Source organism: Vicia villosa, linkage group LG1 (assembly GCF_029867415.1).
Source record: "Vicia villosa cultivar HV-30 ecotype Madison, WI linkage group LG1, Vvil1.0, whole genome shotgun sequence".
Lineage (NCBI taxonomy): Eukaryota > Viridiplantae > Streptophyta > Magnoliopsida > Fabales > Fabaceae > Vicia > Vicia villosa.
The window spans coordinates 30,122,323-30,194,411 of NC_081180.1; the positions used below are offsets into that span (position 1 = coordinate 30,122,323).

Genomic DNA, 72,089 nt, shown 5'->3' on the forward strand with positions numbered 1-72,089 from the left:
TCTCTTCAGTATCAAAATCGAGGTAAAATATGTTTACGCCTTGTTTTAAAAAATTGAGGTAAATAATATATATTTTAAAATATTACATTGTCCACATAATATTAAACAATTTCAGATTTATTATTGTCACTGTAATTCAAGATTTTGTTACACATATTGTATGGATCCAACTTCTAATATTTTCAAAGGTTAAACTCTCTTCTTTGTTTAACTTTTCCAACCTTCTTTAACTAAGTGTTGTTCCAAAAATACAACAACAACAACATCAACACCAACACCATTAAGTGAGATGGATTGTAAGGGAAGAAAAAATATTTTGTTCAATGATAGAAGGATAAATTTTTTCTGTCTTGTACTCTATCCCAATGAATGATGCGTACAAGTATGGGGTAGCTACATATAAGTTAGAATTATGATAAAACCTGTTTAATGACTATTTTTATAATAAAACCTGATTATTTTATCTCTCAATTATTACAAAAATCGAAAGAATATATAATTTATTATATATTTATAAACAAATAAAAACATAAACTACAATAATTGAGATTCAAAATATATTTTGAATTATTTTGTTTCCTCGGTTATATTAAAAATTGAGGAAATATACGGATTGAGATGAAAACTTTGTCATTGACAAAATATGTGTTGAAACTCAAAAGTAGGAATTGTCATTCTATTCAAAGTTACATGGAAAAATATAGACAAATAAGTAATTACCTACTGGAGTAATAGAGAAGAAAATGCATGCCATGAAAAGACAAATGGTATAATATGTTATTATTAAAAGGGCCTCACGTGCAAAGGATCCAAGAACCTAATAAATCAAAAATGTAACCGTGTATTAATTGATTTACACCATTATACTACCACCCTTTTCCTCATACACGTTACAGTTTTAAATATTATAAAGTTAATTTAGTGTCATTGGTGATGCAGTCAAAGGTCAAAAGAAAAATGATAATGATGAGATTAAAAGGACAAAGTGTGAGTCAGCGGGTGAGACGCACGAGGGGATCTATCTGCAGAACCCTCTGCAATTCTACTTCAACCTCAATTTGCCTCCTCTTAATTTAATCTTTTGCCCATTTTCTTATTTATTATATTTCTCTATCCTTTATTATTTACTATTTGTATCATTTTTTAAGACTGTGTCACATGATGGAATGCCGTTTCCAAAAAATAGAACATGGATTATATCACCTCAATTGCTCTCATATTTTCTCACTCCTTTAATATGTCATATATAGTTATCTGTCTCTCTAGTAACTTACCTCTTGGCTTAAGTGTTTGTAATAAAAATTCTAAATAATACTCTATATATAGAACGGATATTAAAAAATATGTGACATTATTTTACTCGGGTGATAAAATGAGAGAATATTTATACATTTTAAAGCATTTTTTTAAAAAAACACACATTTGTATGAGACACATCATATATTCATCAAAAACATTAAGATTATAGGTGTGCAGATTCTCTTATTTATAAATGCTCAAATTTTCATATTTTTAACGAAGTACTCTCACTTCTGATTCTTCTTTTAGATTAATAATATACCAAAACTCCTAAAAATGTAAGGATCTCTAAGGAGTAAAGATCTCTAGTTAAAATATTCAGTGCAAATTATTATCAAAATAAAACCCTTGGCAATTTTGTGAGTGGTGAGTTACTTTTAAGTGGTAGTTTATGGTAAGAGTTTTGTCCATGAAAAGATTGTAAGGGGTGAGGTGCGAGAAGTAAAACCGTGACAACTTTCTGATGAAAACACATGATTTGAAGAATGCGCACTATTTGAATTTGAAATGATTTATTAGGCAAACATTTTTAATCCTAATATTTTTCTATATTAAATTAGTAAAAATTCTAATAGATTAATATTTTATAATATTTTTAAAAATAAAATTTATATTTCATTAATATTGAAACTACCACGTTAAGAAAATAAAAATAAAATTCAAAAAAATTTCGAAATTAAAATATTAAAATATTAATTATTATATAATAAAAAATAATAATCATCTGAGAATCGATCATTAGTGTTATCAAACTCAATCATCTTTACAGTTTAATGTTCGTTTACTACTTTGATGAGAGTCAAACAAGAGAATGAAGAAAAGAATTAAATATTCTATTTTAATTTATTTTTGAATAAATAAATTTAATTTTAATTTGGGATTATAATAGTTTTAACTTATAATTAGTTGATGTTTGCTTTATTTAACTTATTTTAGCAAAATATTATGTAATTCAATAAGAACCAATAACGTGGGGTTTATGGACCATTTAGGCTTAGAAGAACTCTTACTATAAATAAGTATTTTTAATCTATTTTAAAAAAGTTTGAAATAAATTGAGTTTTTCTATTTTTATAAGAATCATTACAAAAAATACAGATTAGCCATTTAAAAACCAATTCACAAACTAAAATATCACATTGGAAAGTTACATTGCAACTTTGCCAGGTAATAATCATTTCTCTTCTCTTCCATGGAAGGCAAAGTTCAGAGGTTTGTAATTCTTGACCGAGTTTTTATCTCTCCTTGCTTTAGCTTATTTACTATCAATTAATGTTTACTATTTCTGCACTTGGAACTAAAAGCGGTTGCTTTAAATCAACACTAATTGATATTTGCAACAAACGGTTGTTATATTCTTCTTACTTAGATTACTGATACACCCTTGATGGGTTATATCTGCTTCCATGCACACACACATGCTTCTAATAATCAATAACTGAAATTCCATTTATAAAGGTATCAATGCATACTGAAACCCTTTTTATATTGAAATGCTTTGTAATCTTTTGTATATTCAAATGCTTTGTTTTGTTTATGTTAATAGAGAAAGAGGAGGAAAGAGGAGAAAAGAGAAGTAAAAAGAAGAGAAGTTAATGTTGTTACTAGGAGAGCGAAGAGATTGGATAATCAATTATAAAGTACCAATTGTTGATTTATAGGTTCAAGTCACCAATCTCTCAATAATAGTGAATATTTCTAAATTATTTTAATTCTTTCTGAATGTTTATGATATATATTATTATTATAATAATTCTAGGTTCTTCTAACATTTTCATATTCATTATATATGAGAAAATTCAAGAAATTTATAGCAATTTGTAACACATTTCATACCACTTGCTTGCATCATATCAACCACGATAATTTGAAATTAAAATAAGATCTCTTTACTTTTGTAAAGTGAAATTGAATTAACTACGATAAAAGTAGTCTTAGGAAAAACCATCTATCCTTGAAAATTCTTGAAACACATATCAATAACAAAACCACCATAATCCCTAAAAATGGTTGGATCAACAATAGAATGAAATAAAAAAAAAAATCTATATTGTCAATGGATGAAAACTAGTTCTAAGACTTCTGAATAGAAAACACAGTACAAAATTGTTGCAATTTTCTTTAGTAATCAGTATGACAGCTAAATGTCAGAAGCCTTCAACCTGCCTCTATGCAATTATCTACAACACCAAAAATAGAGCACAAATAATTAAGGTGAAATAGACATGACCAACCAAACCTTCATAAAAAATATTGAAACTTTTAATAGAACGATAAAATTAGAGAAGTTTGGTTTAGCTTCATAAGAACGCAGTGACTAGTCAGGTTTCCCAGCATTCGATATTTACCTTCATACATTCGCATATTCACAGTTGTTGGATTAAAATCAGGCGGTTGAAATTTTAAATTCAATTTTTTTATTTTAAAATCCAAATTGTTTAATCTTAGATCCAACCATTGCGAACGCGTCAAATGCAGCAAGGTAGTTACAGGCGGGGATTTTATTTAGAATAAAACCTTTAAACTGTTTGCTTCGAAATTACATAACCCAAGTGGTTTTGTTCAGTAAAGAAAAGTGTTTTCTATCTGAACTAAACCATAAAGTCTCCAGTTTTTTGCTTCCTTTAATAGAATATAAAAGAAAACAGATTCTAAGAAGCTTAAGTGTTTTGCCATAATTGCTATTGTTAAAATCTTTACGAATGAAGCATATTTTTATAAAATCTAGTACAATGACTCTATAACAGGTTTTAGGTTTGGCATATTATTCGTGAAATTAAAACAACTAACATAACTAACATTAATAAAACAATCACTTGTAAAAGATTTGACAATCTTGATTTCATGCAATTACATTTACATATGCATAAATAACACTAATGACACAAACAAAGCTATCAACATTTCCAATAAACATAAAATCAAACCATGTATTTTGTTGCACTCCAATAAATCCAGAAAATATTTCAAAACCTAATAATTCTAGTCTGAATCATCTTCTTAAGATTGCGTGCCATCACCAGGGAGTGAAAGAAAAGATTCTGTATACACTATTGATGGGGATCCACGTGAAACTGCACTATCTGGAAAGCATCTGTATGAGGAACCCTCGATAAGCTCTCCTTTGTCGTTATACCTCAATAATCTAGTCCCATTTGTTACAATGATATCACCATTTTTTGTAGAGCATATTGGAGAAATTTGATGAGGTGATAGGATTTGCACAGGGAAAACAATAGCCTTAATCCAAGACGAGTTCACATTGTATTCTTTCATCAACCATATTTCAATTCTACTATTTTTACAATCCATAGCCCATAAACTAAGAAATTCTTGATATACCCACAACTCATAATGATCAGACTTATGGCCTACGCCATTTGGATAAGGCATATCAAAAAGTTTCCTTTCTGTTAAATCAAATGCAATAATAACTTTCATCAATGAATCTGAATGTAAAGCCACCCAATGAATAGCATCGTTAAAGAGCGATCCCACTCTGGGCTCTATCTTGTCGATCGTATAAAGGAAGTAAGTATCCTCAATTTCCTTCCACTTGTTATCTTTCAATGAGAAATATTCCAAACGTGAAAAATCTTCCTGGGCTAGAATACACGACAATGAAACCACCAAGTAATCATCTCTTAACTGATCATATCCAAAACCATATAGATAATACAAATCACGTAACTCTAAATTTGTTTCATATTCACCAGGAGCTAAAGGTATTTGTTTGTGAACATAGGTGCATGGATTAAATATGCAGAAACTCGAAGAATATTGGAAAAATATAAAGCCTCTACAAGAACTTATAATTTGAATAAGAGAATCAGGTTGGGGATTCAAAAAATTGAACCGTTTAACAGAAGCATTCTTTAAGTCAAGTTGTTCTTCAAAATTTATAGATATTGTTTGGCGTAATTCATTTGATATGAATTCAATTCTACGAGTTGGTGTTGTAAGTTGAAAATGTAATTTGGAAAAATTGGGATCAGAGATAAGAGAAAACCATGGTTTAGAAACACATTTGAAACGAATAAGAGACTTCACTGGTAAATTTAAAAGGATTGTAGTTATCAGTTCTCCAGGCACATAAGATTTCGTTGTTGTCGTCTTTGTCTTTCTCTTTCCCATCTTCTTCTTCTGCTCCATGCTCCTTTCTTCTCTTCGTCTTTTTCTTATCGTTTTTTGTGCTAATAGCATATGAACCTTCTCATCATTTATGCTTTTTTTAAATGAATATCAATATTTTTTACTTGGTAAGTCTTTAAATTTTTTACAAATTTCTTTTTAGAAAATTTTCAATGTCATCTTTTATTTTAACAAATTTCCTTTTAGTTTTCGATATCAAATTTTAGTCTGCCTTGTTAAATGAATATAAAGCACGAATAAATAGAATATTTAAATATAAGGAATTTGATTAAAATTTTAAATATAATTATTTTAAAAAATTTCTTTTTAGTTTTCCATATCAAATTTTAGTCTGCCTTATTAAATAAATATAAGGGACGAATAAATAGAATATTTTAATATAAGGAATTTGATGAAAATTTAAATATAATTATTTTATTCAATTACTTTTTTTAGTTTTTAATATCAAAATTTTAGTCTGCCTTGTTAAATGAATATAAGGGTACGAAAAATAGAATATTTTATTATAAGGAATTTGATTAACATTTTAAATATAAATTTCTATATATTAAAAATAATAAAAATAAATTAAATATCTCATCAAAGAATAAATATTTATTACTTCTAGTTTAGAAATAAATATTTAGAAATCATTAATGTTTACCCTTCTGTATTAAAATTGGGAGGCTGTGTAGGAAAAGACACATTGAATGTGAATAAGGAGTTTGTTTTTGTTCAATTTATTTATCCTCAATTTATTTTCATTTATTATAGATACAAATGAAAAATTTACTTGACACAGTGTTACGCTAGGATTTCGACTTGCTAATAATGGTAAGTGGTCTCTGAGATATATGAGATTATTAAATAGTCTAAGGCAAAGTAGTCTGATTAAAAGTTCTTTTAGTCAAGACTACCGTTCGATTACAAAAGACCATCACTGCCAGGGTTCGACTAAAGTTAGCAAGTCTGCCATGCATGTTCGACTAAATTAAGCAAAAACTTAGGTGTTTTGCCAAGTATAGCTTTGAAGTCGGAAGGCATCAGAAGTCAAAGGAAGCAGTTTCAGACAGTTTTTTAGCAGTTTTTCACAGGACGCGTGGAAGCCTCGCAGACGAAGATGCTGCATGTCGAAGACACGTGTTGGCTAGTAATCAGTCGACCGTTAGTAGTAGTTATTTTATTTTCACTATTTAAGCAAGTTCCAGAGGAACAGTTTGGGGTCTGCATTTTCTACAAAAACACAAGTAAACTCAAATCTCTGTGCAATAATGAGTGACGAGTGCAACTTTGGAATGTATGTATGCGTACCTGTTTAATTTATGCAATCATTTTATGTTATGCATTACTTTCAGTGCACATTTACTGCTTTTTATTGCTTTCATTTACTTTAAAGTCTTGAATTTCAGTGTTTACTTTTACTTTGAAGTTATTACTGCATTTAATACAAACCAGATACACATAATAGACAAATAAAAGCAATTAGTCCTGGAATATTCTAGTTGATTCCGCAAAAGTAACCTTTAAAAAGGAAATTAGCGCTTGTTTACCATATTTCTGGGTAAACAAATTGGCACACCCGGTGGGACTCGTCAATTGCTGTTTGTTTTATATTTGTTAGTGTAAGAGTTATGTATGATACTAAGAAGTGGTCGAAAATTAACTAACATGTTTGAAGTTAATACAAATGATTCTGACCTTTCTGGAAATCAAGGAGTTGTTCTAACCGGAACAACATCACAAAATGCTGCAAATTCATCCCCAATTAGAACAACAAATACTGGTGGATCGACGGCAGCAACATTGGTATCGTCACCAATGAATGTACGGTCACCATTTAACCCATTACGACCGCCGTTTCAAGGAATGATACCTCCACCAGGTTTTAACCCTCGGTTTGGAATGCCCACTTCCATGATGCAAGGTTTACATACGAATCCTTCATCATATTCCGACAATATGATGGCAACAAGCACATCAAACTTAGGGGGTCGACCTATGGGCATAGGTTATATTAACCAGACATTGTCATCTCTAAGTACTACGTCAATGTTGTCAATCCGACAACAAATAGACGAAAGCAACCATGAAATGGTGAATGCCCTTACTCAACAAATGGGAACTGTTTTTACTCTCATGATAAACAATACGAACCAAAGTTATGAAATATTGGCTGGACAAATGGCCAGAATAGCAGATTTCTTTGGAGTGCCCCCACAACCAAACCTTTCGACTCCACAAATGCTTCTAATAATCAATAACTGAAATTCCATTTATAAAGGTATCAATGCATACTGAAACCCTTTCTATATTGAAATGCTTTGTAATCTTTTGTATATTCAAATGCTTTGTTTTGTTTGTGTTAGTAGAGAAAGAGGAGAAAAGAGAAGTAAAAAGAAGAAGAGAAGTAAATGTTGTTACTAGGAGAGCGAAGAGATTGGATAATCAATTACAAAGTACCAATTGCTTATTTATAGGTTTAAGTCACCAACTTCTCAATAGTAGTGAATATTTCTAAATTATTTTAATTCTTTCGAGATGTCTTATGATATATTAGTATTATAATAATTCTAGGTTCTTCTAACATTTCCATATTCATTATATCTAAGAGAATTCAAAAAATTTATAGCAATTTGTAACACATTTCATACCACTTGCTTGCATCATATCAACCACGATAATTTGAAATTAAAATAAGATCTCTTTACTTTTGTAAAGTGAAATTGAATTATAGTCTTAGGGAAAACATTCTATCCTTGAAAATTCTTGAAACACATATCAATAACAAAACCACCATAATCCCTAATAATGGTTGGATCAATAATAGAATGAAATTAAAAAAAAAAATCTATAGTCAATGGATGAAAACTAGTTCTAAGACAGCTAAATGTATGACAGCTAAATTCAATATATTGTCAATGAATAGAAAACACAATAAAGAATTAGTACAATTTTCTTTAGTAATCAGTATGACAGCTAAATGTCAGAAGCCTTTCAACCTGCCTCTGTGCAATTATCTACAACACAAATAATTAAGGTGAAATAAACATGACCAACCAAACCTTCATAAAATATATTGCAACTTTTAATAGAATGATAAAATTAGAGGAGTTCGGTTTAGATTCATAAGAACGCAGTGATTAGTGAGGTTTCCCAGCATCCGATATTTACCTTCATACATTCGCATATTCACAATTGTTGGATTAAAATCAGGCGGTTGGAATTTTAAATTCAATATTTTTATTTTAAAATCCAAATTGTTTAATCTTAGATCCAACCATTGTGAACGCGTCAAATGTAGCAAGGTATTTACAGGCGGGGATTTTATTTAAATAAAACCTTTAAACTGGCTTTGGCTAATATGCATAAGGATTTTACTTATGCACCATGCATAAGCTTACATAAGACATTAGATCATGTTTTTAATCCAGTATTGAGTATTGAGTGGTGAGTATTGAGTAAAAACAATTGATGTCTAGAATTTGATCAAATGATCCAAGGGTCCATAATAATCTATGCATGGTGCATAGATTTTTATCTATGCACGGTAACTGCATCCCTTTAAACTGTTTGCTTCGAAATTAGATAACCCAAGCGGTTTTGTTCAGTAAAAAAAAGTGTTTTCTATCTGAACTAAACCATTAAGTCTCGAGTTTTTTGCTTCCTTTAATAGAATATAAAAGAAAACAGATTCTAAGAAGCTTAAGTGTTTTGTCACAATTGCTATTGTTAAAATCTTTACGAATGAAGCATATTTTTATAAAATCTAGTGGAATGACTCTATAGCAGGTTTTAGGTTTGGCATATTATTGGTGAAATTAATACATCTAAAATAACTAACATTAATAAGACAATCACTTGTAAAAGATTTGACAATCTTGATTTCATGCAATTACATTTACATATGCATAAATAACACTAATGACACAAACAAAGCTATCAACATTTCCAATAAACATCAAACCAAACTTTGTATTTTGTAGCACATCAATAAATCAAGAAAATATTTCAAAACCTAATAATTCTAGTCTGAATCATCTTCTTAAGATTGCGTGCCATCACCAGGGAGTGAAAGAAAAGATTCTGTATACACTATCGCTGGGGATCCACGTGAAACTGCACTATCTGGAAAGCATCTGTATGAGGAACCCTCGATAAGCTCTCCTTTATCGTTATACCTCAATAATCTAGTCCCATTTGTTACAATGATATCACCATTTTTTGTAGAGCATATTGGAGAAAATTGATGAGGAGATAGGATTTGCACAGGGAAAACAATAGCCTTAATCCAAGACGAGTTCACATTGTATTCTTTCATCAACCATATTTTTATTCTACTATTTTTACAATCCATAGCCCATAAACAAAGAAATTCTTGATATACCCACAACTCATAATGATCAGACTTATGGCCTACACCATTTGGATAAGGCATATCAAAAAGTTTCCTTTCTGTTAAATCAAATGCAATAATAACTTTCATCAATGAATCTGAATGTAAAGCCACCCAATGAATAGCATCGTTAAAGAGTGATCCCACTCTGGGCTCTATCTTGTCGGTCGTATAAAGGAAGTAAGTATCCTCAATTTCCTTCCACTTGTTATTTTTTAATGAGAAATATTCCAAACGTGAAAAATCTTCCTAGGCTAGAATACAGGACAATGAAACCACCAAGTAATCATCTCTCAACTGATCATATCCGAAACCATATAGATAATACAAATCACGTAACTCTAAATTTGTTTCAAATTCACCAGGATCTAAAGGTATTTGATTGTGAACTTTGGTGCATGGATTAAATATGCAGAAACTCGAAGAATATTGGAAAAATATAAAGCCTCTACAGGAACTTATAATTTGAATAAGAGAATCAGCTTGGGGATGCAAAAAATTGAACCGTTTAACAGAAGCATTCTCTAAGTCAAGTTGTTCTTTGAAATCTATAGATGTTGTTTGGCCTAAATCACTTGATATGAACTCAATTTTACGAGTGTACTGTGTTGTAAGTTGAAGATGTGATTCAGCAAAATTGGGGTCAGAGATAAGAGAAAACCATGGTTTAGAAACGCATTTGAAACGAATAAGAGACTTCACCGGTAAACTTAAAAGGATTGAAGTTATCAATTCTTCAGGTACATAAGTTAGTGGTGTCACTGTCGTCGTGTTGGTCTTTCTCTTCTTGTCCATGCGTATTTGTCCTCTTCCTCTTTTTCTCCTTGTTTTCTGCGCTAACAGCATGAAGGTTATGAACCTTCTCATAGTTTTTTGTCCTAATAAAGTTAAGAAAAAAACAAAGAATTGCAAATAAATTGAGGATTTTGACAAAAAAATAAAAGAATAAAACATTTAAATTTAATTTATTTTTTGCTATAAATATGTTTTTGTAAATGATATTAATATTTATATAAAAGGTATTTAAATTTATTATTTTTCTTTTTTTATAGACATTTATTTATTTATGGTATTTTAATAAAACAGTCAAATTTAATTTATTTTTTGCTATAAATATGTTTTTGTAAAAGATATTATATTTACATAAAAGGTATTTTAAATTTTAAATTTTCTTATTTATATAAAAGATATAAAAGGTATTTTTAATATGTTTTTATTTTTTTGCATTTTTTTATTTTTCTTATTTTAAATTTAATTTCTTATTTTAAATGTTTTTGCAATCCGGAATTGGTGGTCGAAATGCTAAAGCTAGAGGGCTAGTAGGTAAGGGAGGAAATTTAAATTTTGAAAAATGAAGTGCGAAGAGATATTTGTCTTTCGCGTAACCCGGGATCTTTAAAGAAGGGATCTTGTTGGTTACCTTCTCTCTTAATAACTCGGCCGCTTGGGTGATAGTTCGACGAAGTTCAGTGTGCAAATAGACCACCCCAAAGTACTTTTGGAAAGCTTGAATTTATTTGATATTGGTGTCTTACATTGAGTGGGTTTACCCTGCAAATTAGCAATAGCAGGAGTCAGTTCTGAAACCTTCTTGTCAGGATCGCCAATAAAAGTAACAGAATAAGTTCGCCACCAGGTGTCGAACTCATAAGTACAGCAGAATGATGGTTTAAAATTTGTGAAGACAAGAGAGGGCCGTTTCTTCCATATGTTGTCGTAATCTTCTTTAACATGTTCCCATGCTTCGTCGTTAAGGACGTCCAACAATAATTCATGAGAGGTGTACAGAGATTTTGGGACCAACTGACCAAGGCCAAATTGTCGAGCCACCAGATTGGGCTGATAAGCTGTCAAACTTGGGCTTGTGCTTGCAATGGAGTATGATAGAAAGTTGGGAACCAGAAATCGACGCCAAGTGTTGACAGAAAGTTTTTTGTGTTCTTCCCTCACCGGCGGAAAGATATTGGCCAGCCATTTAGGACCAGACTTGCCATCAGCAAAATTAGCCATGGATGGTTGAAAGTCGACCCTTCTTAGCATCAGGTCGAACATCAATTTGAAAAGGGCAAAGTTGGGAGCACCCTTATCGATAGGAGTTAACATGGACAAGCGCTCCCAAACGCTGCAAATTTGGTCTGGAGGACAGTTTATATCCAGATTCCTGAAGGGTTTTAACTTTTCAATAAAAGTGGCATTTAGCCACAGTTGCAATAGCTAGAAGGGTCCATGCACCAGAACGTTCTTCTTTTTTGTGGCATTGGGATTGTAGCATTTGATTTGTTGGGCCACTTCTGTCAGAGATACGTACAGGTTAGCCAATATCAACTGTCCTAAAGCGACGCCCTCACCGTTGTGTAGATGATTGGCAAGATAAACAAATTGTTACGCCACCTGCATGGACCTGGAACAGAAAACGCATCTCGACAACCAATATGTCAAGAAGGCCACATGTTCCTCATAACTGATGTCGGGAGTATCCTTGTGATGATGAGTGAGAAAATTATTGAAGGATGGGTTCTTTGTTTCGCCAATGTCAAACTTTACAGGGATCACTTCGACGTCCACATGATTAAACGTGGGGCCAGCAGGTTTTAAACCTGTAATGGCAGCGACATCCAAAAGAGTGGGGGTGATCATGCCACAGCCGGTATGGAAGGTGTTCGTCGAACCCTCCCAGAAGAAAAGTGCATATGTCAGCATGTTGTGGGAATAAGGAATGCCTTCTTGCGACATGTTGAGGAGGGTGTCGATACCCAAATCTTCCCACAGTTTGCCCTTGCTGGGTTTCAAGCGTGCCATCCAGGCAGCAAATTTAGGGCACTTTAGTGGGGGAGCCGTTCGAAAGTTCATGTCATAAAAGCGCAGAGAGAGAGGTCTTGGAGTAGTTATTAAAGGTCTGGTGTCTTTGCTAGTGGGGAAGAAAGCGCCTCCATCAGTAGTATAGATTTCAGAAGGAGCATCGACGGGTAATGGGCCTAGAAAAGATAAGGGGGCACCTTCAAGATGAAAAGGAATAAGTACCTGAGATTGCCAAATTTTGGCTTTTTCATCTGTAAATGGAGGTTCAGGAACGTAAGGCTTGCCATCGACGAGGCGAAGTTCATAAGATTTGGGTGGAGATGTGTGTGAAGCAGAAGCCGCCATTGTTGCAAAAAAAATGCTTTTGCAAGAAGAGACGCTTCAGGAAAAAACCAGAAAATGCAAGGAACTAAGGGAGAAACAATGAAGACGGTAAAGAAGAAATATTTTTTCTGAGGAAGAACTATTTATAGCCAATGGAAAAATGTCACTAAAGTGAAGAGACGTGGCGAAAAAGGGTGTTCGTGGGATTAAGGTCCTGCACGCGTGGAGCCCACTGTTGGCACGAAAAGAGCGCCATTACATCGCATTGATTGAAACCACGTCTCGAGGCAGAAAACATGGGGGAAACAATGATGACATGACGTTAACAAACAAGATGTTACAGTTAACCTACTCAACTAGGTGAGCGCAAATGTTTAAGTCGAAACGAGGGGAATGGAAACGTTGGGTCGAATTCAAGTTTTTCATAGATGCCACTTGCACTCATCGTCTGCAGGTCGAAGTGACATCTATGAGGGGGCATTTTGTTACCCTAAGAAAATTCTTAGAGGAAAAACAAGACACGTGCCCTTATCAGAGGACTCCCACATTCAAACAGGAAACCTGCACAAAAGTAAAACAAAGCCAAAGTCGACAGTAGATGATGTCGAGATGGTTAGGAGTCGAAGCAAGAGCGGAAGTCGAACCTGGAGGTTCCACACTTAGCAATTTTTGTAGATGAAGTGTTCGATGGTGGGACGCAGTGTCGACAGAAGACGGTTATCAGGAATAGATGAAGCGCGAGAGTTCAATATTCAAAGTTTGAAATATTAAGGAAACGGTTACAAGACCAGAATCGTGTGCCAAAGGCGCCAAAACACAAAGAAAGATCATGTGAGGCGGTTGCTAATAATTTGAATCTTAGCCGTAGATTGAACTAGGTGGTTATTTCATGTAAAGCCTATAAATATGCCAGAATAATGTAGAAAAGTGTGTTCACTATTACAATCAAACTACTTTCTCACACTTTGCCCAATTTCCGCCCTTCAGGAAACAAGAGTTGCTAAGAGTTCTGATGTATGTGAATCACCATCTTTAATTTCAATGTAATCCTTTTACTGTTTAATCATATGCTTCGAAACTGTCATCTACATTGTGTTCTTTAATCAATATTTGTTTTGTCTTTTAATTATTGTTTCATATAAGTAAACTAAAACTGGTTGTAGTCATCAGAAAACTATCCTTGAGTCGACACCATCTGGTGGTCACGAGTCACCCCCAGAGGCTCAGAGTCAAAGTAGTCACAATATCACCAATTCTAAGTCTAAATTCGCCCCGTCGGTCACGAGTCACCTGTCGGTCGAGTCTAGCAGTTTGTGTTGAAAAACATTGTATTTGTTACCAGCCTTAGAAAGCCGTTTCCTAGGCAAACACTTCGACGAAACAGATACAATCTCGAGGAACTTTAGCACGTGGTCTTGAGATCAACTGGTCGATCTTGCAAGTAACCCTTAGTTTCAAGACTTTGGGAGGACCAGCGGTTGTTTACCAATTTCCACAGTAAATAAAGATTTAGAAAGAATAGTGAAAGAGTCAAAGAGATGAATTTAAGTGTAACTTTGGTAATGAATTTGCGTGATGTGGAGTTAGATCACATATAGGGAGAATATAATTACATGTACCAAACTACCGCCGGTTAGCGGCACCACAACCTGCTAGTAATGGAGGTTCAACCTAATTCCATCTCCATCATAGCAACACATTGGTGTTATGAGGCACAACACTGTTTTTCTCTTTTCATTCCTTCTCATCCCTTCCTTATCTTTTTCCCCTTCTTTCTTTGTAAAAACACACGTAACATTGTAAGAAAAATCTAAAATTAAAATAAAAGAAAACCTTCAAAAATAAACACGGGTCTCATAAAAATGGAAAGAACAAAATTTTTCTCGAAATCACTGCAAATTTTCTTCTCTTTAGTATGTAAGAAGATGGCGATATGCTAATGGTAATGTGGAGAAAAAGAAAAAGAAAACAGCAAAAAAAAACACTTAAAAAATGTAATAGTTGGGTGGGGGAGACATGAATGTTGTATTTTTGTTTTTAACAAATCTCAACCGTTAATTTTTTTAAGTAATATCCAATGATGTATTATTAGTGGTACACTAGCCAGAGACTTAGTTGCCCTTCACCTTAAAAGCAACCATATATATATATATATATATATATATATATATATATATATATATATATATATATATATATATATATATATATATATATATATATATATATATATATATATATATATATATTTGTTAAATTTTTAAAGCAATTTTTTGGCGCCAAAACCTGGAGTAATTTTATAATTTGTTATTTACATATTTATTTATTTTATTTTATTATTCACACCACAAAATAATTATTTTTTCTTTTAATTAATAAATTATTACTTCTTTAATAATTATCCGATAACTAGCATTTTTTTAATGATTACCTCCCACTAATTTACTATTTCTTTTACCTATTTTTCTCTTCCTAAAAATCTATATTTTAAGTAACCATGATTAATTTTTTTAATAAATATTATTTTTATATAATAATAATAATAATAATAATAATAATAATAAAAATAAAAAATTTCTATAAACTCACCCCGCCTGATTTTCCATTAAATTATAATAATAAAAAATGATAATCACAAAAAATAAAGGGATAGCTTATCTATTTCTCTCACCACTTTCTTTTTTTAGGCTTTCCCACCGGTTTCGGACCTACGTTGTAGATCGACTAATCCGACTCGTGCTACGAAACACGTGAACTGCCCAAGCGTTATTTCTACCAGGAATCGAACACTTTCTCTCCATGCATATTCCAATGTAGCACCCAATTAACTATCCAAACCATTAATTCACTTAGTGCGTAACAGTTATACATGTCAATTATGCATTTTTAATTAGATGAAATATTTCCCTTTTTAAATCTATGATTTTTATTTTCTCTTCATATGTTTAATTTTTATTATTTACTAATTTTGAATTATTTTTTTATAGATGTGGATTCGAAGCACCACACAAAAGGTTTTTAGACGTAAGAACATAGGAGATTGTGGAAACGTGTCCCTCAAGCTAGAAGAAATATCTTTAACTTCAAATATAAGATTTTTATTTCATTATCATATATTTTAATTTTATTATTGTTAATTATTAATTATATATATTTTGTAGATATGAATTTGAAGGATCACAAAAAAGGTTTTTAGAAGCAAAAATGTAGGATGATTATAGTTCACAAGAATCATCTTTCTCGAGTCAGAGGAAATATATCCCTCTTTAAGTTTATGTTATTTATTTTCTCTTTATATATTTCAATTTTATTATTATTTATTAATTTTTTTTTTTTTAAGATGTGGATTTAAAGTATCACAATAAAAAAATTTAGAAGTATAAATGTAGGAGATGGTAGAGACCGCTACCTCATGTAGTGGTAAATTTTCTCTTATTTTATGACTTTCTATATTGCCAATGGATGAAAACTAGTTCTAAGACTTCTGAATAGAAAACACAATAAAGAATTGTTGCAATTTTCTATAGTAATCAGTATGACAACTAAATGTCGGAAGCCTTCAACCAGCCTCTGTGACTCAAATTGCTATAGGACTCTGCAATTATCTGCAACAAACAAAAATACAACACAAATAATTAAGGTGAAATAGACACGACCAACCAAACCTTCATAAAAAATATGGCAACTTTTAATAGAATGATAAAATTAGAGAAGTTCCGTTTAGATTCATAAGAACACAGTGACTAATCAGGTTTTCCAGCATTCGATATTTACTTTCATACATTCCGCATATTCAAGTTGTTGGATTAAAATCAGACGATTAAAATTTTAAATTCAATATTTTTAATTTAAAGCAAATTGAAATCTACATTAAAAGTGTTTTCTTTCTGAAACCAAACCATAATTCAGTTCTTGGTCTATATAATTCAGTTCCATTAAGCAGTTTAGAATTTACATAGATACATGGAAAGGATAAAGTCTCCAGTTTTTCTCTTCCTTTAATAGAATAAAAAAGAAAACAAATTCTAAGAAGCTTAAATGTTTTATCTTAATTGATATTGTTAAAATCTTTACGAATTAATCATATTTTTATAAAATCTATAACAGGTTCCTGGTTTGGCATATTATTGGTGAAATTAAAACTACTAATACAACTAACATTAAGAAGAAAATCACTTGTAGAAGATTTGACAATCTTTATTTCATGCAATTACATTTACATATGCATAAATAACACTAATGACACAAACAAAGCTGTCAACATTTCCAATAAACATAAAACCGGATAATCCTAGTCTGAATCATCTTCATAAGCTTGCGTGTCATCATCAGGGAGTGAAAGCAAAGATTCTGTATACACTATCGATGGGGGTCCACGTGAAACTGCACTATCTGGAAAGCTTCTGTATGAGGAACCCTCGATAAGCTCTCCTTTATCGGTATACCTCAACAATCAAGTCCCATATGTTACAATGATAACACCATTTTTTGTAGAGCATATTGGAGAAAATTGATGAGGAGATAGGATTTGCACAGGGAAAACAATAGCCTTAATTCAAGACAAATTCACATTGTATTCTTTCATCAACCATATTTCAGTTCTACTAGTTTCACAATCCATAGCCCATAAACTAAGAAATTTTTGATATACCCACAACTCATAATTATCAGAATTATGGCCTACACCATTTGGATACGGCATATCAAAAAGTTTCCTTTCTGTTAAATCAAATGCAATAATAACTTTCATCAATGAATCTGAATGTACAGCCACCCAATGAATAGCATCGTTAAAGTGCGAGCCCACTCTGGGCTCTATCTTGTCGATCGTATAAAGCGATCGTATAAAGGAAGTAAGTATCCTCAATTTCCTTCCACTTGTTTATCTTTCAATAAGAAATATTCCAAACGTGAAAAATCTTCCTGGGCTAGAATACAGGACAATGAAACCACCAAGTAATCATCTCTTAACTGATCATATCCGAAACCATATAGATAATACAAATCACGTAACTCTAAATTTGTTTCATATTCACCTGAAGCTAAAGGTATTTGTTTCATTTGATATGAATTCAATTCTACGAGTGGGTGTTGTAAGTTGAAAATGCAATTCGGAAAAATAGGGATAAGAGATAAGAGAACACCATAAACGCATTTGAAACGAATAAGAGACTTCACCGGTAAACTTAGAAGGATTGAAGTTATCAGTTCTTCAAGCACATAAGATTTCATTGATATCACCATTTTTTGTAGAGCATATTGGGGAAAACTTATGAGGAGGTAAGATGTTCAAAGAGAGAACAATACCCTTAATCCAAGACGAATGCACATTGTATTCTTTCATCACCCATATTTCAATTCTTCTATTTTCACAATCCATACCCCATAAACTAAGAAATTCACCAAATATCCATAACTCGCAACGATCAGATTTATGCTCTACATCATTTGGAAAAGGCATCTCAAAAAGTTTCCTTTCAATTAAATCAAATGCAATAATAACTTCCATCAATGAATCCGAATGTAAAGCCAACCAATGAATAGCATCGTTATAGAGCGATCCTACTCTCGGGTCAATCTTGTCGAGTGTATAAGGGAAATGAGTATTCTCAATTTCCTTCCATTTGTTATCTTTCAATGAGAAATATTCCAAACGTGAAAAATCTTCCTGGGCTAGAATACATGACAGTGAGACCACCAAGTAATCATCTCTTAACTGATCATATCCAAAACAATATAGATAATAGATATAACCACTCTCTAAATTTGTTTCAAATTCATTCGGAGCTAAAGGTATTTGTTTGTAAACTTTGGAGCATGGATTCATTATGCAAAAATTGGAAGAATAGTAGAAAAATATATAAAGCCTCTGCAGGAACTTATAATTTGAATAAGAGAATCATCTTGAGGTTGCAAAAAATTGAACCGTTTAATAGAAGCATTTACTAAGTCAAGTTGTTCTTCGTAATCTATAGATGATGTTTGCTGTAAATCATTTGATATGAACTCAATTTTACGAGTGTGTGTTGTAAGTTGAAAATGTGATTCAGCAAACATTGGATCAGAGATAAGAGAAAACCATGGTTTTGAAACGCATTTGAAACGAATAAGAGACTTCACCGGCAAACTTAGAAGGATTGAAATCATCAGTTCTGTGGGCACATAAGATTTCGGTAGTGTTGCCGTCGTCGTCTTTGTCTTTCTCTTCTTCTCTGTGCGTCTTTCTCCTCTTTGTCTTTTTCTCATTGTTTTCTGCGCTAATAGCATGAACTTCATGAACCTTCTCACTGTTCTGTCCTAACAACAATGTTAGGCATAAAATACTGAAATTACAAATAAAAGGAACTTGAATTGGCGTGATAATGATGAATGGGTGAAGTTTATATTCTTTAATCCACTTTTTTTTTTTTTATAGATAACTACCCATTTATTTTATTCTCTTATATTTCCTTATTAGTATCATTGCCTATTAAAAAAATTATTCTTTTTATTTTATTCTTAATTCTTATTTTTTTCATTTAATTGTTTTCCTTGTTTTTAATTTTCCTTTAATCCATTTTTTCTAAACATAACTACCCACGATTTTATAAAAATAACTATCCATTCTTGTCAAAAAAAAATTATCCATTTAATTTCAATTATTTACCTATTATATTTACTTTATTTTTAATTAATGTTTTTTTCTTTTTAATTTATTACTTTATTTTTATTTTCCTTTAACCCATATTTTCTAAAAATAACTATCCATTTAATTATTTATTATTATTTTTCTATTTTACATGAAAATTTATTTATTATTTATTAAATATCATTTTAACTTCTTTTACTTATTTTAAAATTTTTCTATAACCCACTTTTTTTTAAAGATAACTATCCATTTCATTTCAATTATATAATTATTCCTTTTTTTTAATTCCTATTTTTTCTCTTTTAATTATTTTCTTTGTTTTTTTTTCTTGTGTAAGCAAGAAACTAATGACAGAGCTAAGGGTTCTCCAACCTTGATATACAAGAACGGAACAAGTCCGACAAAAAAACGATATTACAAACCAATTACAATTACGACATAAAAGATAAAGGATCTTTACTAAAATCGTAAAAGTTAGAATTGGGATAAGCAATATCGCCCAAGAAAGACCACCTCCGATCCATATCAAAATTTTGATATTCCAAACTTCGTTTCTAAAACAAAAGTCATTCCTTGTCAACCAAATAATCCAACAAGTGGCTAACCAAAACACCCCCAATTTACCAACTTTGATGCCTTTCACCCGCCCCATGGAATACCATTCCATAAAAAAAGGAATATAATCTATCTCCTTCCATCTCGGGTAATCCACCCACACACCAATTTTTCCTGGTCTAATATTATGAGAAATAATAAAAACGTACCCGGATTCATCATATTGATTCTTTTTGTGTTTAGAATGTGTCCACGATACAAGAGTTTATTCTTTCAAATGTTTGAAAACGGAAGCATCGGTTGTCATTATTAAAAACACTAGATTGTTAGAAAATTAATTTAAACCAAATGGAATCGAGGCTAGAATCGTGTATGGAACACTTTCCTTATAGTATTTCAAGCACTCCCAATTTGTCTTGGAGTTTCTACGCAGGAATACCCAGGATAATTCAGCCTCCTCGAGTCTGCACAAGATGGGTGAAAACTCGAATGTAGCGAAGAGTGTCTGGAATTTATTCTAGAGAATATTCGATTTTTTTTGTGTGTTGAGAATTCTGAATCCAAAATTATGCTTTTATAGGCCATGCTGATATTGTTTCACAAGGTAGCGACCCTTGGTGAAACAATTTCTTTTCCAAGAGTTATGACTTTTGGTCCACAGCATGGTTCACCAAAGGTTGCGACATTTCATGAAGAGTTGTCACTCTCCGAATTCAAAATTCAAATCATAGCATATTTTCCTTGTCATTTTGGAACACACTCATATTACTAATTATTATTAATAATTTGCAACAAAGAACACAGTGACTAGTCTGGTTTCCCAGCATTCAATATTTACCTTCATACATTCGCATATTCACAGTTGTTGGATTAAAATCAGGCGGTTGAAATTTTAAATTCAATGTTTTTATTTTAAAGCAAATTGAAATCTACATTAAAGTCCAAATTTTTTAATCTTAGATCCAACCATTGCGAACGCGTCAAATGCAGCAAGGTAGTTACAAGCGGGGATTTTATTTAGAATAAAACCTTAAAACTGTTTGCTTGGAAATTAAATAACAAGCGATTTGTTCGGTGAAAAGAATTGTTTTCTTTCTGAACCAAACCATAATTCAGTTCTTGGTCTATATAATTCAGTTCCATTAAGCAGTTTAGAGTTTAGATAGATACATGGATAGGATAAAGTCTTCATCAGTTTTTTGCTTCCTTTAATAGAATATAAAAGAAAACAGATTCTAAGAAGCACAAGTGTTTTTTCATAATTGATATTGTTAAAATCTTTACGAATGAAGCATATTTTTATAAAATCTAGTGCAATGACTTTATAAAATCTTTCTGGTTTAGCATATTTTTGGTGAAATAAAAACAACTAATACAACTAACATTAACAAGAAAATCACTTGTAGAAGATTTGACAATCTTGATTTCATGCAATTACATTTACATATGCATAAATAACACTAATGATACAAACAAAGCTATCAACATTTCCAATAAACATAAAATCACACAATATATTTTGTTGCACTCCAATAAATCAAGAAAATATTTCAAAACCTAATAATTCTAGTCTGAATCATCTTTGTAAGCTTGCGTGTCATCCCCAGGGAGTGAAAGCAAAGATTCTGTATACACTATCGATGGGGATCCACGTGAAACTGCACTATCTGGAAAGCATCTGTATGATGAACCCTCGATAAGCTCTCCTTTGTCGTTATACCTCAATAATCTAGTCCCATTTGTTACAATGATATCACCATTTTTTGTAGAGCATATTGGAGAAAATTGATGAGGAGATAGGATTTGCACAGGGAAAACAATAGCCTTAATCCAAGACGAGTTCACGTTGTATTCTTTCATCAACCATATTTCAATTCTACTATTTTTACAATCCATAGCCCATAAACTAAGAAATTCTTGATATACCCACAACTCATAATGATCAGACTTATGGCCTACACCATTTGGATACGACATATCAAAAAGTTTCCTATCTGTTAAATCAAATGCAATAATAACTTTCATCAATGAATCTGAATCTAAAGCCACCCAATGAATAGCATCGTTAAAGAGCGATCCCACTCTGGGCTCTATCTTGTCGATCGTATAAAGGAAGAAAGTATCCTCAATTTCCTTCCACTTGTTATCTTTCAATGAGAAATATTCCAGACGTGAAATATCTTCCTGGGCTAGAATACAGGACAATGAAACCACCAAGTAATCATCTCTTGACTGATCATATCCGAAACCATATAGATAATACAAATCACGTAACTCTAAATTTGTTTCATATTCACCTGGAGCTAAAGGTATTTGTTTGTGAACTTTGGTGCATGGATTAAATATGCAGAAACTCGAAGAATATTGGAAAAATATAAAGCCTCTACAGGAACTTATAATTTGAATTAGAGAATCAGGTTGGGGATGCAAAAAATTGAACCGTTTAACAGAAGCATTCTCTAAGTCAAGTTCTTCTTCAAAATCTATAGATGTTGTTTGGCCTAAATCATTTGATATGAATTCAATTCTACGAGTGGGTGTTGTAAGTTGAAAATGCAATTCGAAAAAATATGGATCAGAGATAAGAGAACACCATGGTTTAGATACACATTTGAAACGAATAAGAGACTTCACTGGTAAATTTAGAAGGATTGAAGTTATCAGTTCTTCAGGCACATAAGATTTTGTTGATGTCGTGCTCTTGGCCTTTCTCATCTTCTTCTTCTGCTCCATGTTTCTTTCTGGTCGTCGTCTTTTTCTCAAAAATTTTTGTGCAAATAGCATGACGTTGATGAACCTTCTCAAGGTTCATATAAACATAATAATAGATCAGGGAAAAATCAAAATGACTGAAAAATTTAGTATAGGTAAATTAATATTTGTTTTTTGATGTTCAAATATACAACTTTTTTTTTACGAAAATAATACATAATGGTTATAAAATAACTAAATTACTAATATAGTCATAAAATCTAATTAAATAGTATTATATAAATGGAAACGGTTAGAATTTAAAACTTAATTTTAAAATATATAATAAAATATAATTTGGTCAAAAGATATTATTAATTCAAAATGAAATAATCTATGCCATGAATATTTTCCCAATTATGTCACTTTACTATGATTGAAATCTACACATTTGGTATTTTGAAAAGATAGTATTTTGAAATCTACACATTTGGTATTTTGAAAAGATAGTATTTTGAAATCTACACATTTGGTATTTTGGTTTGGCTATGATTGTTCACTTTACTATTTTACCAAGAAACAAAAATACAAATATTAACCTTATTAGTTATTAAACATAATTTTTGTGCTAATAGCATGACGTTCACGAACCTTCTCAAGGTTCATATAAACATAGTAATTGATTAAGGAAAAATCAAAATTACTGTAAAATATAGTATAGTTAAATAAATATTTGTTTTTTGATGTTCAAATATAATTTTTTTTTGACGAAAATAATACATAATGGTTGTAAAAAAACTAAATTATAAATATATTATTACAAAATCTAATTAAATAGTGTTATATAAATGGAAACGGTTAGAATTTAAAACTTAATTTTAAAATATATAATAAAATATAATTTGGTCAAAAGATATTATTAATTCAAAATGAAATAATCTAAGCCATGAGTGTTTTTCCCAATTATGTCAATTAATAATAGTATTTTGAAATCTACACATTTGGTATTTTGGTTCGGGCTATGATCGTTCATTTACTATTTGACCAACCAAAAAACTACAAATATTAACCTTATTAGTTATTGTGTTAAAATGTCATTTCTATTTAAAAACCGCATTCGTGTGTCCAAATTTCATATATTTTTTTAATAGGCAAAGAAATTCACTAAACGTAGTATAAGGAATACTCTATCCAAACTACAAACAGAAAACTTCTACATCCTAAAACAACAGAGAGATAGGATATTCCAAGTATGAAAGTTACAAGAATTTGCAATCTTACAACAAGAGCATAACTAAATCCACGCATTGAAAATTTTCTCTGACAAACAATCGTCAAAAATAAAAGTATCATCTTTAAAAATGACAGCGTTCCGCTTCAACCAATACTCCAAGCCATACCCAACCAAATTACCGCATGGTATTCCTTTTGTTGAAACTCCTAACCTTATCCCAATAGTCGAAGAAACCATCAAATTCCTCCAAGGATAACTCCTCTATAGGGTCAATCCACTCGAAAGTTTTCCTCCAAATTCTCGCCGCAATCATACAATTCCCCAAAAGATGAATCAAATTTTCCTCCTCCAACGAACACAAAACGCAAACTAAGTTAACCGAATCCGTCGAAATGCCCCTCTTCCACAATTGATCCTTTATTGGTAATCTATTAAGAATCATTCTCCATTCAAAAAAATGCAACTTAGGCGGAACTTTCACTTTACGTAAATGTTTAATAGCTAACACTTTTTCCGCTGGCAATGGAGGACCTGCCAGCTTCTTGCTAAACAATTTGAAGTAAGAATTTATAGTAAAGTTTCCGTCCGACTCCATCTTCCACTCGAAACTATCCGCTCGGGGAGTATGTAGCCTCGCGGCCTGCACCTTGTCCGAAAACTGCTACCACAAAAACAAGTCAATGTTGTTCTAGTTTTCTACCGAAACTAGAAAATTCTAGCGCCAGAACAGCCCATGCCAGCAGCCCGCATTCACCACACTAATTGTGTAGGCTTCGGCAAACAAATAGATCTCAGGAAATGTCCAACATTTTTCTATATTTTTTTAAAAATTTGTTTTCAGAAGCCCTCCTCTCCCCTCCAAACTCCCAAACATAGCCTAAGTGTTTTGTCATAATTGATATTGTTAAAATGTTGAAGAATGAAGCATATTTTTATAAAATCTAGTGCAATGATTTTATAAAATCTTTCTTGTTTAGCATATTATTGGTGAAATTAAAACAACTAATACAACTAACATTAAGAAGAAAATCACTTGTAGAAGATTTGACAATCTTGATTTCATGCAATTGCATTTACATATGCATAAATAACACTAATGACACAAACAAAATTATCAACATTTCAAACAAACATAAAATCAAACCGTGAATTTATTGCACTCCAAGAAATCAAGAAAATATTTCAAAACCTAATAATTCTAGTCTGAATCATCTTTGTAAGCTTGTGTGTCATCCCCAGGGAGTGAAAGCAAAAATTCTGTATACACTATCGATGGGGATCCACGTGAAACTGCACTATCTAGAAAGCATATGTATGAGGAACCCTCCATAAGCTCTCATTTGTCGGTATACCTCAACAATATAGTCCCATTTGTTACAATGATGTCACCATATTTTGTAGAGCACATTGGAGAAATGAGGAGATAGGATATGCATTGGGAAAACAATAGCCTTCATCCAAGACGAATGCAAATTGTGTTAGAAAAATCAGTTTAAACTGAATGGAATCGAGGCTAGAATTGTGAACGAAATCACTTTCCTTATAAGTATTTCAAGTACTCTCAATATGTCTTAGAGTTGGAACGCATGAATACCCAGAATAATTCAGCCTTTTATTGAGTTTGCGTAAGACCGACGAAAACTCGGATGTAGCGAAGACTGTCTGGAATTTTAGTGAAGATAATAGGCTTATCAGATGTACAATTTTTTGTTATTAATTTATGAATCCTGAATGAGGTTTTTATAGGTCACTTTAGTATTGTTTCATAAGGTAGCGACCCTTGGTGAAACAATTCATTTTTCCAAAAGTTACAATGCTTGGCCTATTGTAACATTTACCAAGAGTTGCATGTTTTCATTATGCAACACTTCACGAAGTGTTGCCTATTTCTGATTCAAACTACAACAGCCTATTGCAACACTTCACGAAGTGTTGCCTATTTTCATATTCAAAATACAAACTTCACATATATATTTTCTTGTCATTTTGGAACACACCCATGGTGATTAAATATTATTAAATATTAATAATTTCCAACAATCTCCCACTTGTTCTAATAATGACAAGATCAATTCCAGAAAAAAAGGGAAACAAAGAATGTTAATACAATTAAGTATCTTTCAATTTTAAACTTAATCTTAGTAAGGATAATGCAAAGTCTAATCGGAATATTAGGTAGCAATGCTTTTAAAGCATTAATCCATATGATTATACCGGCGTTACGTTACACACATTCTTTAAGGGTTCTTCGCCTACATTTCTCGCCTAGCACTTATTTATGGCCATATGCTATCATGTTTCATGAATTTTTCATGAGAGAAACTTCAACTCTCACCATCTCGAAATTCACATAGGTGAAGTTCATATTGTGTCATTTTCCATGAGACACGTACCCTCGGTATTGATCTTCATTAACAGTTTAAAAGAAAACTCAACCATCATTTTTAAGGTCAACATTATCACGTAAGATTGGGTTGCCGCCGCTGTCGGAACTCTTACTCAAGGAGTTTCAACCTCATACCTCTCGAGGTTGTTTTTACTAAGTCTATGGCTAGTGGCTTAGTAAATGAATTTCCCAAATTTTAGATCGTATATATGAGAGTAAATGATTACATCTTTAATCAATTTTCTCACGAATGTCTAAGGCCTCAGTGCCCAGACTTTCTATTTTACACTTATCTGAATTCTCTTGCAAAATTTGCTTGACTAACACATTGTGTTAACACCTTTGAAATACTGTATTTAGCCAATGGAACTTCTGACAGAAGGTCCCTCAACCATTTAACTTCTTTGACCGGTGGAAGCGAGATCCACACACCATGGCTCCATCGTCAAGAGAGTGATGCATGTTTGTATCTTGCTCTTCCAAGAAATCTCACCTCCAACTAGAGTAAATGTCAACTCAGTTATAAATTTATGATCTCCAATACTCGATATCCAACTCATATTGGTATATCCTTCTACTATGGCAGGAAACCTACCATAATGGAGGTCAATATTTGGTTTTAAAAGATAATCAAAATCCTTGTGATGTCCTTCGAATGCTCACCACTTGGATTTCTAGTAACTCTACTCATTTACTATTTGCAACTGCTATATCGTATATAGTACATTGCATTTAGAAAACCAATTTCACTCGTGTATTCTAATATAGCCATAACTCTTCCATCATCATTTTGACCCTAAGATCAAATTGTTATTCACTTTTTGAAACGTGACAATTTGAACTTATTAAGAAATTTCTCAACAAAGTGTATTTGACTAAGTTCATAACCCCCACTATTTTCGCATTACTTTGATCCCCAAAAGAGTGTCATTTAGTCCAAGATCTTTCATCTTGAATGTGGAAGTTTTCTCATTATAGTGTGTTTGCCTATGTTTTAAACCCCACTCTTTCGCTTTACTTTGATCGAAAAGAGTGTCCACTATTTCAAGATTTTCATCTTGGTTGTGGAAGTTAGAAACCTCTTTGTTTCTAAGATTCCATTCATCTCTTTGATAATGATTAACATGTAATCAACATAGAGAGACAAAGGAATATCACAATATTCTTACACAACTTTGTGTACAAACACTTATCACAAGAATTAGATGAAGAAGATGTTTAGATAATCATGCATGATGATGCAAGAAGTTTTTTAGATGAAGTGAGAGATAAAATTATGAGCAATTTAAAGAAAATAGTATGAATTGCAATGAGTACCTTACTTATGTTCACTTCTCTCAAATCTTCTCTTGAACTTCTATGTTCAACCATCTTGATCAACTACATCATTGATGTGCATGACACTTTTGATCCTTTTCTTCTTTGATAACCTTTGTCTTCATCAAAACTAAATATAAGATATATTCTTCACAATCTTCCCCTTTTTGATGATGACAAACTCTATGAATTAATGTTTACTATTTCTGCACTTGGAACCGAAAGTGGTTGCTTTGAATCAACACTAATTGATATTTGCAACAAACGCTTGTTATATTCTTGTTACTTAGATTACTGATACACCCTTGATGGGTTAAATCTCCTTCCATGCACACACAAATGCTACTAATAATCAATAACTGATATTCCATTTTTTTTGAGAGGAACTGAAATTCCATTTATAAAGGTATCAATGCATATTGGAACTCTTTCTATATTGAAATGCTTTGTAATCCTTTGTATATTGAAATGCTTTGTTTTGTTTGTGTTAGTAGAGAAAGAGGAGAAAAGAGAAGTAAATAGAAGAAGAGAAGTAAATGTTGTTATTAGGAGAGCGAAGAGATTGGATAATCAATTATAAAGTACCAATTGTCTATTTATAGGCTCAAGTCCCCAACCTCTTAATAGTAGTGAATATTTTTAAATTATTTTAATTCTTTCCGGATGTCTTATGATATATTAGTATTATAATAATTCTAGGTTCTTCTAACATTTCCATATTCATTATATCTAAGAGAATTTTAGAAATTTATAGCAATTTGTAACACATTTCATACCACTTGCTTGCATCATATCATCCACGATAATTTGAAATTAAAATAAGATCTCTTTACTTTTGTAAAGTGAAATTGAGTTAACTACGATAAAAGTAGTCTTAGGGAAAACCATATATCCTTGTGAATCCTTGAAACACATATCAATAACAAAACCACCATAATCCCTAAAAATGGTTGGATCAACAATGCATGAAAACTAGTTCTAAGACTTCTGAATAGAAAACACAATAAAGAATTGTTGCAATTTTCTTTATTAATCAGTATGACAATTAAATATAGGAAGCCTTCAACCTGCCCCTGTGACTCAAATTGCTATAGGACTCTGCAATTATCTGCAACACAGAAAAATACAGCACACATAAGGTGAAAAAGACATGACCAACCATACCTTCATAAAAAATATTGCAACTTTTAATAGAATGATAAAATTAGTCTTCATTTTCAGGAAAGATGAAAATATAGTGAATAGATTGTTTAGTAATTTTTGGTTCATGTTGAGTTTCACACAGGTGAAAATAATTGTTGTTTTTCAATTCTTAAATTTTAGAGAAGTTCGGTTTAGATTCATAAGAACACAGTAACTAATCAAGTTTCCCAGCATTCGATATTTACCTTCACACATTCGGCGTATTCACGGTTTTTGGAATAAAATAAGACGGTTGAAATTTTAAATTCTCCAATTTTTTTATTCCTTCAATAGTCTACGCCAAAAAGGTAATTTAATAGCACTTTTTATGCTTTAATAGCGCTTTTAAGCACTATTAAAGCCGTCGCTATTAAAAGTTCGCCACTTTTAATAGTATTTTTTTTTAAAAGCGCTAACATAGTCCGTTATTATGCTTGATATAATTCCAGATTTTAATAGCTTTTTATTATAAATTGCTATTGTAGATAGATACATTTAATATTTCTTATTTAAAAAGTGCTATTATATGTAAACTTTTTTTTAAAATTTATTTAAATAATTATTTTTATGCCTCCTTTTTGAGTGATTCAATCTACTAAAAAGAATAACTAATATTTTTCTAAAAATGTAAATATGAACAAAATATCATAAAAAATAATACTTAATTTGTATCAATAAAAAATATTATTTAGTCACAAATTAAGTATATATATATAATCATTTCTTCAAAAAAAAAAAAGGATATATATAATCAAAAGACATTACAACCAACTTAAAAGAAGTATATGGCAGCATAAATGCAAGACTTGCACATTATATCTAAAAACTAACTTCCAATATTCACAAGAAAATAACGGAGATGGATCATGAACACTTATTACAATAGAGCAAGGACTATAAGCAGGTACACAAAGATAGCAATTGTGGTATTCAAGCTAATATTTTTAGCTATATTTGGAAATCAATATATGTTGTTGCTGCTATTTTGGAAGCTCTTGCTTCAGATTAATTGACCGTTAGAATATAGAAGAATTGTCTCAATTTTTATTGCTTGATCTTCTTCTCTTATTTAACTCTATTTCAGACTGGTTTGCTTACTGTTTTTTTTCTTATATTGTGTGTTTTTCTTTTGAGATTGTTTGAATATTTTGTTGTCTTTATGTTGATATGAATATAATATGATGGAGTGGTTTCAATAAAAGAGACATTTTTTTCTGTGAATATATATAATAAGTAATCTAATGTTTGTTTCATCTATTGGATAGATGGGAATGTGCATTTGAATCACAACTTAGATTGCCGGGGAATTGTGAATTTGAGTTTATTATGCGTTAAGGAATTATGATTTTGAGTTTATTATGCATGAATTGATATATAGCTAAGTACTTACTTCATTTTTACATGAACATGACAGACAAATGATTCAAGTATGGTGCAATGTGGACCTAATAGGGATAGAGATGCAAGTCCTACCAATGTTAAAATGCTGATGGGAATAACAGAGGAAATGTTGAAGCAGGAAAATGTAGATTTTGTTTGTCCAAGTTAATGTTTGGACTTTAGTCCATTATTGAATTTGAAAATTTGATAATGTAAAAATTGTAACAAGTTTTGTGAAAAAGTTAGAATTTTGTTTGGGCCTTTAATTATTATCAGCTCAATTAACCGATTAACTCGTTTGTTTTAACCCGCAACCCGCTATCATTTAAGTTAGCTAACACAATGGAAATCCTTAACAAGCTATCAGTGTAATACAAATTTACAAGTTGGACTAACAGACTCAGGTTTGAAAGAAAAATAAGGTGTTCTCAATTCTTAACAGGACCTCCTGTCAAACATAGGAAGCAACATAAGAGAAAGACTTCGCATAGTCAGGCTACACAACACAAAAATGCAAAAAAATTAAACAAAACGGTAATACCTATTGAACCGACTAGGCTACCGCTCACGGTTTGCAGCCACCTCTGCACAGAAAAACAACAAATAATAGACACCCGAACTGACACATAACTGCCCAAATTAGTTTGCAACAAAAAACAATTGGCGGCACGAGTATTATTGACAACACAACCCCCTTATAATCGACAACAACCTTGTCTATAGTTGGCTTGAACCTACAGCCTTTCAACCTTATGATATTACATGTTACCAAATAGTCATACTTATATAAGCAACAATATTTTATTTAGAAGTGTGAGGTTTAAGCATTGTGCAATAAATAAACGTTCATATTCTATCGAGAAAAGATAATATCAAAAGAATAAATATTCATGTTGAAATACACAAACAATGTGGGGTAAACATACATACCTAGAGGGAGGTAGATAGAAGAACAAAGAGCCTGCAAAAGTTACGATCTTGTTGCTGAATCTATGCAACTAAATCATATCAGAACATGAAGACAGTATCAATCAATCAATCTATGTATGACCTAAGAGAAAGGGGATGAAGTGGACCTTCAAAGAATGAAAACACATAGAGCGTGTAAATTAACCGAAAAATATTCAAAGCTGGAGTTAGGTTCGATTATCCTCATAACACAAAACCCAAGGACCTTTTAGTACTCCACTTGTTGTTGATTTGAAATGGAAATGGAAACAAAAACGGATTAAGAGAAGGTAATAGTTCGATTTAGGGTTTAGGGTTTACAGAAGAAGCAGCTCGTGAGAAATTTTCTGAAAAAAAGAAGATGAAGTGAGCGGGTAATGGATTTAGGGAACGTATACCTAGCGGGAAACTTTCAAAAAAATAAGGTGAAGAGAGCGATGTTTTCACCGAAGGAATTGGATTTTAATTAATTTGTTATTTCCTGTAATAACATTTATATAATATATATTAATATGTTTGGAGTACGTTTAACAACTAAGTTGAATAGCCAAGTGGAGAAGTAAGCTATTAGCAGTCCAAAGGTAACGAGTTCGAACCATGTTGACACACATAAGTTTTAATTTTATTTTTTAACTATCTTAATATCTCAATATAAGATAGCACATTAAGTAAAGCGCTATCATATGTGCAAACTTAAAATATTACCCTCCAAACCTGAGTTCGAATCTTGCTGGCCTTTCATTGTTTAAAAATCTTAATATATATCTCAATAAAAGATAGCGCTTATGGTAAAGCGCTAAAAAAGGCCCTACATTTTTTCTATGTATAATAGTGTTTATGACACGAGCGATATTACCGATTAGGTAAAGGCCATACAATTTTTTTTAGTTTTTTTTATTTTAATAAGCAATGGTATTAATCAAGGAGTATTAAGGATACTCCAAGCCAAAGAAACACAAAGCATTCTTCAATTACTCAAAGCAAGTAAGAGGAAGAATGTTCCAAATATAATAATTACAACAATCCTTCAAAGTATAATACGATTGAAGCCAAGTCCAAGCTAACGAAACAATACCCGACATACATTCGGTAAAACTGTAGCTATGACCTCTAAAAATGATCGCATTACGCGTCAACCAAATAATCCATGCCGTAGCTAGCCAAATAACCGCAATGATCGTTCTCTTGGATTTCGACTTCACCTTCTCAAAAGAACCGAAGAACCCCTCAAAGTCTTCCAACACCACATTGTCAACCGGACCCAACCAATCAAACACCTTCCTCCACAAGCCGGATAAAACCTTACAACCGCCTAAAAGATGATGAAGATTTTCCTCCTCCAAGTGGCAAAAAACACAAGATAAACCTCCATCTTCCAAAGAAATACCCCGCTTAAATAATTGGTCCTTAGTGGCTAATCTATCTAGCGTTTATAATAAAAGTGTTATTATTAATTCAGGTAATTTTTATTTTATTCTAACTTATGATAGTGCCCGTGACAAAAGAGCTGTTATAAACTTTGGAGTTACATATTTAATAGCGTTTTATATATATGCGCTATTAAATAGGTGATATTATTGTTCAAAAATGTAGTAGTGATAGAATAAAAACGAAAAACAGACTCTAAGAAACTTAAATGTTTTGTCATAATTAATATTGTTAAAATCTTTAGGAATGAAGCATATTTTTAGAAAATCTAGTGCAATGACTCTATAACAGGTTCCTGATTTGGCATAGTGTTGGTGAAATTAAAACAACTAACATAACTAATATTAATAAGAAAATCACTTGTAGAAGATTTGACAATCTTCATAAACAATAATAGTAATAACATAATTTCATGCAATTACATTTACGCAAACAAAGCTATCAACGTCTCCATAAAACATAAAACCAAACCATGTTTTTTGTTGCAGTACAATAAATCATAATAAAATATAAATATCAAGAAAATAGTGAAAGAAAATATTTCAACACTTGATAATTCTAGTCTGAATCATCTTCATAAGCTTGCATGTCATCATCAGGGAGTGAAAACAAAGATTCTGTATACACTATCGATGGGGATCCACGTGAAACTGCACTCTCTGGAAAGCATCTGTATGAGGAAACCCCTATAAGCTCTCCTTTGTCAGTATACCTCAACAATCTAGTCCCATCTGTTACAATGATATCACCATTTTTTGTAGAGCATAATGGAGAAAATTGATGAGGATTTAGGATTTGCATAGGGAAAAAAATAGCCTTAATCCAAGACGAATGCACATTGTATTCTTTCATCAACCATATTTCAATTCTACTATTTTTACAATCCATAGTCCATAACCTTAGAAATTCTCGATATACCCACAACTCATAATGATCAGAATTATGGCCAACACCATTTGGATAAGGCATATCAAAAAGTTTCCTTTTTGTTAAATCAAATGCAATAATAACTTTCATCAATGAATCTGAATGTACAGCCACCATTTGTTTTTTTATAGACATTTATTTATTTATTTATGGTTTTCTAGTAAAACAGTCAAATTTAATTTATTTTTTGCTGTACATATGTTTTTGTAAAAGATATTATATTTATATAAAAGGTATTTTAAATTTTTTATTTTTCTTATTTATAGACATTTATTTATTTATTCTGGTCTTCTTATATATATATATATATATATATATATATATATATATATATATATATATATATATATATGTTAAATTTTTTAATTTTTTATTTATATATTTATTTATTTTATTTTATTATTTACACCACGAAATAATTATTTTTTATTTTAATAAATAAATTATTATTTCTTTAATAATTATCCATTAACTAGCATTTCTTTAATGATTACCTCCCACTAATTTACTATTTCTTTTACCTACTTTTTTCTTCCTAAAAATCTATATTTTAAGTAACCATGATTAATTTTTTTAATAAATATTATTTTTATATAATAATATTAATAATAATAATAATAAATTTATATAAACTCACCCCGCCTAATTTTCCATTAAATTATAATAATAAAAAATGAAAATAAAAAAAAATAAATGGATAGCATATCTATTTCTCTGAACACTTTCTTTTTTGTAGGCTTTCGCATCGGTTTCGGACCTACGTAGTAGATCGGCTAATTCGACTCGTGCAACTAAACACGTGAACTGTCCAAGCGTTGTTTCTACTAAAAATTGAACACTTTCTCTCCATGCATATTCCAACGTAGCACCCAATTAACTATCCAAACCATTAATTCACTTAGTGCGTAACAGTTATACATGTCAATTATGCATTTTTAATTAGATGAAATATTTTCCTTTTTAAATATATGATTTTTATTTTCTCTTCATACTCTCTTCATATGTTTAAATATTATTATTTATTAATTTTAAATTATTTTTTTATAGATGTGGATTCGAAGCACCACACAAAAGGTTTTTAGACTTAAGAACATAGGAGATTGTGGAACGTGTCCCTCAAGCTAGAAGAAATATCTTTAACTTCAAATATAAGATTTTTATTTCATTATCATATATTTTAATTTTATTATTGTTAATTCTTAATTATATATATTTTGTAGATGTGAATTTGAAGATCACAAAAAAAGGTTTTTAGAAACAAAAATGTAGGATGATTATAGTTCACAAGAATCATCTTTCTCATGTCAGAGGAATATATCCCTCTTTAAGTTTATGTTATTTATTTTCTCTTTATATATTTCAATTTTTTTATTGTTTATTATTTTTTAATTATATTTTTTTTAAGATGTGGATTTAAAGTATCACAATAAAAAAAAATTAGAAGTATAAATGTAGGAGATGGTAGAGACCGCTACCTCATGTAGTGGTAAATTTTCTCTTATTTTATGACTTTCAATATTGCCAATGGATGAAAACTAGTTCTAAGACTTCTGAATAGAAAACACAATAATGAATTGTTGCAATTTTCTTTAGTAATCAGCATGACAACTAAATGTCGGAAGCCTTCAACCAGCCTCTATGACTTAAATTGCTATAGGACTCTGCAATTATCTGCAACAAAGAAAAATACAGCACAAATAATTAAGGTGAAATAGACACGACCAACCAAACCTTCATAAAAAATATTGCAACTTTTAATAGAATGATAAAATTAGAGAAGTTCGGTTTAGATTCATAAGAACACAGTGACTAATCAGGTTTCCCAGCATTCGATATTTATCTTCATACATTCTGCATATTCACAGTTGTTGGATTAAAATCAGACGATTAAAATTTTAAATTCAATATTTTTATTTTAAAGCAAATTGAAATCTACATTAAAAGTGTTTTCTTTCTGAACCAACCCATAATTCAGTTCTTGGTCTATATAATTCAGTTCCATTAAGCCGTTTAGAGTTTAAATAGATACATGGATATGATAAAGTCTCCAGTTTTTCTCTTCCTTTAATAGAATAAAAAAGAAAATAGATTCTAAGAAGCTTAAGTGTTTTATCATAATTGATATTGTTAAAATCTTTACGAATTAATCATATTTTTATAAAATCTAGGGTTAAATGCAATTCACCCCCTGCCATTAGGACGTGTTTCAGATTTGCCTCCCTGAACTTTTTTTTTTTTAAGAAGACACCCTTATAAAAGTGTAAAGCCAAATTCACCACACCCTTTTACTACTCATGCTGACTGGGCATTGACTGAATGGCTGACATGACAAAGGAATAATTGCTGACTGTAATCCTGAGTTTATTTCTTAGTGTCTCACGCTCAATTCCTAATTTTATGCAGCAAGCAATTTTCACGTTCTCATCACTCACGCAGAACAACGACAACAACTCCACCTCGTGCAATCTCATCAGAATGCAAAAAGAAGAAGAAGAATAGAAAGTGAATAGAAGAAGAAGATAAAGAGCGTTACCTGAGTTTCACGGTGGTCGGGAATCTCCGCCACCGTACCGGAAATTAAGGTCCCCCAAACAGGTTCTTCTTATATGATTTTTACTCTTATATATGTGTCTTCGTCTAATTAGAACATTTCTTGCTTCAAATTGTGTGGAATTGCGTTTTCACCTGTGAATTTTAGACTTAGGGTAATCGTCAGGCTCATGGGTCTTGACTCGTTACCGACGGATTCCGTTGCAAAGCTACAAAGATCTGCTTCCGAGTCCAGAGTTTCCAGAGATCGGTCCAATAATTCTAATGTTGTTAATGTTCATGCTAATAAAAATGCTAATGTTATTAATTCTTATTCTTATGGAACAATCGATGATAACCGATTGTGGAATGGTAGAGTTGCAGAGGGAAGTAGAGGGAAACAGAATCACAATAAGGGAACAATAATGGTACAAAAGAAGAGTTTCTACGATGCTGCAGATTTCTTCCCTGAACCGAAGTACAATGTTTCGATCTCAGAAGAGATAGAGAAAAGGTTGAAAGTTAAAGAAGATAACACAGTCAACAATTATTCCTTTGCCACGTCAGCCATTCAGTCAATACCCAGTCAGCATGAATAGTAAAAGGGTGTGGTGAATTTGGCTTTACACTTTTATAAGGGTGTCTTCTTAAAAAAAAAGTTCAGGGGGGCAAATCTGAAACATGCCCTAATGGCAGGGGGTGAATTGCATTTAACCATAAAATCTATAACAGGTTCCTGCTTTGGCATATTATTGGTGACATTAAAACTACTAATACAACTAACATTAAGAAGAAAATCACTTGTAGAAGATTTGACAATCTTTATTTCATTCAATTACATTTACATATGCATAAATAACACTAATGACACAAACAAAGCTGTCAACATTTCCAATAAACATAAAACCGGATAATCCTAGTCTGAATCATCTTCATAAGCTTGCGTGTCATCATCAGGGAGTGAAAACAAAGATTCTGTATACACTATCGATGGGGGTCCACGTGAAACTTCACTATCTGGAAAGCATCTGTATGAGGAACCCTCGATAAGCTCTCCTTTGTCGGTATACCTCAACAATCTAGTCCCATCTGTTACAATGATATCACCATTGTTTGTAGAGCATATTGGAAAAATTGATGAGGAGATAGGATTTGCACAGCGAAAACAATAGCCTTAATCCAAGACGAATTCACATTGTATTCTTTCATCAACCATATTTCAGTTCTACTAGTTTCACAATCCATAGCCCATAAACTAAGAAATTCTTGATATACCCACAACTCATAATGATCAGAATTATGGCCAACACCATTTGGATACGGCATATCAAAAAGTTTCCTTTCTGTTAAATCAAATGCAATAATAACTTTCATCAAAGAATCTGAATGTACAGCCACCCAATGAATAGCATCGTTAAAGAGTGGTCCTACTATGGGCTCTATCTTGTCGATCGTATAAAGGAAGTAAGTATCCTCAAATTCCTTCCACTTGTTATCTTTCAATGAGAAGTATTCCAAACGTGAAAAATCTTCCTGGGCTAGAATACAGGACAATGAAACCACCAAGTAATCATCTCTTAACTAATCATATCCGAAACCGTATAGATAATACAAATAACGTAAATCTAAATTTGTTTCATATTCACCTGGAGCTAAAGGTGTTTGTTTGTGAACATTGGTGCATGGAGTAAATATGCAGAAACTCGAAGAATATTGGAAAAATATAAAGCCTCTACAGAAACTTATAATTTGAATAAGAGAATCAGGTTGGGGATGCAAAAAATTGAACCGTTTAACAGAAGCATTCTCTAAGTCAAATTGTTCTTCAAAATCTATAGATGTTGTTTGGCCTAAATCATTTGATATGAATTCAATTCCACGAGTGAGTGTTGTATGTTGAAAATGCAATACGAAAAAATTGGGATCAGAGATAAGAGAAAACCATGGTTTAGAAATGCATTTGAAACGAATAAGAGACTTCACCGGTAAAGTTAGAAGGATTGAAGTTATCAGTTCTCCAGGCACATAAGGTTTCGTTGTTGTCGTGGTCTTCGTCTTATCCATGCTTCTTCTGCTGTTCGTCTTTTTCTTATCGTTTTTTGTGCTAATAGCATATGAACTTTTTTTCATTATTTAAGGTTTTTTAAATGAATATCAATATTTTATACTTTGTAAGCTTTTAAATTTTGAGTTAAAAGGTAGTGCATTGACAGTGTAAAATAATTTTACATTGTCATCCAATAGAAAATCATAAATGTGTCATGTCATTAAGTTTTTTTTTTAATAAAAAAATGGTTTAATTGGATACATACATGAGTGGTGATTGGTTGGCAGTGTAAAAATATTTTACACTGTCAGTGCATCACCGCTTTTCTCTTAGCATCACCCCTTTTCTCTTAAATTTTTTACAAATTTCTTTTTAGAAAATTTTCAATGTCAACTTTTATTTTAACAAATTTCCTTTTTAGTTTTCGATATCAAATTTTAGTCTGCCTTGTTAAATGAATATAAGGCACTTGGTTGACTGGACGTGGAGGATTTGGCTGACTGGGCATTTGAATTCCTTGTTTGGCTGACTGGACTTGTATAATATGTTTAATAAGCAAAAACCATTCAAAAATTTTGTCAAACCCAAGATTCGAACCTAGTACATGCATGTTACCAACCAACTCTCCCACCAACTAAAGTATATCGTCTTATTGAGTTTTTTCGTTTCAAACTCAATTTAATATATATTATTTACGTTTTAACTATTTTTATAAACTAACCCTAATTAACGTTTTATATAGTATATAATAATAAATTAACAATAATTAATAACTAACATATTAATTATGCAGTTTATTCCCATTGCCTATTAAAAAAAAATTATGCAGTTTATTATTATGCAGTTTGAAAAATGCAGTTTGTTAAATTAACATATATTATGCAGTTTGTTAATATAGTGTGTTAATATAATAATTTTTTATAAATTAACATATATTATGCAGTTTGTTAATTTTTGAAAAACGTTAAATTAACATACATTTGTTAAATCAATATGCAGAGTAAAAAAGTTTATAATATGTTTGTTTTATATATTAAAAGTATATATATATATATATATATATATATATATATATATATATATATATATATATATAATTAAACTGTTTTAAAAAAATGTTAGTTTAATAAAAAATATTTAAAAACGCTATTAAAAATGATTTATAACTGAATTTTTAAGAAAGATATATATTAAATATGTTAGTTAAAACGTTAATAATTAAAAATAGTTAGTTAAATAATTTGTTAAAAATGATATAATAAAAATAGTTAGTTAAAAATGAATAGATGTAGTTTATAAAAATGTTTGTTTATAAATTGTTAGTTTATAAAATTTTGTTAGTTTATAAAATGAATAAAATGTAGTTTATAAAAATGTTTGTTTTTAAATGATATTCAAAAATTTATTTATTTGTTAATTTATAAAAAAATATATAAATTAACGTTAATATAAAAAAATTTAGTATAAAACAAAATAAATGTTGTTAACGTTAATATAAAAAAATTTAACATATATATAAAACAAAAAAAATGTTAACAGTTTTTATTCAGTTAAAAGATTAATAAGATTAATAAGACATAAATTTAACATATATATAAAACAAAAAAAAATGGTTAGTAATTAATATGTACAGTTTTTAGTTTTTATTCAGTTTAATAAGAAAAGTAAATAAAAAACATTTGGTTTCAACAAAAAAGTGTAGCTCAGTTGGTTGAGATATTACTCATTATCATACTAGTAGTAGGCGTCGATAAATCACAACCGTTAATTTGTTATAAGGGTTTGACTTTTATTTCAATTTTTTAAAAAGTAATATAATTGAGTGGTTGTAGTGTATTGATAGTGTAAAAATCTTTACACTGAAAGTGCATAGCAATTAAACTCTAACAAATTTCTTTTTTAGTTTTCAATATCAAATTTAATTTTAGTTTACATTGTTAAATGAATATAAGGCACGAATAAATAGAATATTTTAATGTAAGGAATTTGATTAATATTTTTAATATAAATTACTATTAAAAATAATAAAAATAAATTAAATATCTCATCAAAGAATAAATATTTATTACTTCTAGTTTAGAAATAAATATTTAGAAATCATTAATGTTTAGCCTTCTGTGATAAAATTGCGAGGCTGTTTAGGAAAAGACACATTGAATGTCAATAAGGAGTTTGTTTTTGTTCAATTTAATTTATCATCATTTTATTTTCATTTATGATAGATACAAATGAAAAATTAATTTGACACAGGAAGGAATGGATTCTGGTTATTAAATTAGTGACACATATTTTTACAAAAGGATAAATATTGGTCAGTACAATACTGACCTTTAAAGTACTGGACCATAAGTTTAAGAATTTATGGTAAGTTTAAGAGTAATTTAGGTTCACTGCAATTGACTAATAAGTTTAGGTGAACATCTTTATGAGTAATTTAGGTTCACTGCAATTGACTAATAAGTTTAAGAATTTGACGGTTACTGTTGAACAACATTTCTGGCGAATTCTCTTTTATTTAAAGAATGCATTAATTTATTTTTTATAATTTACTTTCCGCAATTTGCTTTAAACCATTCAACCCAAACTCATAAATGCGGAAACTATTGAACAACATTCTTTTCCTTGCACCGATTTCTGTGGAGACGATAAAACTCAAAATACTTTCAATTTTTTGCTCACCGCTTTACTGCATCAACAACCACCTAGGAATGACAACGAGTAGGATCGGGTGCGGATTTCACACTACCCAAACTCACACCCGAAATCACCACTCGAACCCAAAACCAAACCCAAAGGCTATTCGGTTGACAAAATAACACCAACGCCCACAACCGTTGGGTTCGGGTTTTTCCACCCGAACACAAATCCGCAGCAAAACACATAAAGTACAACAGCAAGATTGAAATTTACCATCAATCCAAACGGGTGGAAAACACTATGGAATTAAAATATGTTTAGGGGCATAAAATACTACAACAACATTAAAATACAACGTAGAATGATATATATTTAGGGGCACTTAAAGGATTTTACATGAGGTATTAAAATATAAGATGTGAAAAATATTTGTCAAAAGATTTTACATCAGGTATTTATTTCCAATGATATAAAAAATAAATGAAAAAAATGAAAAATGTATAACACAATGGCAGTATTGTAAATAAAATGAAAAACATAAGCAGTGGCAGAATTGTAAATAAAACGATTTTTTTTGTTATAAAGGATTTTACATCGGACCTATATATTAACCGATGTGAGAAATGTTACGCAAAATGGGCCTTTACATCGGCCTTGATAATAAACGAAAGGAAATATTAACCACAGTGGGCCTTTACATCAGCGCAAAAGAAAACCGATGGAAAATGTTGACACAATTTTTTTCTAAAACCCTAGTCCACAAACAAATCTTTTCTCTCTTCTTCCTCGCGGCATACTCTTCTTTTGCGCCGAAACCTCATTCTGCTGTTAAAACTCTGCTTCACTCCCTCATTCTTTCAATCAAAATCACGTACCATTCACTTAGTACTCTCAGCAACAACACCAACTCCACGCATACAAGAATTATCACTGTTCTTTCCGTGGCCAGCTCCGGCGTATCCTCCCTCCGGTCCAGCTCCACCGGAATTTCTCCGTCGTGCACTACTCTCTCCGGTCACATCTTCGTCGCTGCAACCGGTCAAACCGCGACGTACTCCCTCTGTCCAAAACTTTCGCGCGGCCTCCGTTTTCGTCTCCTTTTCGGGTTCGCAATATCATCACCGTCTCCAATAATCATCATCTTCTTCCATTCTTTTGGTAATTCCTTACTTGCTTTTGATAACTTGATACAGTTGTGAAGGTTGATGTGTTTCTTGATGTAGGATTGTGAAGTTATTGTGTTGATTAGTTTAGGTTCTAATGCTGATTCCTAGATATGGTTAGAATTTAACGTGGAAATTGACATAGAAATTCTAGTGTGAAGCTGAGCACACCAAGTGTTCGTGCAAATTCCTCATGTGACCAATACTTAGCATAATTGTGGTATTTTTTGACATGTGCTTGTACTAGTTCTTGTGTGAACTTGACCGAGACCCATGTGAATGTCTGGAAATAATAGAAATTGTTGGAAAGAGTAGTTTGATAGCGCTTCTCTTTGAACTGGTGGTGTTCACCAACTGTTAAGTCCTTTTTTTATTCATGGTATTTTTCCTGAGTTTAAATACATACATGTGAACAGTCATTCATGTAGCTTCTGGCAGATGAACTTGGTGATTTCTCTTCTGAGCTCAAGCTATCTCTTTTCCAGCTTGGAATCAGTCTTCAAATAATAGCGTCCATTATTATGCAAGTAAACCCTTCCGTTCATTGAGTTCGTTTGACAGACAATAGCCACTAAAGTTATTTTCTTTTCCTGCCTGTCACTTTGAAGGCCAAAGAATATTTAGATTTCTTTAGTTATATATGATTTTCAATTTTTTTTATCTATTGATAAAGCATCAATATAAAATAGGTTACTATCATATGGAGACCAGTGGTGTTCTTCTTTCTTGTATATGTTTGTTTTGTTTCAAAGTTTTGGCCTTTTATGATCTCTATACAAGATATTCTTGTGCAGGTATTCTGTCATGTTGTTCCTTCTCTAGTAAAGTTGCGGAAAGAATGTTTGGATGGGAATGAGAAGATTAAGAGTTATATGTGGGTATATTTATCCATCTCAGACAGTGAGCTTATATCTGGCTGCACATTACTTTTTATTTTTATTTTTAATTCCATTGCAAAATTCATGTTATGGAATCTCTATTAATGAATTGTTCATATCATATGTTCTTTCAGTTGGTGGCTGTCGCTGGGCTTTGTAATTATAGAAGCTCTAATTTTTCTTGCTACTCACTTCCATACTTAATTTATGTTGCTAGTTATAGGCATTATTCAAAATACTATCATTCAAGCAATATTTAAATAATCCTAGTATACAACACAAAATTGAACTATTGATATACAAAATTGAAAACGTAAGTAAGCCAATAAGGTTAAAAATATAATTTTGATAGAATCTATCAAAATTATTTATTTGTAGATGCATGCCATGATCAATTATTTATTTTTCTTGGGAAATGATAGAATCTATCCCATTTCGCACTAAAAATGAAAAATGAATCCAAAGGATTAGGGAATAAATAGTTTTAAGAAACATAAGCTTTCCCGACTGGTTTGATCAGCTTACTATTGCTAGTTTACATTGTAGTAAAGATAATGATGTTATCTTGTGGGATGTTGTTGGAGAGACCGGTCTCTTTCGCCTTCGCGGTCATCGTGATTAGGTATGGTTTTTTGCTCTTCAATTCTAATGCTGAATTTAATTTTCAATTTAAGCATCGTTTGGATAAATAACATAAGTGCTTATATCATAAGCACTCATCATATATCACTAACTGTTTATGTATAAGTTAGAAGTTATTTCTATAACAAGAGATAAAATGTTTTAAATAAGTTAACTCTTCTGAAAACATTCAGGTCTACTAGAGAGATTCATTGTTTGCATTTTTTGCCGAGGTGGAGTGGCGGAGAGTGATATCAAATATAGAGTCGGGAAACAAACTTAAGGTGGTTGTTCTTACAAATGAATTCACTGTGAAGAAGACAACAATTTATCTTGTATATGATGAACCAAGTGATGAAAAGGCGAAGCACTGCGATGTGCCCGATGAGAATGACATTATTTCTAGTGGTGATGAAATTGTAAGTAATAGTGGTCTAAATTTATACACTCTCCTAATGTGGATTTGATTTTTCTTACCTTTCTTTTCATGTTATGGTGCATGCAAGATTAATGAATTGAATTGGAATGTGATTCATTTCTGTCACACATGTTGATTCTTCGTGAGAAAAAACACATTACAAACTTTGTTTTTTGTAACAATACTCATCAAATATTGATTTAATTTATTAAGTCCACTTAACACTTTTGGTATCTTTATGATCTTCTAACTGGAAGATGTTACTTTACACAAGTTCACTTATCATTCCTTTCATCATGTTTAGATATTTGGCAGGCTCTTCTTCGCTCTTCCTTCCCTTGCTCGGACTATTCTGTTTTCACAACCATTATGGTTTTGTTTGGTTGGTGGTATCATGGTTTGGTCATCTCGGTGCCAGTCTGACAAAAAAAGAAGAGGCCACCCTATTATAAGGTACAATTCTATATTTTTTGTATACCATTTAATGTACTTTTCCTATAATGGAGCCTTATAAGAATAATTATTTTGTTGCTAATATTAATTTGAGATACTTTCTGCTGATGTACTTCGTTGTTATGTGAAACATGGAACTAGGATACACAAGCTCTCAAGGAGTCAATAATCCAAAATCTTTAGACGAAAACCCTTTTTGATTCATAGACAAGAAGTGAAGAAACATGGTCACAAGAGGCAACCGACATTTCCCCGAAGGACGACTTGATTTCAATCAACATGGTTTGATTCTAGTTATATCAAATTCCTGAAGCCATAGGATGATGATTTCAAACAAGAAGAGAAAGTAGAAACTACCAAAGACATGTACATGGTTGAAAGGGAATAAAAGTTAAAAGGGTATTATGAACAAATATTAAATACAGGTATTTCGGTCCATATATTCAGGATCAATGAAGGGATTTCCAAAGGATTTCGACAAAGCAAAGGCTCGGGTGAGAACAAGATTGTATGTGCTTCGTTATTTTTCAACCTTATTTTAATTGGCTCAATTTGCATTACAGTGTGATTTCTTCAAAAGCTTAAGTAATAAGTTGTTTCTATAAGCTCTTTCCAATCGTCTTACTAGTGGTTATTCCCGTATATAAACTCAAATAAGTTTTTTTAAACAAACATTTGCTTAAGTTTTGGTTAAATGAGTTTTGTTTATTTGTGGCAGGTGACTGATGTTGTATTTGTGGGTTCTGGGAAAAAACAAGTTAGTTCATCCGAAGACAAGTTTTTGAGAGTGTGGGACATTGATACATAGCATTGTATGAAAATAGCTAGGGGGCATCATAGTGAAATATGGTCGTTGGATGTTGATCCTGCTGAGAGGTATCTTGTTACCGGTTCAACGGACAAGGAACTTCGTTTTTATACAATTAAGCAAGATTCTGTGGATAGGGAGAGTATAAATGATGGTGGAGATTCTTCTGTTTCAAATAAATGGGAAAAATGGTAGAACAAAGATAGTTTTGCCACTGTCCAGTTCAACAAGTCTGGGAATTTGCTAGAATGTCATGTTGTGGGAAAGATGGTAGAAATATTCCGTGTATTTGATGATGCTGAAAGTATCAACCATATTACATCGGGCCAATTAAGAAACTGATGTAAAAAATACATATTACATCGGGCCAATTAAGAAACCGATGTAAAAACATACATATTACATCGGGCTACTACCAAACCGAGGTTAAATATTGCATTTTTTTTTAAAAAAATGGATTTTGTTTCACATCAGACATAAATTCAACCGATGTGGTATGTTGGTTTTTCACATCGGGTTGTGGCCCGATGTAAAATGTCTTGCATTTAATACATCGCTTGGATTTACATCGCACCCAGACCCGATGTAAAATGTATTTTTCACCCGATGTAAAAAGTGTTTTCTGCACTAGTGATTTCAGGTCTAAGCGGGTGTGATTTCAGATTTCAGGTGCGGCTTTCAAACTACCCAAACCCGCACCCGAAATATCGGGTGGCACCCGGACCTAGTGAACTCAGGTTTTCACCCGTTGACTCAGGTTTTGGTGCGTGTGAGCCCCGTGGATTTGAGTCTGTCTGTCATCCCTACAACCATCCTTAAGACACTACTACAAAAAAACATTTAATAACGGTTGAAAAGAATATATTATCATACAAGTCCAGGTTTGTTATGTAGAGTGATGCTGTAAATGTGCTACTTACAATCACGGTCTTAAGACCGTTGTAGCATACAGGAAAGCGCGCACGATATCACAACGGTTAGCTAACTCAACTGTTGGATAGACCTAGAGTTCTCAGGTTCTATTCTCAGCAGCGACATTTTGGAATATAAATTATAATTTGTTAAGGTTCCATTAGAAAACCGTTGTGGAAAGTACACATAGTTTATTATATATTGCTTGTTTTTTCATTAAAGAAATACAACCATTCAAATCGATGAAGAAATATATAAAATGAAAATTAAACTATTCTTTCAAAACCAACTTAAACAAACCATTGTTTTCCTAATTTCATGTCCCTCATCATTTATTTCATGTTATTTAATTAACACATAAAATGTGATTCAATGATATGATTCCTTCATTGCATCGATTCCTTCAATTCTAGTTTAATTTGAATAACATCAGTTTATTGACTATATCTACCTCATTATCGTCGCTTATCATCGTAATTGTAATGATGACTTATCATCATAACCATCACGATGATAAGTAACGACAATAAGCTGGTATACCTAGTCATTATCGTCGATTATATTGCTTGTTTTTTCATTAAAGAAATACAACCATTCAAATCGATAAAGAAATATATAATTTGAAAATTAAACTATTCTTTCGAAACCAACTTAAATAAACCATTGTTTTCCTAATTTCATGTCCCTCATCATTTATTTCATGCTATTTAATTAACACATAAAATGTGATTCAGTGATGTGATTCCTTCATTGCATCGATTTCTTCAATTTTAGTTTAATTTGAATAACATCAATTTATTGGCAATATCTACCTCATTATCGTCGCTTATCATCGTAACTGTTATGATGACTTATCATCATAACAATCACGATGATAAGTAACGACAATAAGGTATACCTAGTCAATAATTAGATTTTAATCAAATTAGACTATAAGAGAAGATATATGTGTAATGTAGGAATCATGTCATTGAATCACATTTTAAATGCAAAAGAATGTGAAACGAATGATGAGACGTATGAAATGCAGAAAATATTGATTGATATAAGTTAGTTTTCAAATACAACTTAATTTTCAGATTATTAGTTTCTATGTCAATTTAAATTAATGTATTTTCAGAGCAAGATTAATGAAACAAACAATCTACTTAGCATATAATAAACTATATTTCATCAATTGTCAACCTATATAAGAATTAAAAGAACAAAACATTGGTAAGTTACAAGAAGTCTCTTTATTGTGACTTAACAATGTTTTATTCTTGTTTTGAGAACACTCGTCAACAACAACAACACAACAAATACATGCAACAAAATAAAATAAAAAACATACATTTTAGCAACAAAACACTAACAACATACAACACCACAAAATATATTAAATTATTTCAAGAATGCACCTTTTATTAAAAATAATCGTGGAACTGTAACAAATTATGAAGTTCATCTAGTTTGGGATGTTATGAAAAAGAAATACAAGGTGGATAACATTTTCACAAATAACTTTATTTTTTTCATTACAATGCAAACCATATATACTATAGCAAAAAAATGCGCTTTATTAAGGTGGCAAAGACGTATATGAAAAAATGGTTTGTCAGCAACAGCAAAACATGTGAAACCGAAGTAAATAATATGAAAATCATGTTAGCAAACATGTATATACATTTATCAACTGTCGCTACCGCGAAAATTAACAGAGTCGCCACTAACATATTTATCCTGAAAAGGAAGGGAATGCCAGCAAACCACAAAACAAAACAACGGTCTCACGACCAGAGAAAAAGGGTAAGGGAGTCGGTTACGCGAGGGGAAGGTGCTAGCACCCCCCGCGCCCATCGTACTCAATGGTATCCACGCTTGTGTCTAAAACTATGGGTGTGTAACAAATCTACGCTAATCTGGACTAAAATGAATGCAGAATGTAGGGAAAAGAAAGGATTATGCTCGCACGGGCCCTACCCCGCTGCCTACGTATCTGTTTTGCAGAATCAGAGCTACCGTAGCTCGGCTAACTAGTTTCTATTTGTTTTGTGTTTTTTAGGTGAACGAGTTACATTCGCACTCTGCTGCTCGACCTTTGGAGACTTATGCTTGGGAATGGAGCGGAAATAACAAGCTCTTAAGAAAAAAAATCAAAGAGTGTGGTTTGTGTTTTAAAGAATGCATGAGGAAAACCTAAGCTAAAGGGGAAAGCTTGCTACCTAATGTTATCATACAAAGGGTACAAGTCTAAACTAAACTAGCAACCTACGAAGGAGAGGGAAAGCAAACAAGAGTATCACACAAACGAGCTCCGCTCGTAAAGCAAACAAACCAACGGCACTGGCCAAATGGTAGAAAAGCGGTCCCGCCATAGCCAAGGGGAGCAGCTCAACCCAAGTCAACCAAGCATCAGACCTCGCGAAAATGATCGGGCCATAGACAAGAGGAGCAAGTTCCTCTCAGCAACCAAGCCGTCACGGATCGTAAAGGAAAACAGTGCGTGCGTACACCGAGCATCAACGTCGAGCGACGCGAGCTATAGGAAAGGCGGGGGTCCGGCTACATGAACCCTTTTCCTGACATACTCGATAACAAGATCTTGTGCAGGTTCAGAAGCGAGCAACGCGAAGCGTGCGCATACCGAACAGACTCGATGAGACTAGGCGGGGGTTGATTGCTAACCCTTCCCGCGTGCCTTCCATGAGGACTTAACGGAGTGCCATATAGGACTTATTACACCGTGACTCCCTGCCGCAAAGCACAAATGTAAACACACCAACAAAAACAGAGCCTCTTTCGAGGGCTTGGCCAGATGCATGTCTAAGTCCTACTTCTCATGTTAAAGGATGATGCGAGAAAGCGATAAAGTGCGAGAAAAATAAAATGAAACGGGATCAATACCAAACGGATGATGATCCGTAAACTGTAGCGAAGAATAGAAAAGAAACTAGGATCCCGCGAGCGAGCTAGCAAAAGCAACAACAAACATGTCAGCACTCCGATTAAAATCCGCGTAAGCAATCAAGGGTCGACGTGGTGAAAGTAAATCAGGCGCCGACGTGTGCATCGGGCACAACAAATACCATACACCTGCAAGGGAAACAGAAATCCAGACAAGCAAGCAGAATGATAAAGGATGCGTGTAGAAACGCGAATCAGAGAGAGGATAAATGTCGTGTCCCGCAAATAAAGCGGAACACGAGAGCGGGTATCGACCAGAGCCTCCATGTTGCCTTGCATACTAGCACACACGTTAGAGATAACAAGACACCGCAATCGGAATTGCGTTATTGAATTATAAGCTAGACCGGAAATGGATAACGGAATAGAAAGTGAAAACATAACAAAAGTAAACAAGAAGAAACATGGGATAGTATTCAAAAGCAAATCAAATATGTACACCAAAAACTACGGAAGCAAAAGCAAGTATTTATATGCACAATGGTATACCGAAACGGCGAAACCGGGTAAAAATAGTGAAAACTAAACTCGTCAGAATTAAGCCAAAAATTTATTGCAAGGTTATAACGTGCTAAAGAAGTCAAATATGCAATCAGAAATTACAAAATCGGCTCGGAAGCACGACTTTTGGAACAGGGGCAGTAGCGAAAACGGTAAAAAAAGTCGGCCGAAACTGAAAATAAAACTCACCATCAGCTCTAAAAATATTATTCCACTCAAGAAACATTATTCACATGATCAAAAACGATAAGCGGTTCAAAAGATATGGTATTTTGAAGTGAAACCGATACACCGCGTCTATTTACAAAATTGAGAATAAACGGAAAATTAGCATAACGACTCAGCAACTTTCAGCACATATTAACCACAAAAAACAGTACAAAATCTCATCCAAATATTTAACAATCAAGCACGAATGAAATCAAAACAATTGAACTAAAATCAACCAACACTTTTTTATGCATTTTAAATATTCAACAAGCAAACTCAAAATAATTTTCTGCATTATCAACTCATTTAAATTCCACCTTTCCCTATGCTAAATCAACAACTAAATCAACAAGCAAACAACGATCAAAGAACACAACAATAGTCAAGACTTTTTCACACTTTCATGAGTCAATCAACCAAGGAATACTACAATATCAATTCATAAAAAAAAAACTGCATTAGCAACCTATCATATTATCAAATTTCTAGTCATTTTCTTGTGCAAACAACCACTACAAATAGCCATTAATTTCCAGCAATTTTATTCATCAATTAGATGCTCAAAATCATGTTTAGAACAACAATTAAGCACCTATTTATGAACCACACTATTATCAACCATCAACCAAAATTCTCATGAGTTTTCTTGTAGCACAAACACATTAATGTTGTCCTTTAAAACAAAATTCTGCACTATCATAAGTTCAATCAAAACAGCCACAATATTGTCATCAGCAATTAATCCAATTCGGCACAAGTGTTAGCAATGAATAAGTGTTATTATGTTTTGCAATTCATGAGGCACAAGCATACACACTTTTAGAACATGGAACACAACATGAGAATGCTTCCAAACAGCAAGAATGACTCCCAATATTTAGCCGAAATCCACATGGAAACTCATTATCTAATGCCTAAACTCAAGCATGGATACACAAGAAAAGTCAAATTCAAGCATATAGACACACAATGATTTTTTTTTAAATAGATAATGGAATTAACGGGAGCAAAAGGGATGCTCCGGCACGATACAAAGACGAAAACCTCTACCTTTCAAAACAAAGGAGAGGAAGAGTATTCCAACTATAAAAATTACAAAGATTTGCTCTCTTATGAAAAGCGCATAACCACCTCCAAGAGATTGCTACAATATCCGACATACAATCGGTAAAGCTAAATTCTTCCTTTTTGAATATCATCGCATTACGCTTTAGCCAAATCATCCAAACCGTTGCAAGCCAAACGGTACCCACTATCATTCTCTTATTTTTGCAAGAAATTTTCCGGAAGTTAAAGAAGAATTTCTCATATTCCTCAAGCGACAAAAACTCCGATAAATCAAGCCACATGAAAACCCTTCTCCATATTCGAACAGAAATCTCACATAAGAAGAAGAGATGAGATAATGTTTCCTCTCCGGTAGAACATAAGCCGCAAACCGAATCAACACCTACCACCAAAACACCTCTTCTCACCAATTGATCTCTAGTGGCTAATCTATTTAAAATAAATCTCCAAGCAAAACAAAGAATCTTTGTAGGTACTTTAAATTCCCAAAGAAAAGTTAAAGCCATAACCTTATTACTATCCATCGGCGGATCGGATAAGGAAACCTTCAAAAAATCATAGCAAGATTTAACGGTAAAACTCCCATCTGAAGTCCCCTTCCAAGAGTAGCTATCCTCAACATCTTCTGTAATCTGCATAGCCTTAAGAACCACCAGCAATTCGTGCAGCTCTGCTGCCAGCCGCTGATTGGTGGCGTTTTCCAACCCCTCTTCACTGCATAACGCAGCCAGTCCGCCTGAACCAACCTCCAGCGCTGCCCCTTGACCGTGGCTGTCAGTCTGCAGCAGCTCCGCTGCTGTCCCTAGGCTAGGCACGGCTGTTTGTAGCAGCCCCGCTGCAATATTGGCCGCGGAACTTCCCTCTTCAAACCAACTAGCCAAGTTCCAACGCCAACCTCCTTCAAAGAATGTCCCTGCATAATTAATAGATTCCAGAAAATTTCCAGCAATAGAGAATAAATTAGGGAAAGATTCCATCAAAGATTTTTGTCCCGTCCAAGTTGCGTACCATAACGGAGTAGAGGCTCCATTACTAATGTTACATTTAATAGAACTCGTAAAATGATCGAAGAGAAGCTTCTCATAATTGTCCGAGACTATTAAGTCCCTCCACCAATGCGACTCCTTCTTATACAGAATAGAGATATCTCCTATCAACACTTTTAGTCTTATGTTGCCGTATCTAGCTTCTAACAAATCTTGCCACACCGCCTCCTTTTCCGTAAGAATACGCCACTTCCATTTACTTAGTAAAGCGACATTCATTATCTCCACATTCTTCACCCCCAAACCTCCTTCCTTTCTAGATTTACAAACCGTATCCCAACTAACCCAATGGATAGGTTTATCTAAATCGCCGCCTCCCCAAAGAAACCTACTTTGGATGGTTTTAATCTCTTGTAATACCTTTTTAGGCGCTTTGTAAAAAGATAACCAATAAATCGGAAGAGCATTAAGAACCGAATTAATCATTTCCACCCTACCCGCCATGCTTAGATGTCTACCTCTCCAAACATTTAACCGTTTTCTAAACATAGCCAAAAGGTCTTTCCACATATTGATTTTCCTAGGGCTATCACCAATTTTCACCCCAAGAAACTTAAACGGTAAAGTTCCCACTTTACAAGATAAGAAAGACGATGCCGCTTCCATATACCAATCTCCCACATTAATGCCATAAATATTGCTCTTATGAAAATTAACTTTAAGACCCGACATCATCTCAAAACCTCTAAAAATAGCTTTCAAACTCCAAAGGTTCGCGGTATCTCCTTCGGCCAAAATAATTGTGTCATCCGCGAATTGGAGCAAATCCACCTCCTTCCCCTCTTTGTAACAAAACCCCTTGAACTCACCTATCTCCTTAGATCTTCTCATAAGCATCGTAAGAACCTCCATGACCAACACAAAAACAAAAGGAGACAACGGGTCTCCTTGTCTAAGACCTTTCTCCACACTAAAGTCTTTGGTAGCACTCCCATTAACTAGAATGGCCAAAGAATTAGTGAAGATACAACACTCCATCCACCTCATCCAACGATCTCCAAAACCCATCCTTTTCATGATATATCTAACAAAGTTCCAACTCACTCTATCATATGCCTTCTCAAAATCGACTTTCAAAACGACACAACTCCTTTTCTCTTTTTTCGCTAAGTCCATCACCTCATTCACAACAAGAACACCATCCAAAATGTTTCTACCTTCCATAAATGCCGTTTGATTCTTCGAAACGAGGTTCCCGATCACCCTCTTTAGCCTATTTGCCAACAACTTAGCTAAAATCTTGTATAAACTTCCCACCAAACAAATAGGTCGGTATTCATTCAAAGATTGGGGATTATTGGATTTTGGGACTAAGGTAATAAACGAGGAAGTACAAGCTTTGATAACTCTAGTCCTCTCATAGAAGTCTTTAACAAATTTTAGAACATCCTCTTTTATCACCACCCAAAACCTTTTGAAAAACTCCAAAGTAAAACCATCCGGTCCCGGGCTTTTGTTCCCATCACACGACCAAATTGCCTCTTTCACTTCTTCTTCCGAAAAACCCCTCTCTAGCCAAGTAACCTCGTCCTCCTTTAAAACCTTAAAAACAAGGCCTTCCGGAACCGATCTTTCATAATCTTTCTCCTTATAAAAAACCTAAAAATGTCTATTAACCTCCTCTTTTATATCCTCAACACCTTCAATTCTTCCTTATGAGCCTTCCAAAGAAGTGATTGCTTTCCGTCTATGCCGCTCTTTCAAAGAATTATGAAAGAACTTAGAGTTCTTATCCCCATCCTTCAACCAAAGATTCCGGGACTTCAATCTAAGCATACTCTCTTTCAAAATTAAATTGCTCCAGCAATCTTTAGTAGCTAAACTTCTTTTTAAAACCTCTTTATCAATGGCTCCCCCAAAATTCATCGCTATTTCTTTATCAAGATCATTTATTTTCTCCGTTGCCTCCTCCACCCTTAAGTCGATCCACCCAAAAACCTCCCTATTCCACACCCGTAGCCTTTCTTTGATCTTTTTTAGTTTTTCATAAAGAACAAAATCTCCCCTTCCTCTAACCTCCACCAAATTCCATTCTTGAACAACAAAATCATAGAAATCTTCATGTTTAAACCAAGAATTATTAAAACAAAAAGGTTTTGGTCCCCAATTTACCTTACCCACCTTTAGACTTATAGGGGCATGATCCGATATATCTCTTTTCTCAATCCTTTGATCCACCACCTCCCATCTATCTATCAACTTCTTAGAAACTAGAAATCTATCCAATCTACTCATCGCTTTACCGTTATCTTTAAACCAAGTGTACTTTCCTCCAACACAATTCACATCTATCAAATCCATACACTCCACAAAATTGCGGAAATTCTCCATCCCTTTCCAATTCCGATGCCCAAACTCTCCTAGCCTCTCCTCTCTTCTCAAAACCTCATTGAAATCTCCAACCACACACCATTCCTCGTGGTTTCTACCTTTTTTAATAGAAATCAAAGTTTCCCACATATTAAACCTTTCCACCCTTTTACACGACGCGTAGACATTAACAAGGTTATAACCGTCCCCTTTCCAAGTGACGTTGATGCCGACAAAACCTCTTCCCACAAAACTATAATTAACCGCAATCTCGCCTTTCCTCCATAAAATCACCATACCGCCCGACGCTCCTATGGAATGACTCGCCGACCACTCGACATCTTGATCTCCCCAAAATTCCTTAGCTAAAACATCACTAAAGGCAACCAGCTTTGTCTCTTGAAGGAAACACACATCTATACCACATGACTGTATCAGGAAACTAACTCGTTTTCGTTTTGAGACAGTTCCTCCCCCTCTTATATTATATGAGAGTAGATTCATCGAAAACTCTCTAACAACACCTTCGAACACCTCATCCCCTCTTTGTCCCTAGCCTCCATATCACTAATCCACACCTCATTCTCCACATCCTCCTTTCGGCTAACGACCCCCAATTTGGAGATAGACTTCCACACCTTTGAACCCACATCAGACTTCTCACTAATCCTCTTATTGCATCTTATAATAGCAGAATCCGCTAAAGAAGATTCAGAGTAGGACTCACCAGAAGAAATAGGGTCTGTTGAAGCATAAGCGTCGGCCATACTGGAGCGCTCCGCTGGAAGTTTGTTTCCCCTAATCCTGCTTTTCCCATCTTCTTTATCTATCCTTGGAGCGATACAAGCAAAGTAAGAAGGAGAAGCTGCTACTTGTTTGCCCAAATTTTCATTCAGATTTCTCTTTTTCTGTGGCACTTTTCTTTGCCTAGTGCCCTTCGTTATTTTTACTGGCCCAACCTTCTTACAAGCGTTGCTGCAGGCCTCATCAAACGAACCAGGCCCTATAGGATTTGTTGGCCCCACCTTCTTGCAATAACTGCTACAAACATCATCAAACGAAACAGGCCCAGTTTCCGGATCCAATGGTTTACAAGGCCCAATAAAATTTGTTACTTTTTTACCAAGAGCTGAGTCAGCCCTGACCCCACACATTTCCACCGTCTTCTCACCTTCTTACTCCCCTACTTCACTGATATTTCCTTCTGACCCACTAACATTAAATGCTTGCTCCCTTTCTGCCTCGGGCCACTCAACATTACCAGAATCAGATACACCAAAAGAAACCTTTTTCGAAAGGTTCCGACACTTTGAATCAAAACTAGAGGCCAATAGACTAATCCTATTAGTAGGGTTCGTCCCATCAACATCAACATGCTGCGCTTCATCAACTTCCTCGAGAAGAACATCTACCGCCTCCTCCCCGTCGTACTTGCCGTCCTCCGACTGAGAGAACTCTTCCGATTCCGCTTCTTCTCCGAAAGCTCTATACTTTGGCCTTTCCGAGAAACCATGGATATCCTCCATCATTCTAACATCAAAAAACTGCCCTTCAATGGATAGCCTTACTACCACATCCACTCTGTCTTGTATCTTGGTTCTGATACAAATATTTGCTACATCCATCCTATTCTTCAATAACGTTCCTTCTTCACATTTCATAAACACCCCAATGGAATCCACTAGAAGACAGAAACACTTTTCACACCAGGCATGACAAGGAACACCCATCACCCTTATCCAAGCCACCCTCTCTTTATCTATGTCTTCTGGCTCCCATCTCTTTAACTTGCTAAACCACTGCTCCCACCAAGATTTCTTTTCCTCCATAAACAGTTCAACTTCTCCTTCGACCAGGTCCTCCAAGATGCATAGATTAGGTCCCAGACGAGTGATCCTAATAGTGAAAATGCCTTCTTCAAGGAACAAACTTTTCAAGTCAGCCATCTTTCCCGCCTCCTTAATCCAGCCTGTATATGCATTCTTATACTGCGATAAAACATCATAACCTGGTTGGAAGGACACAATTTTTTTCATCAGATTATCTCCTGTATCATTAGAACAACCCCTGATATTCTGGGTTACCTTCGCATAGGAGCGGTTTTTGTCAAACTTTCCGTATTTGTTTCCCCCGAATCTATCGCCACCGTATCCTTTCAATGGCGTCTGAGTTGGTGCCCTCGTTTTTGCTTCTACACCAGACGTTTTAGCAAGATTTGACCTACTAAAGCGTGGCAAGTTCGCAAAGATCTTTCTATCATCAAGAACAATATTGTCCAGCTTTGTTGCCAAGAGCTCCTCATCTTTAACATTGAGAAAACAGACAAAACCAAAGCGTCTCCCAAACTTATCTTTTCTTGGCGGTATAACTACTTCCTCTATTTCTCCCAGGTTTTTGAATTCAAAGAACAAATCCCTTGCCTTCCACCTATCCCCAAATTCAGTTACAAAAAAAGACGAGGAGGACGCTTTTTGTTTATCCATCCTCTTCCCTTCTCTCGCTATATCCCATTTTGTCTCCCTTCTTCTACCTTCTCCCCTCACCTTATGCCAAAGACCCTCTCTAGCAAACCTCATACTCTCCAAAACACTGAAAATAAAACTAAAAAGAAAGCTGAAAGCAACAATGCTACTAAAACTACAAGAAAAATCTAAGAAAACTAACCCCCAAAGACCAAGGCCCCTAACCCTAAGGTTAGGAGTTTAAGCCAAAAATCTTAGGAATCAATCTCCCATGTTTGCTTGCAGCATGATTTCTCCCATGTTTGCTTTCAGTTAGATTCAAACTTTATCTGACACAATCATGCCCAAAACTCAAACAATGTGTATTATCAATATCAACTTAATTATCAACAACTCATTTTCCTTTTATGAACAATCAAAATTACTTATCATCATGTAAAGTCTAGCACTAGTTAACAGCAACAATTAGGCAACAACACTAGAAAAAATTGCACTATTTTATCATTCAAACAACTTCAAGTATCAACACATTACATGAGTTATTTCCACAATCAAGCTTCAAGTAATAGCAAGAACAACAACATTTAATTTCCAGCTTTATTCAACACCAATTATGCTCATGTTTCTCATCCAAAACTAAAAGAAAATCAAGCACTAAACAGAACCACAACATTTAGTTTCAATCGCAACTTTTATGAGCTTTCTTCAAGCAACTTCAATTTAACCAATATCACAAATGGAACCTTCAGCATTTTGATTAATTTCACATCCATCTTAACAACGAAAATCATCCTCACATACTCACAAAATTCATTCGTAAATCAACAGCACCATCACCCAACTCATCTCAGACATTAAGCAACATTATCATAGCAATTCAACAACAAGGAAAACTCAAAATCAGCTTAATTCAGTTTGACCTTTGCTCAAGAGCCAATCAACAACAAACATCTTCTAAATCTAGGACCGAGAAGCATACATTATCTATGAGCTTCAACAATCATTACTACACACACTAACAACAACACCGACATTATGAAAAAGCCACAATGAGTATGCATTAAGATGCAACAATTCAATTATTCCATATTAACTATATCATCATCGTCTACGCATTAATTCAATTTCTCAACAATTAGTAACCGTGCAACAATTATAGTTCAGGTATTTATTCAAACACCTAATCTACTACAATATACACTTCATGAGAATTCAAGTAATCAAACCATTACAATTATCCATTACATCACAACCAGTAGATGAAGGTTTGAGAATTACCGAAATCAGACGATGAAGAAGAAACAAAGAAAATCGCAACTGGAGAAGAAACACCATGGCCGGAATGTGATCAGAAAGGACAAGTCTCGTGGTTGAACCACGGACGAAAACGGAGCGGAGACGGGAAGATTAAATCAACAACGAAGGGAGTGGATTGGCCACGGATTCGTAGCGGCTCCGGTGAGATGAAGGCGGAGGACGACGGCCGGAAAAGAGAGTGTGAACTTCAATCCATTTTTTTTTAAAATAAGCAATTGATATAAGATAACGCACTAGGGGTGCAACCCTTACAACAAAGAAACACCTAAGATATGAAACAATCCATAGGTGATTTGAACCACTCATAAAAGCTAGAAAAATTCAAAGGATTACAACTAGCTAACCAACTCCAAGATAAATACAAAACTTTGGAGAACACCACATCGAAACTATAAGGCACCTTATCAAAAATCATACCGTTTCTCATATGCCATAAGCTCCATGTAGTCGCGATCCAAATGGCATTAATCTTCAATCTAGAGTTCACACTTTTCACCTTTGATTGGATACTCTCAAAATCCATTAAGTCATTAATGGTGAAAGGCAATTTCATCCCCGTCCACACGAAAACCCGGCGCCAAATCTCCATAGAAACATTGCAAGAGAAGAATAAGTGATTCAAACCTTCCGGTAAATTCTTGCAAAATTCACAAGAGATATTAGTAGCATTGAAAGCTACTCCTCTTCTAATCAACAACTCTTTTGAGGGGAGTCTAGAAACCAAAAGTCTCCATGCAAAGATCTTGAATTTTAGAGGAACCGGCACTATCCACAAAACTTTCAAAGACTCCACGGTATTAACGGGCCAAGCTAGCTCCTTGTATTCTGCTGTCAAAGCTGACACGGAAGCTACCGAAAAATATCCTGTTGCATTCAGCCTCCACCTAAACACATCCGGCCCGGAAATAGCCAGCGAAACCGCTGCCAGCAAGAGGCGCAGCTGCTGCCACTGTAGCAGGACAACACCGCTACATCATTTGGAAAAGGCATCTCAAAAAGTTTCCTTTCAATTAAATCAAATGCAATAATAACTTCCATCAAAGAATCCGAATGTAAAGCCAACCAATGAATAGCATCGTTATAGAGCGATCCTACTCTCGGGTCAATCTTGTCGAGTGTATAAGGGAAATGAGTATTCTCAATTTCCTTCCATTTGTTATCTTTCAATGAGAAATATTCCAAACGTGAAAAATCTTCCTGGGCTAGAATACATGACAGTGAGACCACCAAGTAATCATCTCTTAACTGATCATATCCAAAACCATATAGATAATAGATATAACCACTCTCTAAATTTGTTTCAAATTCATTCGGAGCTAAAGGTATTTGTTCGTAAACTTTGGAGCATGGATTCATTATGCAAAAATTGGAAGAATAATAGAAAAATATAAAGCCTCTGCAGGAACTTATTAAGTGGTAGATTATGGTAAGAGTTTTGTCCATGAAAAGGTTGTAAGGGGTGAGGTGCGAGAAGTAAAACCATGACAACTTTCTGATCAAAACAAATAATTTGAAGAATACGCACTATTTGAATTTGAAATGTTTTATTAGGTAAAAAATTTTATTCCTAATATCTTTCTATATTAAATTATTAAAACTTTTAATAGATTAATATTTTATAATATTTTTAAAAATAAAATTTATATTTCATTAATATTGAAACTACCACATTAAGAAAATAAAAAATAAAATTCAAAAAAATTTCGAAATTAAAATATTAAAATATTAATTATTATATAATAAAAAATAATAATCATTTAAGAATCGATAATTAGTGTTATCAAACTCAATCATCTTTACAGCTTAATGTTCGTTTACTACTTTGATGAGAGTCAAACAAGAGGATGAAGAAGAGAAATATTCTATTTTAATTTATTTTTGAATAAATAAATTTAATTTTAATTTGAGATTGTAATAGTTTTAACTTATAATTAGTTGATGTTTGCTTTATTTAACTTATTTTAGCAAAATATTATGTAATTCAATAAGAACCAATAACGTGGGGTTTATGGACCATTTAGGCTTAGAAGAACTCTTACTATAAATAAGTATTATTTTTAATCTATTTTAAAAAAGTTTGAAATAAATTGAGTTTTTCTATTTTTATAAGAATCACTACAAAAAATACAGATTAGCCATTTAAAAACCAATTCACAAACTAAAATGGTTTTTTCATTAGCCACCTTCCTATGGGGTCATCCCCAGCGAAAAATCCAAAATATCCCTGTTTCGGAAATGAATTTCCGAAGCATTGATTTTTTTTAAAAATTTTCACAATTCGGAAGTGCATCTCCGAAAACACCTCATGGGGGGTGTCTTCGGAGATGAATTCCGAAAACACCTCATGGGGGGTGTGTTCGGAGATGTACTTCCGAAAACACATTTATTCAGATTTTGGGGGGTTTCGAAAATGAACTTCCGAATTATGCAGAAACTGTGTTTTTTTTTAATGTTTTTTCTTAACAGTCTCGCATTTTTAATTAAACACAAACGCCAAATAAAATAAGCAACAGATAAACTGAAAATACTAATATGATAAATCAAATCCAAATAATATATACAAGCCGAAAATAATAATAATACTGTGCGAAAGATACAATCCGAAAACAAAAAATAAATAAACCCGACCACTACTGGGTGTGCCTAACCCTCTCTCCCTGGGACCTCCTCTGCCGCCTGTATGTCGCCGCACGGCCCGCATCAGTGACGATCATCTCCATCACGGCGACTGCCTCTGGACCGCCCTGCTGAACGACACCTCGATCCAACGCGTCCCGCCCAAGCATCTCTATCCGCTAGCAGATCGGCATGAGATCAATGGCGTGGTCATACTCGACCTGCTGGTTCTCCAGGATCTCCTCGTGTGCTGGCCTAGGAGCGCAGGGAACGTCGGGTCTCAGCAGAGGATGTGACACCCGATAGAACCATGTGATGTATCCCTCCTCACTGTGCCAGTCCTGTGTGACCCGAGTGAGATGGTACTCCTGCGGTACCACATGATGCTGCCAGTCCTCCCATATGGCAGTGAGCTGCACTTGGGTCACTGTGTCGGGAGCAGCCTCAAAGGGTGACCTGGGTATCCGCTGCACGAATCCGAACTGACGCATGCACCGCTCAGGGAGATACCGGACCATGATGGTAGTCCCGCATGCCAGCCAGCCTGAATATAGAGCAATGTCGTCAAAGGGGACAATCTGAGCGTAGTCGTTGAACGGCCTCTAGGTGACGTCGTCGTGCATCGTGCGGTCCAGGTATCCACGGTATGGTCCCATCGCATCGTTCCCCCTCTGGAGAACGTATCTGGCGGCCCTGGGCATGGCGTCCACGTATGCAGGATCGATGTGAAAGCCGTGGATGCGGGAGAAGTAGGAGATGATCCAGCTCTGAAACAGAAACACGATAATGTATTAAAAATAAATACGAAACATAAATAAATAAATACGATAATGTATTAAAATAAAACGTACCGTAAGTAGTGTGCAGGATCCGACCAACTGCCTCGTCCTCCAGTTGGAGGCCTCATTCAGCTTCTGGTAGAGGTATGCCAGAGTAGCTGCCCCCCTAGTTCCACTGGTGAACGATATCCAGGTCCATGAAGTAGCGGAGGTAGGTCACGTCGACGTACCTTGCACTCTTGTCCACAAAGCATGCAGCGCCTACCACATGCATGTACCAACACCGGAGAGCGCAGCCGCGGTGATAGTGTGTGAATAGCTCGTCACCCGCCTCCTCAGCCTTGGCCGCCGCGTCCAGGTGGTGCTCAAAATTGCAGCTCAGTGTGGTGAACCGGACATAAGGCCCAGATGTCGTGACACACTCAAAGTGAGCAACCTCGTGCTCCATGCCCAAATAGAGCGTCATCCACTCAATGGCCTCGACCCTCTGGATCCGGGAGTGGTGCAACAGCGGCCCCCTAATCGGCAGGTGGAGAAGACACTGCACGTCATGCAAGGTGATCGTCATCTCCCCAACCGGCAAGTGGAAAGAAGACGTCTCCTTGTGCCAGCGCTCCACAAATGCCCCCTGCATGCCGGTGCTGATGGGGGTGTACCCCGTCATGCAGAGCCCGCTAAGCCCGGAACCTCGCACATGGTCGTTAAACCACTCAGCTGCTGGTTTAAACAGACTGAAAATCTTCCGGGCGTGGTTCACCATTTTCAACGGCTCTCTCTCCTGTTACAAAAAAAAACAAATAAGGGACATATATTAAATTAGCGACAAATAAACGGTTAAATTATAAAAAATGGTGACAAATAAACGGTTAAATTATAAAAAATACCTCTCCCTCCCAGATACGCCGAGCGACGTGATCGTGGTAGTTAATCAGCACGGAAGTGTCAAAGGGCCCTCCCGGATAGCTGTCCTCCTGCTCATCCTCCTCCCCGGCTGGAGGGTCAACATCCGGTACCCCCTCCGGCTCGTGGTAGGGCACTGCCGCCACCTCCTCCTCATCCTCCTCCTCCTCCTCCTCTCGCTGGCGGGAAGAAGATACCCGAGCCAGCCGACTCCTAGATCCTGAAGCAGATGTACCCTCTCCCTCACCCACGGGAACTCGCACACGTCGTCCCCGGCCCTGCCCCCGTCCCTGTGTCGACGCCAGCTGCGCCGCCGCCCGCTCGCGTCTAGCCGACGCAGTCTGGGTCTCCCTACCCTGTCTGATGCGTGCTGGTTGGTTGCCTGACATGTTCCTGTAAACAATTGAAATTAATTAATATGCCACACAAAAGAAAAAACTAAAAAATTGAACTTCTGATACAATTCGGAAGTTCATTTCCGAAACTGGGATGGAGGTGTTTTCGGAAATGAACTTCCGAAACACCCCTGCGAGGAAGTTTTCTGCAACTTCCATGGCAGACCCCAAAACCAGACTTAAAAACAACTCAAAATGCTTCTAAACATCCTAAATACTACTAACAACCTACCCATATATCATTTATGCAATTGAAAACCTAAATAACATGCATTTGAATAATGGATCTAACAAATTCAAAACTTACAAATTGAGTGATTTGAGGGCTTTTGAATGTAGTATAGCAATGTGATTGGAGCTTTGATGCAGACTGTCATACCCCAATTTTTGACCTAAGATACCACCTCATATCATTGCATATGCATCATTTGCATCTCTAACAAATTGCATAGCTTGTGTTTGCTACTTGTGACTCAGCAGGGTTTAATCAAGAAGTCACTCATCAGTACAAGTACAAATCAATTAGGGTTTTGTTCTCCCTTCATTTCAAATGAATCATCTTCATCAATAATCAACATTTGGTCCTCAGAGATTCACTTCAACAAGCTCAACAGCTTTGAATCGACTGAATTAGGGTTTTGCCTGAAGATAGCATACTCCTGACTTTTGCTCAGGATTTGACCTAGTGACTTGGGACATGACCTCAAGACCCCAAGCACATCATTTTGACCTAATCCATTGGCTCAAGACATCTTCTGCACAAGGATTGATCAACAGTGAAATTTCAAATCATCAGATTAGGGTTTTGAACTATCAGGGACTAAAATCAGGGATCACATTTGGGAAACCATAAAAACCCCCAGGAAGTCAATCAAAAGTTTCAATCATCTTCAAATAATCCCTATGACAATATACAATGGAAATTGCATCTCAATTCAAGACCTACAGTCATCAATTTCATCAGATCGACAATTAGGGTTTTTGACCTAATTCACTGAACCACTGACTTTTTTTAATCAGGACATGGTGCCACAACTCAAACCATGGCTCAATATCCTCTAATGCTTCAATGTGATTCATTCATACCATTCATTTGGTGAGGGTAGCCTGTTTCATTTGAAATCTCCAGAAACGCGATTCGACTGAAAAAGTCAACTGTACAAGATCACCATTGACTTTTGGGGAATTTTGGTCAACCATGACTTTTGAAGTTTTAAATCATCAATATATGATATGAGAAGTCATTTGATCAAGAAAAATCAAGAAAATCAATCAAGAATCAAAAAGTCAAAAGTTTGACTTTCATACTTAGAAAATTTTTCTAAGTGTTTTTCATGGTTTTTTCCAAACTTTGGAGGGGAATAACTCAAAATTTCACCTACAAACTGAAAAAAACTTCCAACATGAAAGTTGTAGATTTTGATCCAATAAACAACTTTGACACATATAATTTTTTTCCATAAGATCAACCATTTAAGAGATATGGAGCTTCAAAGTTGGTATCTTATGAAAATTTCACTTAAAACTTCATTTTCTTCAAAGTTCATGGAACTTTTTCACCCACTTCCTTAAGGATCTTGAAGAAACTTTCAACTAGGGTTTTGAAGTGTGTAATATGAGCTTTCCAAAATGTCCAAGAGCATGAAAAAATATGGAGTGTAGCTATGGTTTTGAATTTTGACATTAGTGACCATTTCACTTGAAATTTCAAGCCATTTTTGCAAAGTTATGAACCAATTTGCCAAATAATGCAAGTAATGACACACCAAAGCAATGATTGAATGATATTTTCTGGTTTAAGATCAGATAGGAAAGGGATAAGAAGCTTGGCCAAAATAACCATGGTTTAGTTACTTTAACCATTTGCATTTAATGTGAAAGATTCCACTTTATCCCTTAAGCCAAATCATCACTTCTTGAAGCAAGTTGCAAAGCTTGGAGTTCAGAATACTTGGCCTATAAATAGAGGTTTAAATCACTCTTCAATTCACACCAAAACCTCACAATTATAGGTTTTCTCTCTTCTTTCTTAGAATGCAAGTTTCTTAAGTTTCAAAGAGGTAAAATTCTCAACCTCTAAATCTTTGAAGTTCTGGCCAAAGTGAGGGTTCTAACATCTCATAAACATCAAATGTGATGTGTTTGATCCACTCACACACCCCAAATCACTCCAAAACTCAGATTCACTTTTCAACCTCCATATGAACATGAAATGAGCCTTATCATGCCAAAATTCACACAAGCTCATTTCTGTCCAAACTAATGCTTCTAACACATCCTATATACCATATGTGAGCTATCCCAATCATCCTCCCTGACCTGTAACTCCAAAATCATCAAGCTTGATCCTCACTTGAGTCCTACTGCAGATCGAGCATCACCAACTGGTCCAGGGGTTTTCAATTCATTCCAGGCATTCAAACACCTTCCATAAGGTCCACTGATGCTGTCCAGATCAAGAAACAACAACTGGAACTCCTCATTTGCAGAATTCAATTCTCAGTTTGGCCGTTTTTGAGGTAAGTGCTCATGAACTTCAAACTCTATCATGCACGCATCATAAATGAAATATTGATATACCATCTTGTTTCTGCACCTATGAGGATCATTAACCCTCAATCAATTGCATCATATCATGATCATACACGATTTCACAATGATTTGTCATATTAGGGTTCTTCGTGTTCATCACAAAATTGATCACCTTAGAGCAAAAATAAATGAATTATGAGGGCACCATCATGATCCTTGTAAAAAACTGAGTGAGATAGACCCTTCACTTGATCAATTTGGTTCAGTTTTCAGAAATTTCAAAATCAAATTGGGGATGTGTTCTTGGCGCCTTTTTCTGTTCAGAAATTTCAAATGTTCGTTTTTAAATATAATTAAAGGGGGTAGTTATAATAACAAGCTGTGCGCGCAGCTGGGTTGGCAAGTGTTTTGGCTGGTGAACATAAGGGCGTGAGTTCAAGCCCTAGTGGAGACAAAACCATTTTTTTTGCAACCTATTTTCTTTCATTTTTTAACAAAACTTCACCAATTAATTTAACCAATCAAAATTCATTATTTTCACTTCATTTTTTTTACACTCTTTATTTAATATACATATTTTGATAATATTAAAAAAATCACAAAAAAAGATTCATTTAATATATTTTTAATTAAGTTTAAAATGACTTGTTTTTAAGTATTTTTAATACTTTTAAATATTATTTTTCATTTGATTTTCAAACTTAATCACTTGTAAATATTTTTTGAAGCAAACCCTAATCATCTAAGTGTTAATTGAGGATAATCTTTTGTTTATCTTGATTAAATTGACTTCTTTCAAAATTTAAATCGTTTTAAAACAAGCGATCGCGATTCTCTTTCAAAACGATAAACCACTTCTTTGATTAAATCTTTTTAATTGATCAATTGATTTTCAAAACGAAGTGGGGCCTCTCGAATATTAGAGAGTGTAAGTCCCATTTCTTTTCCTTTTGTACAGTTTTTTAAAAACAATAAAACTTTTTCAAAATAAAATCTTTTCAAACAATTTTCAAAACAATTTTCAAAACAGTTTTCAAAACAACAAAACTTCAAAGAAACAAAACTTTTCAATATACCATGGGCCTCCATGTAGGTATAAGCCCCAAGCCCTTTTGTACATACCCACTCAAGTACATGAAATTAGGTATTTCATTGTACGCCTTTTGTACATATCTCGATCAGTTTGATTTTTAACTTTGAATAACAAACCAAAAATGAAGGTTTTTCTTTAAATCTTCCCAAAAATATACCATGGGCCTCCATGTAGGTATAAGTCCCAAGCCCTTTGTGAATACCTGTTTACATAGCTTTGAATAAACTCAAGTGGATTTCTCCCCGAGTGTGAGTCCCGAGCCCCGTGTATACAAATGGATCATGCTTACAGGTATATTTCCTTCATAAACTCCATTATATACACACACTTTGTCATATATGTATAACTGTTCATATTTGTTCATGTACTTGTGCATATTTGTTTGTACTTGTTCATATGTGTGATTGTGTTATATGCTTATTCAACTTAGTACAACACTAGGTTCCCCATAGCCTCCTATTGGGCTTCGTGCAAAGAATCTCCCTAGTTTAGGTTAGGACATAGAGTATGGTTTCCCGGTGAAATCGCTCTAAGAGCTCAAACCAACTATACCATGCCTCCCCTTGGGCTTTGTACAAACGAGTGACCCTCCCATAGCCTCCTCTTGGGCTTACAATGCAAGGACCCTGGATTGTCCCTCCCATAGCCTCCTCTTGGGCTTACAATGCAAGGACCCTCGGATAGCCTCCTCTTGGGCTTCGTACAAGGACCCACGGGCTTCTTATAAGCATCCCCAATATCCAAAACAAATACCCTAGGAGATTAGACATTTTTCATCTCTATGCTAGGAGTATCTCTTATATATCATCACAATCAATCAATCAAACTTTTTTGCCACAAGTCTGGCTAATCAATCAATCTTCTTTTGCCACAAGGCTGGCTAATCAATCAAACTGTTTTACCACCGTACTGGATGATTAATCAAAGTTTTTGTCACAAGGCTGACTTCATTGAAACTTTTGCCACAAGGCTGGCTGATTAATCAAAGTTTTTGTCACAAGGCTGACTTCATTGAAACTTTTGCCACAAGGCTGGTTAAACACAAAAACATCTTTATCATTCTAAGCACCCTAAGTGGCATGGCCCCGGGCTTATAATGAAAAGATTTTCAAACAAATCAAATAGGTGTATGTGATGATATAGATTAGATACATCTAGCATTTAGACGACATTTGTCTATTTTCCTTTGCTTCCACTAGCATAAGTGGGAACTACGATTGCTCTGACTTTCTCAACATCCCTTTGAGAATACGTAGGCACAAGGTCGATCCTTGGCGAGCAAAACAAAACAAAAAAAAAAAACCATTCAAACCTTAGCACCCGTAGACCCCGAGCTACAGATGCTCTGATTCCCTCTAAGGGATATGTATGCAGAGGATCGCGATGATCTTTGCGAGCATAATCAAACAAACACCTTAGGTCCCACCTATTTCACAAGAACCTCCACCACAACAAGAATGGAATAAAACAAAATAAAGAAACCTATAGAGTACTATAGATATGTTGGGTGCTAATACCTTCCCTTCGTATAACCAACCCTCTTACCCGGAATCTCTCCCCCACTTTTTAGGTTATTGCAGCTTTTTTTCCTTTTCCTACTTTGGAAACAATAAAAAGTTTGGTCGGTACAAAAGAAAAATCATTTTTTTGAGCACTCGAGCCCAAAGAAGGCATCAGGTGTCTCATCCACAAAAAAGAGGAACAAAACGATTTTTCGCCCGCGACAGAAAAATGGCGACTTCACTGGGGACCATCTTTTTATTGTTTCCAAAGAAAGGGTTATTTCTATTTGTTTTGTTTTTATTTTATTTACATGTGTGGTTCCTTGGTCCTATTACTTGTGTGATTCTGTTACAAGTGATACATTATGGACAAATCCTAACCCGGATTAAGTACACATAAGAATTAGGTGGGGTATAGTCATGTATGGCATACAAGGAGTTCAGTCCTTAAAAAGTCAGCATGAGAATCCTTCCGCTCAGTGGAGGTTCCTTGTTGGTAGTATATGTTTAGCAAGTTCAGTTGCGAAGACATTATTGCTTTCATTGAACTGTAGAAGCTGAGTTGGCTGTAGAACCCCAACCCATCCTGGCCTTATTAGGTTGTGGTGCAGAAACTATTCAGGTGTAGACTTGGATTAGTTGTCATGCGGAGAACCACACTCAGACGAGTTTTTCTTGAGAATATTGCTGGCTCACAAGTTCAGTTGTGCAAGCCGGTAATATCCGAAAGAAAAATGTGGACTCTGACGTATCAGTAGAACATGTTTTGCAGGTGATAAACCCTAGTACTATCCCATGTTTGGTTCTCTGACCTCATGCTCGTGACGCTGGACCGTTGAACTTGTGTGTACCATGTTTGTGTTACCATGTTTGTAGTACCATGTTTGCGTTACCATGTTTGAACTACCATGTTTGCTTTACCATGTTTGAATATGTGGCATCCATGCATCCATGCATTCATACATCCATTAAAAAATCCATCTTTTTCCATAAAAACATGATTTTTCCAAAAAAAAATTTTAGAAATTTTCCTTGCAAACATTATAGGATTAAGTTATGGAGTGGGTAAAGAGGCATACCAAGAAGTACGGTTTCAAAGCGCCTAATGTAGAAAGACTGAAAGAATTAGCATCTTTTGTACAAGATCCTTCCGATTTTAGGAAAAGCCATGGAAAGCTTTTGCCTATCTTGAACACTCATGTTGATGAAGGACTTCTCAAAACTCTGGTTCAGTTCTATGATCCGGTCTACCGGTGTTTCACCTTTCCAGACTATCAGTTGGTACCAACCTTGGAAGAATATGCCAATCTTTTGGGTATTCCTGTGTCTGACAAAATACCTTTCAATGGTTTGGAAGCCATTCCTAAGTCACCAGCCATTGCAGCAGGTATCCACTTGAAGAAATCTGAGGTAGAAAGTAATTGGACTACCAAAGGAAACCTTCCGGGTTTGACTTCGCAGTTTCTAATAAAGAAAGCTTTTGATTTCATTGAAATTGGTAGCATGATAGCATTTGAAGCTGTATTAGCCTTGCTCATCTATGGGTTGGTTCTGTTTCCCAACGTCAACGACTTTGTTGATATCAACGCCATAAAGATCTTTCTGAATGGAAATCCTGTTCCGACTTTGCTTGGTGACATGTATTTCTCTATTCATCACAAAAATCGCCAAGGTGGTGGAATCATTGTATGTTGTGCACCTCTTTTGTACAAATGGATTGTTTCACACTTACCTAAGTCTCCTATTTTCACGGAAAACCGAGAAGGTTTGCATTGGCCTCGAAGACTTATGTCCCTTACTAATAATGATATCCATTGGTATGCTCTGGCTCGCTGCGGCACAGAAATTATTGATAGTTGTGGAGAATTCGCCAATGTACCCCTCACTGGTACACAAGGAGGAATTAACTACAATCCGGTCCTAGCCCGACGACAACTCGGGTATGCAAATTCAGTTAAACCTGTTGGTCTCGCAGTGGAAAGCTACTTCTACCAAGAAGGGGAGGATCCTCAAGGGTTGAAAACAAGAATGGTGAGAGCTTGGTACGACGTCCGATGGAAAGGAAAAGGTGAGATAAGGAACTGCATTGCTACGGACACCTACACCAGCTGGGTGAAGAAAAGAGCAAAGGAGTTTCAAATGCCTTATGATTATGAAAAACCCATGTTCCCTGTGGTGTCTCAACTACCCAATGTTCCCATTAACAATGTGGAGAAGTACCAGGAAATCTTAGCCAAGATAAGGTTAGAAAAGGACTCTTGGGAAGAAAAGTTTCGTAAAACTAATGAGGAAAATAGAAAGTTGAAGAAAAGGGTGAAAGATCACGAAGAAACTCTCTATTATCAGGATGGATGGCTCATGAGCAAAGATGAGAAGATCCGTCAGAAAGACGCCGCAATCAGAAGATACATCAAAGAAAGCAAGAAGAATCCTGAAGCCTCGACAAGCAACGCTCCGATGCCTGACAATTGGAAGAATGTTGCTGACAAGCTGAGAGCTGAAAAGGCCGAGTTGAAAGATTACTATGGGAAAGAAATCATGAAGCTCAAGCTGCACAACGCATTTGGTTCTTCGTCTGATGAAGATGTTTAGGATTTGTTTAGATTTTCATGTATCATTTGATTCTGTAAGGAGCTACGCTCCAATGTTGTAACATTTCCCATTATTTCAATAAAAGAATTGTTTGTGTTCAAATGTTTGCAAGGAAATAATCTTTAAAATGTTTGGAAAAATCATAAATCTCTTTTTGCATACATCATTCTGCATATCGAGTCTGTTGTATAGAGTCTCATCTTTTGGATCTTTCTCCAATAGATCGTCAAGCTGTCGCGTCTCAAAGTTTCTCGACCGCGTTCGCAATCAGATCACAGATACAATACTCGTTCAAGCAAAAGAAGAGTAATGGAACACTCTGAACAAGAGAATATTGAGCTCCGCGGTACAGTGACCACTCTTCAGGAAAAGTTGGAAAGTCTCACTACTCTGGTTGACTCCTTAATGGCCGCACAGAATCAGCCGCCGCCACCCAACAGTCAAGCAACGGTAACATCTGAAGTCACTACTCCAGTTTCTACAGTTGCATTCAACATTCCATCTTTCTCCATGCCAGAAGGTTGGGGCCCGCCTTTCAGTTTTGGTGCAGGTTTCCGCCATAATTTCTCTGGGGTTCAAACAGCCACAATTGAAGCGCCTGCTGCACAAGGTTCAGCATTTATTCCACATTCAGGGTAACTTTTTCCCAAATCACTATGGCACTTTCTCAACCCACTATGACAGTTCCGACCCCTACGGTTCACACTGTTCCTTATGATGGCAATGAGATTTATCATGATCAAGGTGATAGCACAAATCAGCGTAATCTTGTGGAAGATCTCCAAGAACAGTTCAACAAGATGCAGTTGGAAGTTAAAGCTATCCGTGGAAAGGATTTGTTTGGAAAGAATGCCCAGGAGCTATGTTTGGTTCCCAGTGTACAAGTACCTGCTAAGTTCAAGGTCCCTGACTTTGAGAAGTACAAAGGTAGTTCTTGTCCACAAAGTCATCTTGTGATGTATGCCAGAAAAATGTCTACTTATGCAGATAATCATCAGTTGCTTATCCATTACTTTCAAGACAGTTTGACTGGTGCCGCACTGAAGTGGTACACAGGTTTGGATAGCACCAATATTCGAACTTTCAACGACCTAGGTGAGGCCTTTGTCCGACAATACAAGTATAACTCGGATATGGCTCCAGACAGAGATCAGCTTCGGTCCATGGCTCAGAAAGACCATGAAGCTTTCAAAGAATATGCCCAACGATGGAGAGAAACTGCTGCTCAGATTAATCCACCGTTAAAAGAGAAAGAAATGACAAAGATCTTCTTGAATACTCTCAGTCCCTTTTATTATGAACGCATGATTGCTAGTGCTCCAAGTGATTTCACCGAAATGGTAAACATGGGGATGCGTCTAGAAGAAGGGGTCCGAACCGGACGTCTAACTAAAGAAGGTGGATCTTCAAGCGGAACCAAAAAGTTCGGAAGTGGTTTCCAAAAGAAGAAGGAACAAAGTGTTGACATGGTATCCCAAGGGAGGCCAAGAGGAAATGTCAGTCGTCAACAACAGGTTTCTGCTATTGCGCCAGTCGTTAATACAGCGCCAAATCCGGGATTTACCCCGCAGTTTCAGCAACAACAGCCTCGACCACAGGCTCAGCAGCTTAACAATAATCAGAATCGTGTGCAAAGAGCTCCACAGTTTGATCCGATTCCAATGACCTATACAGAATTGTACCCTGCTTTGATTGAAAAAGGTCTCGTTCAAACTAGAGCACCACCACCAGT

At 34.2% G+C, this 72,089-nt stretch overlaps 6 protein-coding genes and 1 long non-coding RNA gene across 7 annotated transcripts; 1 reads left to right on the forward strand and 6 right to left on the reverse strand.

Moving 5' to 3' along the window:
* Positions 1-4,299: 4,299 nt before the first annotated feature.
* On the reverse strand, positions 4,300-5,451 carry LOC131603848 (F-box/kelch-repeat protein At3g06240-like). The gene is made up of 2 exons (XM_058876322.1): positions 5,323-5,451; positions 4,300-4,989 (listed from the first exon to the last, which is right to left on the reverse strand). The coding sequence occupies exons 1-2, from the start codon at positions 5,449-5,451 to the stop codon at positions 4,300-4,302; spliced, it is 819 nt and encodes a 272-aa protein (XP_058732305.1).
* Positions 5,452-18,158: 12,707 nt separating this feature from the next.
* LOC131603929 (F-box/kelch-repeat protein At3g06240-like) lies at positions 18,159-19,373 on the reverse strand. The gene is made up of 3 exons (XM_058876439.1): positions 19,370-19,373; positions 19,026-19,243; positions 18,159-18,662 (listed from the first exon to the last, which is right to left on the reverse strand). The coding sequence occupies exons 1-3, from the start codon at positions 19,371-19,373 to the stop codon at positions 18,159-18,161; spliced, it is 726 nt and encodes a 241-aa protein (XP_058732422.1).
* Positions 19,374-21,695: 2,322 nt separating this feature from the next.
* LOC131604012 (uncharacterized) lies at positions 21,696-24,649 on the reverse strand. Its single transcript, XM_058876537.1, has 3 exons — positions 24,234-24,649; positions 22,737-22,926; positions 21,696-22,403 (listed from the first exon to the last, which is right to left on the reverse strand). The coding sequence occupies exons 1-3, from the start codon at positions 24,647-24,649 to the stop codon at positions 21,696-21,698; spliced, it is 1,314 nt and encodes a 437-aa protein (XP_058732520.1).
* Positions 24,650-33,253: 8,604 nt separating this feature from the next.
* Positions 33,254-33,739, reverse strand: LOC131604097 (uncharacterized). The gene has a single exon (XM_058876608.1). The coding sequence runs from the start codon at positions 33,737-33,739 to the stop codon at positions 33,254-33,256; it is 486 nt and encodes a 161-aa protein (XP_058732591.1).
* Positions 33,740-37,243: 3,504 nt separating this feature from the next.
* LOC131604184 (F-box protein CPR1-like) lies at positions 37,244-38,281 on the reverse strand. Its single transcript, XM_058876671.1, has 2 exons — positions 37,798-38,281; positions 37,244-37,689 (listed from the first exon to the last, which is right to left on the reverse strand). The coding sequence occupies exons 1-2, from the start codon at positions 38,279-38,281 to the stop codon at positions 37,244-37,246; spliced, it is 930 nt and encodes a 309-aa protein (XP_058732654.1).
* Positions 38,282-42,612: 4,331 nt separating this feature from the next.
* Positions 42,613-45,752, forward strand: LOC131603701 (uncharacterized). The gene is made up of 4 exons (XR_009284483.1): positions 42,613-43,498; positions 43,692-43,916; positions 44,220-44,862; positions 45,087-45,752. It is a non-coding gene; the product is annotated as an uncharacterized LOC131603701 (long non-coding RNA).
* Positions 45,753-55,344: 9,592 nt separating this feature from the next.
* Positions 55,345-56,745, reverse strand: LOC131604256 (uncharacterized). Its single transcript, XM_058876729.1, has one exon. It carries the CDS (start codon positions 56,743-56,745, stop codon positions 55,345-55,347), a length of 1,401 nt encoding a protein of 466 aa, XP_058732712.1.
* Positions 56,746-72,089: the final 15,344 nt, after the last annotated feature.

Excerpts from the sequence above, each read along its gene's own strand:
- LOC131603848 (XM_058876322.1), bottom strand. The coding sequence starts at position 5,451 with ATGGAGCAGAAGAAGAAGATGGGAAAGAGAAAGACAAAGACGACAACA. Across the intron at positions 4,990-5,322 it reads CTCTTATTCGTTTCAAATGT|TTACGTGATTTGTATTATCT; the intron begins GTTTCTAAACCA and ends ACAAATTTAGAG.
- LOC131604184 (XM_058876671.1), bottom strand. The coding sequence starts at position 38,281 with ATGAAAAAAAGTTCATATGCTATTAGCACAAAAAACGATAAGAAAAAG. Across the intron at positions 37,690-37,797 it reads ACAAACACCTTTAGCTCCAG|CCCAGGAAGATTTTTCACGT; the intron begins GTGAATATGAAA and ends CCTGTATTCTAG.
- LOC131604256 (XM_058876729.1), bottom strand. The coding sequence starts at position 56,745 with ATGAGGTTTGCTAGAGAGGGTCTTTGGCATAAGGTGAGGGGAGAAGGT.
- LOC131604097 (XM_058876608.1), bottom strand. The coding sequence starts at position 33,739 with ATGGTGGCTGTACATTCAGATTCATTGATGAAAGTTATTATTGCATTT.
- LOC131603929 (XM_058876439.1), bottom strand. Across the intron at positions 18,663-19,025 it reads AAATGCGTTTCAAAACCATG|TTAAGAGATGATTACTTGGT; the intron begins GTTTTCTCTTAT and ends GGATATGATCAG.
- LOC131604012 (XM_058876537.1), bottom strand. The coding sequence starts at position 24,649 with ATGGAGTCGGACGGAAACTTTACTATAAATTCTTACTTCAAATTGTTT. Across the intron at positions 22,927-24,233 it reads AACAAAAGGAATACCATGCG|GTTCATCAACGTCATGCTAT; the intron begins GTAATTTGGTTG and ends AACCTTGAGAAG. Across the intron at positions 22,404-22,736 it reads CTCTTATTCGTTTCAAATGT|TTACGTGATTTGTATTATCT; the intron begins GTATCTAAACCA and ends ACAAATTTAGAG.